General features: G+C 40.1%; 1 protein-coding gene and 1 non-coding gene across 2 annotated transcripts; one reads left to right on the forward strand and one right to left on the reverse strand.

Moving 5' to 3' along the window:
- Positions 1-17,782: 17,782 nt before the first annotated feature.
- On the reverse strand, positions 17,783-17,889 carry LOC148294243 (small nucleolar RNA R71). The gene has a single exon (XR_015836216.1). It is a non-coding gene; the product is annotated as a small nucleolar RNA R71 (small nucleolar RNA).
- A 9,036-nt stretch (positions 17,890-26,925) lies between these two features.
- LOC110755345 (uncharacterized) lies at positions 26,926-29,267 on the forward strand. The gene is made up of 2 exons (XM_088253332.1): positions 26,926-29,199; positions 29,256-29,267. Exons 1-2 carry the CDS (start codon positions 26,926-26,928, stop codon positions 29,265-29,267), a joined length of 2,286 nt encoding a protein of 761 aa, XP_088109458.1.
- The last annotated feature ends 42,822 nt before the right edge of the window (positions 29,268-72,089 follow it).

The raw sequence follows: 72,089 nt of genomic DNA on the forward strand, positions 1-72,089 counted from the left end.
TCTTACACCCATTGATTTCAGATCGAGCCCAAAACTTGGGCAACATCAAAATATGGTGGGAGAAGTCATTTGGTTAGTTTTGATTGTAATCCGATCTCTAGAACTGTGGAATACACCAACAACTCCGATTTGGAACGAACTGCCTTTGAACATAAATTGTCCAATTTCTTACACCTATTGATTTCGGATCGAGCCCAAAATTTGGGCAACATCATAATATGGAGGGAGGAGTCATTTGGTTAAGTTTGAGTGAAATTCGATATCTAGAACTACCCAAAACACCAACCACTCCAATTAGGAACGTACTGCCTTTGAACTTGAATTGTCCAATTTCTTACACCTATTGATTTTGGATCGAGCCCAATACGTGGGTAACATTATAATATGGTGGGACGAGTCGTTATCCGATCTCTAGAACTACCCAAAACACCAACCACTCCAATTAGGAACGAACTGCCTTTGAACTTGAATTGTCCAATTTCTTACACCTATTGATTTCGGATCGAGCCCAAAACTTGGGCAACATCATAATATGGTGGGAGGAGTCATTTGGTTAAGTTTGAGTGAAATCCGATCTCTAGAACTACCCAAAACACCAACCACTCCAATCAGGAATGTACTGCCTTTGAACTTGAATTGTCCAATTTCTTACACCTATTGATTTCGGATCGAGCCCAAAACTTGGGCAACATCATAATATGGTTTCAGCAGTCATTTGGTTAAGTTTGAGTGAAATCCAATCTCTAGAACTACCCAAAACACCAACCACTCCAATTAGGAACGAACTGCCTTTGAACATAAATTGTCCAGTTTCTTACACCTATTGATTTCGGATCGAGCCCAAAACTTGGGCAACATCATAATATGGTGGGAGGAGTCATTTGGTTAAGTTTGAGTGAAAACCGATCTCTAGAACTACCCAAAACACCAACCACTCCAATTAGGAACGAACTACCTTTGAACTTGAACTGTCCAATTTCTTACCCCTATTGATTTCGGATCGAGCCCAGAACTTGGCCAACATCATAATATGGTGGGAGGAGTCATTTGGTTAGTTTTGATTGTAATCCGATCTCTAGAACTGTGGAATACACCAACCACTCCGATTAGGAATGAACTGCCTTTGAACTTAAATTTTCCAATTTCTTACACCTATTGATTTTGGATCGAGCCCAAAACTGGGGCAACATCATAATATGGCGGGAGGAGTCGTTTGGTTAGTTTTCAGTGAAATCCGATGATCGGTTCATAATTGTATATCATTTTGTACCCTTCTAGCTTATGATTTGGTTATGTTATTGAGTTAAACTTGTGCTTTTAATCCATTTTCTGTTTTGATAAGTCCATAATTTCATACACTTGCTTGCCTTCTTTACTTAGTGATTTTGCTTAGTTTCTCTTTATTTTGAGTCACTTACCTCCGTTTGTGTGTTTTGTAGGTTAAGATAGCAAGAGATCACATTTGATGCAAGCCAAGCATGTTAAGGGTTGATTGGGATAAGAGCAAGAGCTTAAAGACAAAACCAAAGTTGGGCCACACTTCTTGTCAGTCCAGTTTCGTAAGTCACCTTGCAGGTCTCATTTCAGCAATCTGCACAACTCGGATGAGGAGACATTCTTCATAGAAGTTGTTCAATTGGGTGTCTAGTATAACATATCCAAAATCAGCCCAATTGAACATATGTGGAGTCCTTAGCCTGTCCAACACTGAACCATGCTCAGGAGGATTTGCAGCTGCCAGCTTTGAGCCTTGTCTCCTCCTTTAAGCCATGTGCCTCACCCATGCTGCAACTGACTTTGGATCCAACATAATGAGTGAAGTGGGGAGGCATTCCAGCTATGAAAGTCTAAAGGATCAAGTTGGTACATGCTGGAGTTATTATAGAGAAAGCATGTGCATGCATGTGAAGCAAAGAGAAAGGAGAGAAAGAAGAATGAGGAATGATGAGAGGCATTTTGCTTCAGCCTTTGAACATGGGAATTGAATTGGCAGATCACTTTGGAGCTAGAGATCAGGTTTTAATTGAAAGAGAAAGCATGTGCATGCATGTGAAGCAAAAAGAAAGAAAAGAAATGAAATGAAGTCAATTCCAGTCTCTGTTCGGCAGCCAACTTGCAAGGCCCAACACGCACACTTCTACTGCTCCGATGGGAATACTTTCTTCATAGAAATTGTTCCAATGGGTGTCTAGTATAACATATCCAAATTTGAGCCCCATTGGATATGTTTTGAAACCTCTGGCCTTCCTACACCAAGCCTGGTTCAGAAAACTCGTTTTTTCAGCAACCAAAAAGCAATCACATGGGTTGGCAGCAAAAGCAGCCACAACTGATCACCTTTGAACCCATGTGAAGAGAGCTTGAGGTGCAGCAGCAAAAGATGAAGGATGGTGTGGGAATTCATCATGATGTTCCTCCCTCTTAGCCCTATAAATAGAGAAGCCTTCAAGCTTCAAAACACGCCCCAAGGGGGGGAGCTCTCAAACACTTCTCGAGAGCTCCCTTCCCTTCTCTCCCTCAAATTCTCTTAGTTTCCTTTCAAGTTGTAAATTGTTGTAACAAAATGAGTTTACTAAATTTTCCTTCAAGTTTTCTTAGTTCCACTTTACTTTTATTTGTAATGTACATTCTTTCTTAAGTATTCAAGTTTAATTAGTTTCCAAGTTTCAATTATGGTTTTTGTTCTTATTCATTATGCTTATAAGTTAATATGCTAGTTTGAATGATTGATCACCATTTAGGCTTGCATGTTAGCTATCTTGGTTTGAATTAAGAGTAGACACCATGCTTTAATTCGAATTGAACTATGAATAGGAAGAGTATGTATGGACATTCGACAACAGGGATTAGATACATGCTTGGTTGTTTAAATTGTTCTTCTATGCTTAATGGATTCCTAATGCTTAATTTTAGGTTAGACAACAAATGATCAAATTAGGGAATTAGGAACACAAGGTTATGACCAAACACCATGGCTTAATCAGACTTTAGCTAGAATCAATCCGTTAATCTAATTGAACTTGGGAACTTATTTGCTTGAGTTATTTCTTTTTTTCTTGTTTTATTTATTTTCTTTTTCATTTCTGTTTTTGTAAGGGAAACAAATTGGATCATTCAATCACCAATCCTCGTGGGATCGACCTCGCACTTACATATTCTATACTACCGAACGGCTCGTGCACTTGCGAGTATCACAAGTTGAGGATGCAGCTGAATCCATTTTGGTGCAGCTGAATCGAAGCAACATCCGATCTCAAGAACTATGGAATACACCAACCACTCCTATTAGGAACGAACTGCCTTTGAACATAAATTGTCCAATTTCTTACACCAATTGATTTCGGATCGAGCCCAAAACTTGGGCAACATCATAATATGGTGGGGGGAGTCGTTTGGTCAGTTTTGGGTGAAATCCGATCTCTAGAACTGCCCAAAACACCAACCACTCCAATTGGGAACGAACTGCCTTTGAACTTGAATTGTCCAATTTCTTGCACCTATTGATTTTGGATCGTGCCCAAAACTTGGGCAACATAATAATACGGTGGGAGGAGTCATTTGGTTAAGTTTGGGTGAAATCCGATCTCTAGATCTACCCAATACACCAACCACCCCAATTAGGAACGAACTGCCTTTGAACTTTAATTGTCCAATGTCTTACACCTATTGATTTTGGATCGTGCCCAAAACTTGGGGAACATAACAATACGGTGGGAGGAGTCGTTTGGTTAGTTTTGGGGGAAATCCGATCTCTAGAACTATGGAATACACCAACCACTCTGATTAGGAACGAACTGCCTTTCAACATAAATTGTCCAATTTCTTACACCTATTGATTTCGGATTGAGCCCAAAACTTGGGCAACAGCATAATATGGTGGGAGGAGCCATTTGGTTAAGTTTGAGTGAAATTCGATCTCTAGAACTAACCAAAACACCAACCACTCCAATTTGGAACTAACTGACTAGAACTTGAATTGTCCAATTTCTTACACCTATTGATTTTGGATCGAGCCCAAAACTTGGGCAACATCATAATATGATGGGAGGAGTCATTTGGTTTGTTTTGAGTGAAATCCGATCTCTAGAACTATGGAATACACCAACGACTCCGACAAGGAACGAACTGCCTTTGAACATAAATTGTCCAATTTCTTACACCTATTTATTTCGGATCGACCCCAAAAATTGGGCAACATCATAATATGGTGGGTGGAGTCATTTGGTTAAGTTTGAGTGAAATCCAATCTCTAGAACTACCCAAAACACCAACCACTCCAATTAGGAACGAACAGCCTTCGAACTTGAATTGTCCAATTTGTTACACCTATTGATTTCAGATCGAGCCCGAAACTGGGGCAACATCACAATATGGTGGGAGGAGTCATTTGCTTAAGTTTGGGTGAAATCAAATCTCTAGAACTACCCAAAACACCAACCACTCCAATTAGGAACGAACTGCCTTTGAACAAAAATTGTCCAATTTCTTACACCTATTGATTTCGAATCGAGCCCAAAACTTGGGCAACATCATAATATGGTGGGAGGAGTCATTTGGTTAAGTTTGAGTGAAATCCGATCTCTAGAACTGCCCAAAACACCAACCACTCCAATTAAGAACGAACTGCCTTTGAACTTGAATTGTCCAATTTCTTTCACCTATTGATTTCGGATCGAGCCCAAAACTTGGGCAACATCATAATATGGTGGGAGGAGTCATTTGGTCAGTTTTGAGTGAAATCCGATCTCTAGAACTATGGAGTACACCAACCACTACGAATAGGAACGAACTGCCTTGGAACATAAATTGTCCAATTTCTTACACCTATTCATTTCGGATTGAGCCCAAAACTTGGGCAACATCATAATATGGTGGGAGGAGTCATTTGGTTAAGTTTGAGTGAAATCCAATCTCTAGAACTATGGAATACACCAACCACTCCGATTAGGAACGAACTGCCTTTGAACCTGAATTGTCCAATTTCTTACACCTATTGATTTCGGATCGAGCCCAAAACTGGGGCAACATCATAGTATGGAGGGAGGGGTCATTTGCTTAAGCTTGAGTGAAATCCGATCTCTAGAACTACCCAAAACACCAATCACTCCAATTAGGAATGAACTGCCTTTGAACTTGAATTGTCCAATTTCTTACACCTATTGATTTCGGATCGAGCCCAAAACTTGGGCAACATCATAATGTGGTGGGAGGAGTCATTTGGTTAAGCTTGAGTGAAATCCGATATCTAGAACTACCCAAAACACCAACCACTCCAATTAGGAACGAACTGCCTTTGAACTTGAATTGTCTAATTTCTTACACCTATTGATTTCGGATCGAGCCCAAAACTGGGGCGACATCATAATGTGGTGGGAGGAGTCATTTGGTTAGTTTTGAGTGAAATCCGATCTCTAGAACAATGGAATACACCAACCACTCCAATTAGGAACGAACTGCCTTTGAACATAAATTGTACAATTTCTTACACCTATTGATTTCGGATCGAGCCCAAAACTTGGGCAACATCATAATATGTTGGGTGGAGTCATTTGGTTAAGTTTGAGTGAAATCCGGTATCTAGAACTACCCAAAACACCAACCAGTCCAATTTGGAACGAACTACCTTTGAACTTGAATTGTCCAATTTCTTACACCTATTGATTTCGGGTCAAGCCCACAGCTGGGGCAACATCATAATATATTGGGAGTAGTCATTTGGTTAAGTTTGAGTGAAATCCGATCTCTAGAACTACCCAAAACACCAACCACTGCAATTGGGAACGAACTGCCTTTGAATTTGAATTGTCCAATTTCCTACACCTATTGATTCCGGATCGAGCCCAAAACTTGGGCAACATGATAATATGGTGGGAGGCGTCATTTGCTTCAGTTTGAGTGCAATCCAATCTCTAGAACTACCCAAAACACCAATCACTCCAATTAGGAATGAACTGCCTTTGAACTTGAATTGTCCAATTTCTTACACCTATTGATTTCGGATCGAGCCCAAAACTTGGGCAACATCATAATGTGGTGGGAGGAGTCATTTGGTTAAGCTTGAGTGAAATCCGATATCTAGAACTACCCAAAACACCAACCACTCCAATTAGGAACGAACTGCATTTGAACTTGAATTGTCTAATTTCTTACACCTATTGATTTCGGATCGAGCCCAAAACTGGGGCGACATCATAATGTGGTGGGAGGAGTCATTTGGTTAGTTTTGAGTGAAATCCGATCTCTAGAACAATGGAATACACCAACCACTCCAATTAGGAACGAACTGCCTTTGAACATAAATTGTCCAATTTCTTACACCTATTGATTTCGGATCGAGCCCAAAACTTGGGCAACATCATAATATGTTGGGTGGAGTCATTTGGTTAAGTTTGAGTGAAATCAGGTATCTAGAACTACCCAAAACACCAACCACTCCAATTAGGAACGAACTGCCTTTGAACTTGAATTGTCCAATTTCTTACACCTATTGATTTCGGATCGAGCCCAAAACTTGGGCAACACCACAATGTGGAGGGAGGAGTCATTTGGTTAAGCTTGAGTGAAATCCAATCTCTAGAACTACCCAAAACACCAACCACTCCATTTAGGAACGAACTGCCCTTGAACTTGAATTGTCCAATTTCTTACACCTATTGATTTCGGATCGAGCCCAAAACTTGGGGAACATTATAATATGGTGGGAGGAGTCATTTGGGTAAGTTTCAGTAAAATCCGATCCCTAGAACTACCCAAAACACCAACCACTCCAATTAGGAACGAACTGCCTTTGAACTTGAATTGTCCAATTTCTTACTCCTATTGATTTGGGATCGAGCCCAAAACTTGGGCAACATCATAATATGGTGGGAGGAGTCATTTGGTTTGTTTTGAGTGAAATCCGATCTCTAGAACTATGGAATACACCAACCACTCCGATTAGGAACGAACTGCCTTTGAACATAAATTGTCCAATTTCTTACACCTATTGATTTCGGATCGAGCCCAAAACTTGGGAAACATCATAGTATGGCGGGAGGAGTCATTTGGTTAAGTTTGAGTGAAATCCGATCGCTAGAACTACCCAAAACACCAACCACTCCAATTAGGAACGAACTGCCTTTGAACCTGAATTGTCCAATTTCTTACACCTATTGATTTCGGATCGAGCCCAAAACTTGGGAAACATCATAATATGGTGGGAGGTGTTATTTGGTTAAGTTTGAGTGAAATCCGATCTCTAGAACTACCCAAAACACCAACCACTCCAATTAGGAACGAACTGCCTTCGAACTTGAATTGTCCAATTTCTTACACCTATTGATTTCGGATCGAGACCAAAACTTGGGCAACATCATAATATGGTGGGAGGAGTCATTTGGATAGTTTTGAGTGAAATCCGATCTCTAGAACTATGGAATACACCAACCACTCCGATTAGGAACGAACTGCCTTTGAAGATAAATTGTCCAATTTCTTACACCCATTGATTTCGGATCGAGCCGAAAACTTGGGCAACATCATAATATGGTCGGAGGAGTCATTTGGTTAGATTTGGGTGAAATCCGATCTCTATAACTACCCAAAACACCAACCACTCCAATTAGGAACGAACTGCCTTTGAACTTGAATTGTCCAATTTCTTACACCTATTGATTTCGTATCGAGCCCAAAACTGGGGCGACATCATAATGTGGTGGGAGGAGTCATTTGGTTAGTTTTGAGTGAAATCCGATCTCTAGAACAATGGAATACACCAACCACTCCAATTAGGAACGAACTGCCTTTGAACATAAATTGTCCAATTTCTTACACCAGTTGATTTCGGATCGAGCCCAAAACTTGGGCAACATCGTAATATGGTGGGAGGAGTCATTTGCTTAAGTTTGAGTACAATCCAATCTCTAGAACTACACGAAACACCAATCACTACAATTAGGAACGAACTGCCTTTGAAACTGAATTGTCCAATTTCTTACACCTACTGATTTCGGATCGAGCCCAAAACTTGGGCAACATCATAATATGGTGGGAGGAGTCATTTGCTTAGTTTTGAGTGAAATCCGATCTCTAGAACTATGGAATACACCAACCACTCCGATTCGGAACGAACTGCCTTTGAACATAAATTGCCCAATTTCTTACATCTATTGATTTCGGATCGAGCCTAAAACTTGGGCAACATCATAATATGGTGGGAGGAGTCATTTGGTTAGGTTTGATTGAAATCCGATCTCTTGAACTATCCAAAACACCAACCACTTCAATTTGGAAAGAACTTCCTTTGAACTTAAATTGTCCAATTTCTTACACCTATTGATTTCGGATCGAGCCCAAAACTGGGATGACATCATATTGTGGTGGGAGTAGTCATTTGCTTAAGTTTGAGTGAAATCCAATCTCTAGAACTACCCAAAACACCAACCACCCCAATTAGGAACAAACTTCCTTTGAAACTGAATTGTCCAATTTCTTAAACCTATTGATTTCGGATCGAGCCCAAAACTTGGGCAGCAACATAATATGGTGGGAGGAGTCATTTGGTTAAGTTTGGGGGAAATTCGATCTCTAGAACTAACCCAAACACCAACCATTCCAATTAGGAACGAACTGCTTTTGAACTTGAATTGTCCAACTTCTTACACCTATTGATTTCGGATCGAGCCCAAAACTTGGGGAACATCACAATATGGTGGGAGGAGTCATTCGGTTAGTTTTGAGTGAAATCCGATCTCTAGAACTATGGAATACACCAACCACTCCAATTACGAACGAATTGCCTTTGAACTTGAATTGTCCAATTTCTTACACCTATTGATTTCGGATGGAGCCCAAAACTTGGGCAACATCATAATACGGTGGGAGGAGTCATTTGGTTAGTTTTGAGTGAAATCCAATCTCTAGAACTACGGAACACACCAACCACTACGATTGGGAACGAACTGCCTTAGAAGATAAATTGTCCAATTTCTTACACCTATTGATTTCGGATCGAGCCCAAAACTTGGGCAACATCATAATATAGTGGGAGGAGCCATTTGGTTAAGTTTGAGTGAAATCCGATCTCTACAACTACCCAAAACACCAACCACTCCAATTAGGAACGAACTGCCTTCGAACATGAATTGTCCAATTTCTTACACCTATTGATTTCGGATCGAGCCCAAAACTTGGGCAACATTATAATATGGTGGGAGGAGTCATTTGGTTAGTTTTGAGTGAAATCCGATCGCTAGAACTGTGGAATACACCAACCACTCCGATTTGGAACGAACTGCCTTTGAACATAAATTGTCCAATTCCTTACACCTATTGATTTCGGATCGAGCCCAAAACTTGGGCAACATCACAATATGGTGGGAGGAGTCATTTGGTTAGTTTTGAGTGAAATCCGATCTCTAGAACTGTGGAATACACCAACCACTCCGATTAGGAACGATATGCCTTCGAACTTGAATTGTCCAATTTGTTACACCTATTGATTTCGGATCGAGCGCAAAACTTGGGCAACATCACAAAATGGTGGGAGGAGTCATTTGGTTAGTTTTGAGTGAAATCCGATCTCTAGAACTATGGAATACACCAACCACTCCAATTACGAACGAATTGCCTTTGAACAAGAATTATTCAATTTCTTACACCTATTAATTTCGGATCGAGCCCAAAACTTGGGCAACATCATAATATGGTGGGAGGAGTCATTTGGTTAAGTTTGAGTGAAATCCGATCTCTAGAACTATGGAATACACCAACCACTCCAATTACGAACGAATTGCCTTTGAACTTGAATTGTCCAATTTCTTACACCTATTAATTTCGGATCGAGCCCAAAACTTGGGCAACATCATAATATGGTGGGAGGAGTCATTTTGTTAGTTTTGAGTGAAATCCAATCGCTAAAACTATGAATTACCCCAACCACTCCAATTAGGAACGAACTGCCTTTGAACTTGAATTGTCCAATTTCTTACACCTATTGATTTCGGATCAACCCTAAAACTTGGGCAACAACATAATATGCTGGGAGGAGTCATTCGGTTAATTTTGAGTGAAATCCGATCCCTAGAACTATGGAATACACCAACCACTTCAATTAGGAACGAACTGCCTTTCAACTTGAATTGTCCAATTTCTTACACCTATTGATTTCGGATAGAGCCCAAAACATGGGCAACATCGTAATATGGTGGGAGGAGACATTTGGTTAATTTTTAGTGCAATCCAATCTCTAGAACTACCCAATACACCAACCACCCCAATTTGGAACGAACTGCCGTTGAACTTGAATTGTCCAATTTCTTACACCTATTGATTTCGGATCAACCCCAAAACTTGGGCAACAACATAATATGCTGGGAGGAGTCATTCGGTTAATTTTGAGTGAAATCCGATCCCTAGAACTATGGAATACACCAACCACTTCAATTAGGAACGAACTGCCTTTCAACTTGAATTGTCCAATTTCTTACACCTATTGATTTCGGATAGAGCCCAAAACATGGGCAACATCGTAATATGGTGGGAGGAGACATTTGGTTAATTTTGAGTGCAATCCAATCTCTAGAACTACCCAATACACCAACCACCCCAATTTGGAACGAACTGCCATTGAACTTGAATTGTCCAATTTCTTACACCTATTGATTTCGGATCGAGCCCAAAACTTGGGCAACATCATAATATGGTGGGAGGAGTCATTTTGTTAGTTTTCAGTGAAATCCAATCCCTAGAACTATCAAATACACCAACCACTCCAATTACGAACGAATTGCCTTTGAACTTGAATTGTCCAATTTCTTACACCTATTGATTTCGGATCGAGCCCAAAACTTGGGCAAGATCGTAATACGGTCGGAGGAGTCATTTGGTTAAGTTTGAGTGAAATCTGATCTCCAGAACTACCCAAAACACCAACCACTCCAATTAGGAACGAACTGCATTTGTACTTGAATTGTCCAATTTCTTACACCTATTGATTTCGGATCGAGCCCAAAACTTGGTCAACATCATAATATGGTGGGAGGAGTCATTTGCTTAGGCTTGAGTGAAATCCGATCTCTAGAACTACCCGGAACACCAACCACTCCAATTTGGAACGAACTGCCTTTGAACTTTAATTGTCCAATTTCTTACACCTATTGATTTCGGATCGAGCCCAAACCTTGGGCAACATCATAATATGGTGGGAGGAGTCAATTGGTTAGTTTTGACTGAATTCCGATCTCTAGAACTGTGGAATACACCAACCACTCCGATTCGGAACAAACTGCCTTTGACCATAAATTGTGCAATTTCTTACACCTATTGATTTCGGATCGAGCCCAAAACATGGGCAACATCATAATATGGTGGGAGGAGTCATTTGGTTAATTTTGAGTGCAATCCAATCTCTAGAAGTACCCAATAAACCAACCACCCCAATTTGGAACGAACTGCCATTGAACTTGAATTGTCCAATTTCTTACACCTATTGATTGCGGATCAACCCCAAAACTTGGGCAACGTCATAATATGGTGGGAGGAGTCATTTGGTTATTTTGGAGTGAAATCTGATCTCTAGAACTGTGGAATACACCAACCACTTCAGTTAGGAACGAACTGCCTTTGAACTTGAATTGTCCAATTTCTTACACATATTCATGTCGGATCGAGCCCAAAACTTGGGCAACATCATAATATGGTGGGAGGAGTCATTTGGTTAAGTTTGAGTGAAATCCGATCTCTAGAACTACCCAATACACCAACCACCCCAATTAGGAACGAACTGCCTTTGAACTCGAATTGTCCAATTTCTTACACCTATTGATTTCGGATAGAGCCCAAAACTTGGACAACATCATAATATGGTGGGAAGAGTCATTTGGTTTATTTTGAGTGCAATCGGATCTCTAGAACTACCCAATACACCAACCCCACCAATTAGGAACGAACGACCATTGAACTTGAATTGCCCAATCTCATACACCTATTGATTTCGGATAGAGCCCAAAACTTGGGCAACACCATAATATGGTGGGAGGAGTCATTTTGCTAGTTTCGAGTGAAATCCAATCGCTAGAACTATGAATTACCCCAACCACTCCAATTAGGAACGAACTGCCTTTGAACTTGAATTGTCCAATTTCTTACACCTATTGATTTCGGATCATCCCCAAAACTTGGGCAACATCATAATATGGTGGGAGGAGTTATTTGGTTAAGTTTGAGTGAAATCCGATCTCTAGAACTACCCAATACACCAACCACCCCAATTAGGAACGAACTGCATTTGTACTTGAATTGTCCAATTTCTTACACCTATTGATTTCGGATCGAGCCCAAAACTTGGGCAACATCATAATATGGTGGGAGGAGTCGTTTGCTAAGGTTTGAGTGATATCCGATCTCTAGAACTACCCAATACACCAACCACCCAAATTAGGAACGAACTACCTTTGAAATTGAATTGTCCAATTTCTTGAACCTATTGATTTCGGATCGAGGCCAAAACTTGGCCAACATCATAATATGGTGGGAGGAGTCATTTGGTTAAGTTTGGGTGACATCCGATCACTAGAACTACGCAAAACACCAACCACTCCAATTAGGAACGAACTGCCTTTGAACATGAATTGTCCAATTCCTTACAGCTATTGATTTCGGATCAAGCCCAAAACTTGGGCACCATCATAATATCGTGGGAGGAGTCATTTGGTTAAGGTTGAGTGAAATCCGATCTCTAGAACTACCCAAAACCCCAACCACTCCAATTAGGAACGAACTGCCTTTGAACTTGAATTGTCCAATTTTTTACACCTATTGATTTCGGATCGAGCCCAAAACTTGGGCGACATCATAATATGGTGGGAGGAGTCGTTTGGCTAAGTTTGAGTGAAATCCGATGCCTAGAACTACCCAAAACCCCAACCACTCCAATTAGGAACGAACTGCCTTTGAACTTGAATTGTCCAATTTCTTACACCTATTGATTTCGGATCGAGCCCGAAACTTGGGCAACATCAGAATATGGTGGGAGTAGTCATTTGGTTAAGTGTGAGTGAAATCCGTTCTCTAGAACAACCCAAAACACCAACCACTCCAATTAGGAACGAACTGCCTTTGAACTTGAATTGTCCAATTTGTTACACCTATTGATTTCGGATCGAGCCCAAAACTTGGGCAACATCATAATATGGTAGGAGGAGTTATTTGGTTAAGTTTGAGAGAAATCCGATCTCTAGAGCTACCCAAATCACCAACCACTCCAATTAGGAACGAACTGCCTTTGAACTTGAATTGTCCAATTTCTTACACCTATTGATTTCGGATCGACCCCAAAACTTGGGCAACATCATAATATGGTGGGAGGAGTCATTTGGTTAAGTTTGAGTGACATCCGATCTCTAGAACTACCCAAAACACCAACCACTCCAATTAGGAACGAACTGCCTTTGAACTTGAATTGTCCAATTTCTTACACCTATTGATTTCGGATCGAGCCCAAAACTGGGGCAACATCATAATATGGTGGGAGGAGTCGTTTGGTTAAGTTTGAGTGAAATCCGATCTCTAGAACTACCCAAAACACCAACCACTCCAATTAGGAACGAACTGCCTTTGAACTTGAATTGTCCAATTTCTTACACCTATTGATTTCGGATCGAGCCCAAAACTTGGGCAACATCATAATGTGGTGGGAGGAGTCATTTGGATTGTTTTGAGTGAAATTCGATCTCTAGAACTATGGAATACACCAACCACTCCGATTAGGAACGAACTGCCTTTGAAGATAAATTGTCCAATTTCTTACACCCATTGATTTCGGATCGAGCCGAAAACTTGGCCAACATCATAATATGGTCGGAGGAGTCATTTGGTTAGATTTGGGTGAAATCCGATCTCTATAACTACCCAAAACACCAACCACTCCGATTTGGAACGAACTGCCTGTGAACTTGAGTTGTCCAATTTCTTACACCAATTGATTTCAGATCTGTTAATGTATGAATTTTGATTAATTCTTTTGGCTTCCCTTGACAATTTTGTAATAGGATTTTTATATGTATTTATCAAGCTCAAGGATAGATTAAGTTTAGGATCTCTAAGTGTTCTTAACTCTCATCTGTCCTATGGAGGTTCAAGCAATTTGACAAAGGTAAATCATGCATTGCATATCATGCATTAAAACTGTTTTCATAAAAGATGACTAGTCATCTTTGCTCAGTGCGATTTCTAGCTGGTTAACCATATGTTTTGTCCTATTCTATTTTCTCTCTCTGCTGCCATGTGTCGATTCTGACCTAGGGAATTTTTGTGTGTAAAAGCCAAACAATTCTTCATATGGTGGCCGTCACTTTTGTAGGCAAGTTTTGGAAAGTTTCTTTGGAAACTTTTGCTTCTTCCTCAAGAGCCATCACCATATATTTCATCTATGAGTTTTTCTAATTGATTTCTTTTTGAAAAACTGCTTTTGAAATATGAATCTGCATCTAGCTATTTAAATCATTCTCTCATATAGATCTAGATCGAATTCGTGACTGATTTCTTCAAGAGTATGGTTTCTTGAAGAAATTGGTCTTTCTCCCTTGAATCCAAAGTTTGGTTTCGGTTTGAGTTGGAGCTTGCAAGCTAGTGCCATGGGATGATCGAGCTGGAGAAGGAGCTGCCATTGCCATGAAGAACTGAGCTTGAAGCTTTGCTAAGTTGGAGAAGAAGATTGCACAAAGGAGGTAAAGCTCATCTTCCTAAATAGATCTAGGTTTTGCTTGAGCTTGCTTGTATTCCTTTGTAAGAATCTTTTTCTACTTAGTGGATTGCCTAGTCGGTTAATGACTCCCAGTTTTTCCCAATGGTGGGTTTCTGGGTAAACAAAACCTGTTTTGCATATCTGTAAATTTATCTGGGTTTCTGTTCTTGGTGGTTGACTAGTCATCTATATATGCTGTTTGCTGTTTACTTGATATTGATGACTTCACACACTTTCACCATAGTTGTTGCTAGCACAGGGGATGCCTAGATTGATGGGTCCTTCTGAGTGCCTAGGTTGTCACTAGTAATCTTCTAGGACTGCAGGTACTCTGTGGCATACTTGTTAAGCTCATAATTTCATACATATACATGCCCAATTTACTTACTTCTTTTGCTTAGTTCCTATAATTCTAAATTATTTCCCTCCCTTTGTGTGTTTTGTAGGACAATAGAGCAAGAGAGCATAATTCATGCAATTCAAGCATGTTAAGGCCTAATTTGGATGAATGGAAGAAGAGCTTAAAAGACAAACTCATTTTGGCTACAGCCCCCTGCCAGTCCAGTTCCGTAGGTCATATTGCAAGCTTTGTTTCAGCAACCTACACAGCTCGGATGAGGCAGCATTCTTCATGAAAGTTGTTCCAATGGGTGTGTACTATAACATATCCAAAATTCAGCCCCATTGGATAAATATGGAGTCTGTTACCTAGCAAACACAGAGCCATGCTCAGGATGGATTTTATCAGCGCGCAAAATGAGTTAGCAATTTGTTTTGGCCTTAACTTCCTCCTCAGACCTTGGATTGGCCCAAATGACATATGGCTGGAAAGAAGACATTCTGAACTTCAATTTCGAGTGCTTAAAGTCCTAATTTGATTAAGAGAAGCCCAAGTTGTAAGCCCTTGAAGTTGCTGGTTATGCTGACCTCAGCATGTGCTGGTTGGATGCTTGGTCATGGTGAGCTAGGTATGAGCTATCATTTCTGGTTGGAAGCTTGGTCATGGTGACATGAAGATGAGCTAGGGCTGCTGGTGGGATCTATTGGTGAAGTGCATCAACCAATTCAGATTTTATAATGCAAGTGTTGTATGCATTAGTGAAGTGCATCAACCAATTCATCTTTTATAATGCAAGTGTTGTATGCATTAGCCATATTGAATTCAGATTTGTCACTCCCCTCTCCCTATAAATACCACATCCATTCCACATTCAAGACAACAAATCCTGAGATTCACAACCCCCACAATTCACTCCAACCATCCTCAAACACTCTCAAAATCCCAAACACTCCAACAATCACCAAAACAACTCCAGCAAACCTCTCTTCCATTTCCCTACGAATTTCATCGTCCTTAGCCATCACCACTCACTCAAACTCATCCCAAATCACCTCCATATCCTTCATACATCTTTCTAGAAGTGGGGAAGCTCTTGGAGAAGCATTAGAAGTGGAGAAGCACTTGGAGAAGCCTTGGACACCACAAGAACTTCAGAAAAAGGGTTTTTCTACTCTTATTGTATTCATTATGTTTTCTCATTTCTGTTCAAGTCTCTTTTCCATTATGAGTAGCTAAATCCATAACTAGGGCTTCGATGTAACCTAACATGAATATTCTGGGTTTATAAGTTTGGAGTTTCAAGTTTGATTCATGATTCATGTTCTTATTCATTATGCTTATAAGTTAACATGCTTGTTTGAATGATTGATCACCATTAGAACTTGTTTGTTAACTATCTTGGTTTGAATTAAGAGTATACACCATGCTTTAATTCGAATTGAACTATGAATAGGAAGAGTATGTATGGACATTCGACAACAGGGATTAGATACATACTTGGTTGTTTAAAATGTTCTTCTATGCTTAATGGGTTCCTAATGCTTAATTTTAGGTTAGACAACAAATGATCAAATTAGGGAATTAGGAACACAAGGTTAGGACCAAACACCATGGCCTAATCATACTTTAGCTAGAATCAATCTTTGAATCTGAATTAGACTTGTTACTTGAATCTTTATAACCCAGAATTGAATTGTTATGGTGATTCGAATGCCCTAGTCTCAAAATCTGTTTTCCAACTCTTAAAACCACTCTTTGTTACATTTGTTTACTTGTTTTTGTTTGCAATTTCATTTTGCTTCTTTTGTTCAACAATCACAACCACTCTTGTTTTAAATTCTGTTTTAGACATAACCTCCTACTTTCTTGAATTTGGTAATCTAAGTACATAACTAGTTTTAACTTCTCAGTCTTCGTGGGTACGACCTCGTACTTGTCTTGCTATACTACTAATTGCCCCGTACAATTGCGAGTTAACATAATATTAACAACAAATTTTGGCGCCGTTGCCGGGGACTGAACGAAAGTTCTTCCCTGGTTATGTGCCCAAGGTTACCCTATTCTTTTTAGTGTTTCTAATTAATTTAATTTTCTGTTTCAGGTAGTTTATGTCTAAAAATCCATTACTTGAACAAGTGAGGTCTTCGTTCCAACGTTCTAGATCTTTGAACGCAGGACCATCATTGCAACCCAGACGAGTGACCTCTGAAATTCAGAATCGTCTAGAAAGGGAGTTGTCAACTGCAAAAGAGCAAGCTCTTGCTACATTTACAAGTCTTGCTCTCCACACTGAACTTCCCGGTTCTTCACTTTCAAATTCGGAAGCAAGTTCAGACCAAGAAGAAGAAGAAATGATGGCTGCCATTGAGTTCATGGGAGAACTTGATATCCCAACAATTCCAGCATCTCCTTCAAGCATTTTGCTGCCCACTGTAGCTCGAAATTATGAGCTTAAATCTTCTCATCTTAATATGCTGCCTTCCTTTTATGGTTTACCTAATGAAGATCCATTGACTCATATAAAGGATATTTTTAATGTTGTGAGTTCTTTTCCCTTGACAGGTGTGACAGAAGATCAACTTCGAATGAGAGTGTTTCCATACACTTTAAAGGATAAGGCGAAGTATTGGTTGAATTCTTTGAAGCCTGGTTCACTCACTACATGGTCTGCCATTCAAAAGAAGTTCCTGGAAAAATACTTCTCCATGCAAAAGACCGACATGCTTAGGGACAAGATCTTGTTATTTGCACAGCAAGATGATGAATCGATTTGTGAAGCATGGGAGAGATTCAATGGGCTGCTCAACCAATGTCCTCATCATGGGATTCCATTGAAGCTTCAAATGCGTATGTTTTATAAAGGACTAACCCCTTCTAGTCATAATATAGTCACCAATTTTGCAGGTGGTTCTTTTAAAACCAAAACTCCAGAAGAAACGTACGAACTCTTTGAGGAGATAGCAATGGAGACCCAACATACGGATACAAGAGGTAAACGTGTTATTAGTGGTTCTAATGATGCTTCTAGTGTGCAGATTTCAAAACTGGAACAAAAGCTAGATGCTCTTCTTGCATTAAACTCAAGAAGCCCTCCGAAGGAAGTGTGTAGCATTTGTGAATCTCATGACCATGCTACCACAGCTTGTCCACTTGGGGCTGGATATCCAGAATTTGTGCAAGAGCAAGCTAAGTTGGTAAATTCCTACAACCAAGGTCCAAGAAATGATCCATACTCTCAAAGTTATAATCCAGGTTGGAGGAATCATCCAAACTTTTCATGGAGAAATACCCAGAATCAAGCAAATCCCCCTTCATTCCAAAGGCCACAACAATCATCATCATCATTGGAAGATATAGTGAAGCAGATGGCAATCAACCAATCCAATTTTCAGCAAACTACACAAGCTGCCATCTCCAAATTGGAAGTCCAATTAGGCCAAATAGCTGCTGAAATAACTCAAAGAGTGCCTGGGAAATGGCCAAGCCAAACTGAGATCAATCCAAAGAACCCAGAAGCCAAGGCCATTCATGTGCTCAGATCAGGTAAGATCATTGATAATAAAGATGATTCTAATCTTTCAAATGATGTTGTGATTGTAGAAAATGAAGAGGAGGAGACCATGGCCACGGAAGGAGAACAACTCAAAACTTCTCAATCTGCTCCTAAGGCCAAATCAGATTCTCAGAAATCCGATCAATTCCAATTGCATAAAAGGGATGACAAATTTGTGCCACCACATCTTCAAGAAGATAGATACGTGCCACCCGCTCCATATGTTCCACAGATTCCATTTCCAGGCCGTCTTAAGAAAGCAAAGCAAGATAAGGCTTTTAAAGAGATTTATGATATTTTGAGTAAAGTTAATATCAATTTGCCTTTGCTTGATCTTATTGAACAGATTCCTGCATATGGAAAATTCATCAAGGACTTGAAAACTCACAAGCTCAATTTCGCTCCAAATGAAGGAGTAAAGCTCGACCAGAATGTAAGTGCTGTATTGCAAAGGAAGCTTCCACCAAAACTAGATGATCCTGGCAGCTTTGACATTCCCATTAACATTGGAGGGAAGAAGGTTGGAAGAGCCATGTTGGACTTGGGAGCAAGCATCAATGTTTTGCCATATTCAGTTTATCAAGAGCTTGGCTTAGAAGGAATGAAGAAGACTTCAATGCGACTTGAACTAGCTGATCATTCTATAAAATATCCAAAAGGTATTGTAGAAGATATTCTAGTTCAAGTTAATACACTAATTCTCCCTGCTGATTTTGTAGTGATGGACATGGAAGACAATCCAAATGGAGATCGTGTTGATCCCATTCTCCTAGGCAGGCCATTCATGGCCACTGCAGACACAATCATCAAAGTGAAAGATAGCACTCTCTCCATGACTGTTTTGGGTGAAACTGTTGAATTTAAAATGCTTAATGCTCTATCTCAACCTTCTATCTCTCTTGATTCTTGCTTTTCAATTGATGTTGTGGATCATGAGGTTTCTTCCAAAATTTTGCAGAGAAAGTCTAATGATGCTCTAGAAGCTGTCTTAACACAAGAAGAGGAAGATCTTTGTGAACCGGAGTTCCAAGAAGTGGTGGCTGCCTTAGAAGTGTTTCCGCCATACCCACCATCCTTTAGGCCACCAATCGAGCCTCTTGGACCATCATCCACGAAATTGGAGCCATCCATTGTCATCCCACCAAAGCTAGAACTTAAACCTCTTCCCAATAATCTTAAATATACATATTTGGGTGCTAACGAAACTCTCCCTGTTATAATTGCTGCAGGTCTCTCCTCACATGAAGAAGAGAGCTTAATTAAAGTTCTAAAAGAGCATAAAACAGCCATTGGGTGGACCATAGCAGACATCAAAGGAATTAGTCCAAGCATGTGCATGCACCGGATTTTAATGGAAGAAGACAGCAAACCATCCCGTGATGCCCAAAGGAGGCTAAATCCCAACATGAAAGAGGTGGTTAGAGCTGAAGTTTTAAAGCTACTCGATGTAGGAATCATCTACCCAATTTCAGATTCTAAGTGGGTGAGCCCTGTGCAAGTTGTTCCAAAGAAGTCCGGAATCACCGTTGTGAAGAATGAGAAGAATGAGCTAGTTCCTACACGAACTGTCACTGGTTGGAGAGTTTGCATTGATTACAGGAAGTTGAACACATCCACTAGAAAAGATCATTTCCCCTTGCCTTTTATTGATCAAATGCTTGAACGTTTATCTGGCCATGCTTACTATTGTTTTCTTGATGGTTTTTCAGGTTATAATCAAATTCCCATTGCTCCGGAAGACCAAGAGAAAACCACATTCACATGCCTATTTGGTACGTTTGCTTATAGAAGGATGCCATTCGGTTTATGCAATGCCCCAGCAACTTTCCAAAGATGCATGATGTCAATCTTTTCAGATATGGTGGAACGATTCATTGAGGTATTTATGGATGATTTTTCAGTTTTTGGTTCCTCTTTTGATAATTGTCTTCACCACTTGTCTCTAGTGCTTAAAAGATGCCAGGAAACAAATCTGATTTTGAATTGGGAGAAGTGTCACTTCATGGTGAGACAAGGCATTGTACTAGGCCATGTGATTTCAAGCAAGGGAATCGAAGTGGATAAAGCCAAGATCGACCTCATCTCAAATCTTCCACCCCCTACCTCTGTTAAAGGAATTAGAAGCTTTCTAGGTCATGCTGGATTCTATAGAAGGTTCATCAAAAATTTCTCAAGCATTACAAGGCCATTGTGTAATCTCCTTGCTAAGGATGCTGTTTTTGAGTTTAATGAAGCTTGCATGGAAGCTTTTTCTACCTTGAAGAGGGAGCTAACTTCAGCCCCTATTATCATAGCTCCGGATTGGTCTTTACCATTTGAAATAATGTGTGATGCCTCTGACTTTGCTATTGGTGCAGTTTTAGGTCAAAAGAAGAACAAGCTGCCCCATGTGATTCATTATGCTAGCCGGACCTTGAATGATGCTCAAATCAACTACTCCACAACAGAGAAGGAGTTGCTTGCTGTGGTTTTTGCTTTAGAAAAATTTCGTTCTTACCTTGTTGGTTCTAAAGTAATTGTTTATTCTGACCATGCAGCCCTTAGATACTTGCTCACTAAGAAGGATGCCAAACCACGCTTGATTAGATGGATTCTCTTGCTGCAAGAATTCGATTTGGAGATTCGAGATAAGAAGGGATGTGAGAATGTGGTAGCTGATCATTTGAGCAGAATTGTGGTTGAAGAAAAAGGAGGAGCTGTGCTACCCTTGAATGAGACTTTCCCTGATGAACAACTATATGCTGCCCAAGTCAAAGAGCCATGGTATGCTGATTTTGTTAATTATCTTGCTTGTGGTGTTCTTAGAAATGATCTAACTTCTCAGGATAAGAAGAAGTTCTTTTCCATGGTGAAACATTATGTATGGGATGAACCTTTCTTATTCAAGCATTGCCCGGATCAACTCATCAGAAGATGTGTTCCAGAAGAAGAGCAAGAAAGCATACTTAGGCATAGCCACGAATTGGCCTGTGGAGGTCACTTTGGAGCTAAGAAAACAGCACTTAAAATTCTGCAATCTGGTTTCTTTTGGCCCACTCTATTTAAAGATGCATTTAATTTTTGTGTTAAGTGTGATAGGTGCCAAAGGATGGGGAACATAAGTCGCAGGAATGAAATGCCATTGAATAACATACTTGTTGTGGAGCTCTTCGATGTGTGGGGTATTGATTTCATGGGACCATTCCCATCTTCCTTTGGTTATACTTACATACTTGTTGCTGTTGATTATGTGTCTAAATGGGTGGAAGCCATAGCCACCAAAACCAATGATTATAAGGTGGTGCTGAAGTTCTTGAAGGATAATATTTTCACAAGGTTTGGTACTCCAAGGGCTGTCATTAGTGATGGAGGCAGCCACTTCTGTAACAAGCCATTCGAAGCACTCATGAAGAAGTACAACATCACCCATCGAGTCTCTACACCATATCATCCGCAAACTTCTGGTCAAGTGGAAATAAGCAATAGAGAAATTAAGCACATCTTGGAGAAGGTGGTGAACAATACAAGGAAAGATTGGGCAGCCAAGCTCAATGATGCATTATGGGCTTATAGGACAGCATATAAGACTCCCATTGGAATGAGCCCTTATCGTCTTGTGTTTGGGAAAGCTTGTCACCTGCCAATGGAGCTTGAACACAATGCTTTTTGGGCCATCAAGAAGTTAAATTTTGATCTAGACAAGGCAGGCCATGCAAGAAAGTTTCAGCTGAATGAATTGGAAGAAATTAGACATGAGTCTTATGAGAATGCAAAGCTTTACAAAGAACGAACCAAGAGTTACCATGACAGAAACATTCAACGGAAAGAGTTCTCCAAAGGTATGTCAGTTCTTTTGTTTAACTCACGTTTGCGTCTCTTTCCAGGAAAATTGAAGTCTAGATGGCAAGGCCCATTCACCGTGGTCAATGTTTCTCCCTATGGAGCTGTGGAGATTCAAAACCCTAAAGATGGCTCGACTTTCAAAGTAAATGGACAACGTTTAAAGCCATTCTATGAGGGAGTTTCAGCTGGCATCCAAACTGGCCATGTGGTAGATCAACTTCCCTTCGTACCATCAACTTAGCTGATTGCACAATGTCTTGCCAAGACAGTAACTAAGGCGCTTCTTGGGAGGCAACCCATGTGTTCAAGAAGAAGGTGCTTGGTAGCAATCGACCTAATCGCATCAAGGGGGAGCATTTCAATCCTTTCTCTTTACTTGTTATTATTTTAAATTTCTGTTTTTTTTTATAAAAATTTAAAAAAAATAAAAAAAATTTAAAAATTTAAAAAGATTTTTCATATGAGCTAACTTATGGTAACTCCAGTGAGCACTTCCGTCAATACAGTGTCTAGGAGTTCTTTAGGCGACACCTTCGGTGTCTAAGAAGTTTGGGTTTTAAGCGGGACCATTGTGACCCCTCCAACCTTCCCGGATCCCCTGGCTGTGTTTTCTGAGGCCCTTAACTGGTCATCCATGAGTTGCTTATATATTCATTTTTTTTATTTTTTTTATTTTTCCTAAACCTTCTTCTAAACTTTTCCCTTTATCATTTGTTTGTTCTCAATCATCTTTTGTATGCTTTCACATTGAGGACAATGTTCAATTCAGGTCTGGGGGGAAGGTTTTCAATTTCAATTTTCTTATCCATTTGTGTTTTCAATTTTCGTTCTCTTGTCACAATTTTTTTTTTTTTTATATTTATTTTTTTTTATTTTTTATTTTTAATTTTTTTAAAGAATGTCATACAATCAATGCTATGGAGCTGCTATTTGAGGTTTTCATATCAGAATTTTGCACTTCACAAAGCTTTTGCTCTTAGAATTCTGGTGGCTAAAGTACCACGCTCAAATTCTTGAAGGAAAATAGTGGAGACTACCCTAGTGAGCTATATCGAGCCTAATTGCTTTCTTGAGAGGGTTTAAAGTGTTCTATTTCTCATCCATACTTATTTTCTTCAATTCACTCTAATTGATCTCATTATTCCATTTTGATTGAATACTAAGGATGATTCTCTTTTGCAGATATCATGTGCTTGCTCTCATTCATGAATGAACTCATTGAAGTGATGCTAGGCTATGTGTGCATAACCATTCTATGTGCTTTCTTTTCACCCTACCTATATGTGTGTTCCATCAACCCTCTTGAAGCCAAACACTTAAAGCCTTTTCTTCTATCACCCTCATCATTTCCCTACCTTTGTATCTCAATCTGAGATACTTGACCTATTGTAGCCATACCCTATAGCTTAGAAATATACCAAGGTGTGCCAAGATAAAGTTTGAAGCAAGGAAGTTGCAGCCATGTACCTAAATAAAGATGATGTGAATCTGTGCAATGAAGTTAATGAAGATGCAGATCAAATCAACGAAGATGAAAGTGTTTCGATTTGATCTAAGTGTGAAAAATAAAGTCTATGCCAGGAGATACCATGAAGTTTGCTGCCATGCCAATCTAAATCAATGATGCCTTGCAGATTAATGAAGCATGCAACCTTGGTATGTTCTTAAGTTATTTGTTTTTCCTTCCAATTCTTCCATTTCCCCTAAACCTTAGCCTTTCATTACAACATTGTGAAAGACCTAGCTGATCTTTGAGGATGTATTCATGGGTGCTGGTAAGTATGTGTGTATCTCTATTCTTAGTATTTAATTCCTTTCATGAGATCTAACCAAATTTGTGCTTCTATTTCATACACTCACTTATGCTTTCTTGAGAGAATTAAAACATAGGTTCTGAGTGATTGAGTGTTATCTGTGAGAATTAGAGTCGAAGCATGTTCTCTATTCAAGGTTTGAGTGTGCTTGCTTTGAAACTGTGTGCCTTTGAGCTATAGCTTCCACTTGTACACACTGATTGATGACCTATCTTGGCAACTCTATGGTGTTGGAGGTATGACTAAAACTTTCTTTCATTTTCATTAGTTGATTTCAAAGTTGTTTTTCTAACCATTTTGTTTTGTAGAGTTAGAAAAACGTTTGTGGGTATCGTATCTGTTAAACCCTCAGGAGACACAACTTCTCCTACTAGGGATGCCTAGAGGTTTAAAGGCTTGTTGCATACGCTCAATGCAATCGAGTTACCTACGAAAGTGGTCTAGTTAAATTCTTGTTTTATTTTTATCTTTGTTTCTCTTTTGTTTTGCTCGAGGACTAGCAAAATCTAAGTTTGGGGGTGTGTTAAGCTCATAATTTCATACATATACATGCCCAATTTACTTACTTCTTTTGCTTAGTTCCTATAATTCTAAATTATTTCCCTCCCTTTGTGTGTTTTGTAGGCCTATAGAGCAAGAGAGCATAATTCATGCAATTCAAGCATGTTAAGGCCTAATTTGGATGAATGGAAGAAGAGCTTAAAAGACAAACTCATTTTGGCTACAGCCCCTTGCCAGTCCAGTTCCGTAGGTCATATTGCAAGCTTTGTTTCAGCAACCTACACAGCTCGGATGAGGCAGCATTCTTCATGAAAGTTGTTCCAATGGGTGTGTACTATAACATATCCAAAATTCAGCCCCATTGGATAAATATGGAGTCTGTTACCTAGCAAACACAGAGCCATGCTCAGGATGGATTTTATCAGCGCGCAAAATGAGTTAGCAATTTGTTTTGGCCTTAACTTCCTCCTCAGACCTTGGATTGGCCCAAATGACATATGGCTGGAAAGAAGACATTCTGAACTTCAATTTCGAGTGCTTAAAGTCCTAATTTGATTAAGAGAAGCCCAAGTTGTAAGCCCTTGAAGTTGCTGGTTATGCTGACCTCAGCATGTGCTGGTTGGATGCTTGGTCATGGTGAGCTAGGTATGAGCTATCATTTCTGGTTGGAAGCTTGGTCATGGTGACATGAAGATGAGCTAGGGCTGCTGGTGGGATCTATTGGTGAAGTGCATCAACCAATTCAGATTTTATAATGCAAGTGTTGTATGCATTAGTGAAGTGCATCAACCAATTCATCTTTTATAATGCAAGTGTTGTATGCATTAGCCATATTGAATTCAGATTTGTCACTCCCCTCTCCCTATAAATACCACATCCATTCCACATTCAAGACAACAAATCCTGAGATTCACAACCCCCACAATTCACTCCAACCATCCTCAAACACTCTCAAAATCCCAAACACTCCAACAATCACCAAAACAACTCCAGCAAACCTCTCTTCCATTTCCCTACGAATTTCATCGTCCTTAGCCATCACCACTCACTCAAACTCATCCCAAATCACCTCCATATCCTTCATACATCTTTCTAGAAGTGGGGAAGCTCTTGGAGAAACATTAGAAGTGGAGAAGCACTTGGAGAAGCCTTGGACACCACAAGAACTTCAGAAAAAGGGTTTTTCTACTCTTATTGTATTCATTATGTTTTCTCATTTCTGTTCAAGTCTCTTTTCCATTATGAGTAGCTAAATCCATAACTAGGGCTTCGATGTAACCTAACATGAATATTCTGGGTTTATAAGTTTGGAGTTTCAAGTTTGATTCATGATTCATGTTCTTATTCATTATGCTTATAAGTTAACATGCTTGTTTGAATGATTGATCACCATTAGAACTTGTTTGTTAACTATCTTGGTTTGAATTAAGAGTATACACCATGCTTTAATTCGAATTGAACTATGAATAGGAAGAGTATGTATGGACATTCGACAACAGGGATTAGATACATACTTGGTTGTTTAAAATGTTCTTCTATGCTTAATGGGTTCCTAATGCTTAATTTTAGGTTAGACAACAAATGATCAAATTAGGGAATTAGGAACACAAGGTTAGGACCAAACACCATGGCCTAATCATACTTTAGCTAGAATCAATCTTTGAATCTGAATTAGACTTGTTACTTGAATCTTTATAACCCAGAATTGAATTGTTATGGTGATTCGAATGCCCTAGTCTCAAAATCTGTTTTCCAACTCTTAAAACCACTCTTTGTTACATTTGTTTACTTGTTTTTGTTTGCAATTTCATTTTGCTTCTTTTGTTCAACAATCACAACCACTCTTGTTTTAAATTCTGTTTTAGACATAACCTCCTACTTTCTTGAATTTGGTAATCTAAGTACATAACTAGTTTTAACTTCTCAGTCTTCGTGGGTACGACCTCGTACTTGTCTTGCTATACTACTAATTGCCCCGTACAATTGCGAGTTAACATAATATTAACAACAATACTCTGTGTGTTCTCTTGATTTTTGAGTTCTTGTGTCTTTTTTGTTTAGTTAAATTTACCCCTCGTCACCTGAGTACCATTTTCAATTGGTATCAGAGCATCAGCTCTTAACACAAATAGAGAGATCCTAGGATTTGTTTTGGTGTTTAGGTGTACTCACTATGGAAAGGGATCGAGTTGCTGGATCTTGCAACTCACCACCTTATTTTGACGGAAATAACTATGCTGCATGGAGAGAAAAATTTGAGATATTTCTTGATGCTCTTGATGAGTATGCAAGTGTGTATCTCACAAAAGAGTGGGTTGCTCCGGTCAAGACTGTTGAGGGTGAAGTTGTGCCCAAGCCTAGGTCTGAATGGACTGAAGCAGAGGTGTTTGCTGCATATGCAAACAAGAAGGCCAGAAATGCCTTAGTTACAGCTTTGTCTAGCACACAGTTTGCACATATACAACACATCCCAAATGCTAAAAAGGTTTGGGATAAACTAAGGGTGGTTCATGAAGGGGATGACCAAGTTAGAACCTTAAAACTTCATATGGTGCTTGCACAATTTGAAGAACTTAGGATGTCTGAAACTGAGTCTATTTTTGAGTTCTATGGGAGAGTGGAAATGATCACAAATGAAGCCATGAGTCTTGGTCAACCTATTCAAGAGCTTCTTGTTGTTCAGAAAATTCTTCGTGTTCTACCATCTAGATTTAGAGCAAAGAAAACCGCAATCATGGAGGTTCAAAACTTAAATGAAATTAAGCTTGGCAAGCTTGTAGGAAAATTAAAAACCTATGAGATGGAGTTGAATATGGAAGAAAATGACACTAAAAAATCAAAAAGTGTTGCACTTCAAGGAGTGCATGTTTCCTCTCTGAAAGGTGGTGAAAAATCTTCCGATTTTGAGGATGAGATGGCCTTGTTTGTCAAAAAATTTAGGAGAATTCTTAAGGATAAGGGAAAGTTTGCTAGAGAGGGTAGCTCTAGTAGTGAGAGACAGTTTAGACCATCAACTGATCGGTCTAATGAGAGGAACAAGGATGTCAAACCTTTCACTAAAGACTTTAGAAAATCTGTCATGTGCTTCACATGTGGAGGCATTGGGCACTATGCTGCTGACTGTGCAAACAATCAGAAAAATTACTCCAAAGGAAAGGACAAGGCCAAGAAAGTGAGCTGGAGTGAGAGTGAAAGTGAAGTGTCTCAAGAGGATTCATCTTCCTCTGATGATGATGATCAACAAGTTGCCTTTGTTGCTTCTGTGCATCCTGTGTCTGATGATTCTGATTTTGAGTCTGATGACCTGTCATACGAGTCCTTAGGAAGAAATTATGATTGCTTGTTCAAAGAGACTTTTTCCTTGAAAGAAGAGAGTCTCAAACTTGAGGCAAATAACCAAGAACTGAAGCATGAAATTCTCATCTTAAAAGAAACCAAAAAGGAGTTGTGTGACAAATTTGTGTCTTTAGAAAAAGAAATTGTTGCACTTGTGTCAATTAGGAGTAATCTTGAAAATCAAGTTATTGTGCTCAAGGAGAGTAACATTGGGTTCCAGAACTCAAACAAACTGCTCCTAAGTGAATTGAATGAAGCAAAAAGTAAGGTTATATCTATGACCATTGGTGCTTCAAAAATTGACAAAATGTTGAATATGGGAAAACTTCATGGGGACAAAGGTGGTCTTGGATTTGATCTTTTTAATTCTAAGTCGTCTAGCTCTACCACTAAGTTTGTCGAGTCAAAAACTCCAGCCATTGCTCCTCTTGATGTTCAGCTGGGTGTCAAGAAAACTAAGTTTGTTCCAACTTGTCACAGGTGTGGGTTGACTGATCATATTCGACCAGTCTGTCATATGTTCAAAATGGATAAGACCAGAATGTTGTCTTCAAAATCTAAAAGGAATCCCAAATCTTTGCAAGATCAAGTTGATCATTTGCTAAATGAAGTCACAAAGATTGCCAAACTTGTCTCCCTTAAAATGAGTTCACCCATTGTGCCTAAGTCTACTTGGATTGCAAAAGGTCATGCCAAATGTCTTGTTGTGCTAAATGCTTTTGCTGCTTCAAACACCAATTCTTGGTACTTTGATAGTGGCTGTTCCAAACAAATGTCTGGTGATAAGAGTGTTTTCTCATCTCTCAGCCCTTTTGATGGAGGCACTGTGACTTTTGGTAGGGGTCACAAGTCTCAAGTTGTGGGGAAAGGTACTGTTTGTATCCCTGGTTTACCCGAGCTTAAGAATGTTAGATTTGTTGAGGGTCTCACATCCAATCTCATTAGTGTGAGTCAGCTGTGTGATGATGGAATAGTAGAAGTTAGATACTCCAAGCATGGCTGCAAAATCATTGGAAAGGGTGGCAATGAGATTGTGAGTGTGTCAAAGTCTAGGGACAATTGTTATTGCATTGATGGTGTCAATGATGCAAAAGAAGTTGTTTGCAACAAGGTTGTGAATGAAACAAGTGTCTTGTGGCATCAAAGACTTGGACATGTGAATTTTAGAGACTTGCATAAATTGTCCAAGCGAGAGTTAGTGAGTGGTCTACCAAAGCTTGACAAATATGATCAGCATGTTTGTGAAGAGATGGAAATTAAACATGAGTTCTCTGCCCCTATTACACCTCAGCAGACCGCCTTTGAACTTGAATTGTCCAACTTCTTACACCTATTGATTTCGGATCAAGCCCAAAACTTGGGCAACAACATAATATGGTGGGAGGAGTCATTTCGTTAAGTTTGAGTGAAATCCGATCTCTAGAACTACCCAAAACCCCAACCACTACAATTAGGAACGAACTGCCTTTGAACGTGAATTGTCCAATTTCTTACACCTATTGATTTCGGATCGAGCCCAAAACTTGGGCAACATCATAATATGGTGGGAGGAGTCATTTGGTTAAATTTGAGTGAAATCCGATCCCTAGAACTACCCAAAACACCAACCACTCCAATTAGGAACGAATTGCCTTTGAACTCGAATTGTCCAATTTCTTACACATATTGCTTTCGGATCGAGCCCAAAACTTGGGCACCATCATAATATGGTGGGAGGAGTCATTTGGTTAAGTTTGAGTGAAATCCGATCTCTAGAACTACCCAAAACCCCAACCACTCCAATTAGGAACGAACTGCCTTTGAACTTGAATTGTCCAATTTCTTACACCTATTGATTTCGGATCGAGCCCAAAACTTGGGCAACATCATAATATGGTGGGAGCAGTCATTTGGTTAGTTTTGAGTCAAATCCGATCTCTAGAACTGTGGAATACACCAACCACTCCTATTAGGAACGAACTGCCTTTGAACATAAATTGTCCAATTTCTTCCACCTATTGATTTCGGATCTAGCCCAAAACTTGGGCAACAACATAATATGGTGGGAGGAGTCATTTTGGTTAATTTTGGGTGAAATCCGTTCTCTAGAACTACCCAAAACACCAACCACTCCAATTAGTAACGAACTGCCTCTGAACATGAATTGTCCAATTTCTTTCACCTGTTGATTTCAGATAGAGCCCAAAACTTGGGCAACGTCATAATATGGTGGGAGGAGTCATTTGGTTAGTTTTGAGTGAAATCCGATCTCTTAAACTATGGAATACACCAACCACTCTGATTAGGAACGAACTGCCTTTGAACATAAATTATCCAATTTCTTACACCTATTGATTTCGGATCGAGCCCAAAACTTGGGCAACATCATAATATGTTTGGAGGAGTCATTTGGTTAATTTTGAGTGAAATCCGATCTTTGGAACGACCCAAAACACCAACCACTCCAATTTGGAACGAACTACCTTTGAACTTGAATTGTCCAGTTTCCTACACCTATTGATTTCGGATTGAACCCAAAACTTGGGCAACATCATAATATGGTGGGAGGAGTCATTTAGTTAGTTTTGAGTGAAATCCGATCTCTAGAACTATGGAATACACCAACCACTCCGATTAGGAACGAACTGCCATTGAACATAAATTGTCCGATTTCTTACACCTATTGATTTCGGATCGAGCCCAAAACTTGGCCAACATCATAATATGGTGGGAGGAGTCATTTGGTTAGGTTTGAGTGAAATCCGATCTCTAGAACTACCCAGAACACCAACCACTCCAATTAGGAACGAACTGCCTTTGAACTTGAATTGTCCAATTTCTTACACCTATTGATTTCGAATCGAGCCCAAAACTTGGGCAATATCATAATATGGTGGGAGGAGTCATTTGGTTAGTTTTGAGTGAAATCCGTTCTCTAGAACTATGGAATAGACCAACAACTCCGATTAGGAACGAACTGCCTTTGAACATAAATTGTCCAATTTCTTAAACCTATTGATTTCGGATCAAGCCCAAAACATGGGCAACATCGTAATATGGTCGGAGGAGTCATTTGGATAAGTTTGAGTGAAATCCGATCTCTAGAACTAGCCAATACACCAACCCACCCAATTAGGAACGAACTACCTTCGAATTTGAATTGTCCAATTTCTTACACCTATTGATTTTGGATCGAGCCCAAAAGTTCGGCAACATCATAATATGGTGGGAGGAGTCATTTGGTTAATTTTGAGTGAAATGCGATCTCTAGAACTATGGAATACACCAAGCACTCCGATTAGGAATGAACCGGCTTTGAACATAAATTGTCAAATTTCTTACACCTATTGATTTCGGATCGAGCCCAAAACTTGGGCAACATCATAATGTGGTGGGAGGAGTCATTTGGTTAAGTTTGAGTGAAATCCAACCTCTATAACTACCCAAAACACCAACCACTCCAATTAGGAACAAACTGCCTTTGAACTTGAATTGTGCAATTTCTTACAACTATTGATTTCGGATCGAGCCCAAAACTTGGGCAACATCATAATATGGTGGGAGGAGTCATTTGGTTAAGTTTGAGTGAAATCCGATCTCTAGAACTACCCAAAACACCAACCACTCCAATTAGGAACGAACTGCCTTTGAACTTGAATTGTCCAATTTCTTACACCTATTGATTTCGAATAGAGCCCAAAACTGGGGCAACATCATAATGTGGTGGGAGGAGTCATTTGGTTAAGTTTGAGTGAAATCCGATCTCTAGAACTACCCAAATCATCAACCACTCCAATTAGGAACGAACTGCCTTTGAACTTGAATTGTCCAATTTCTCACACCTATTGATTTCGGATTGAACCCAAAACTTGGGCAACATCATTATACAGTGGGAGGAGTCATTTGGTTAGTTTTGAGTGAAATCCGATCTCTAGAACTATGGAATACACCAACAACTCCGATTAGGAACGAACTGCCATTGAACCTAAATTTTCCAATTTCTTACACCTATTGATTTCGGATCGAGCCCAAAACTTGGCCAACATCATAACATGGTGGGAGGAGTCATTTGGTTAGTTTTGAGTGAAATCCGATCTCTAGAACTACCCAGAACACCAACCACTCCAATTAGGAACGAACTGCCTTTGAACTTGAATTGTCCAATTTCTTACACCTATTGATTTCGAATAGAGCCCAAAACTGGGGCAACATCATAATGTGGTGGGAGGAGTCTTTTGGTTAAGTTTGAGTGAAATCCGATCTCTAGAACTACCCAAAACACCAACCACTCCAATCAGGAACGAACTGCCTTTGAACTTGAATTGTCGAATTTCTTACACCTATTTATTTCGGATCGAGCCCAAAACTTGGGCAACATCATAATATGGTGGGAGGAGTCATTTGGTTAGTTTTGAGTGAAATCCGATCTCTAGAACTATGGAATACACCAACCACTCCCATTAGGAATGAACCGGCTTTGAACATAAATTGTCCAATTTCTTAGTCCTATTGATTTCGGATCGAGCCCAAAACTTGGGCAACATCATAATATGGTGGGAGGAGTCATTTGGTTAAGTTTGAGTGAAATCCGATCTCCAGAACTACCCAAAACACCATCCACTCCAATTAGGAACGAACTCCCTTTGAACTTGAATTGTAAAATTTCTTACACCTATTGATTTCGGATCTAGCCCAAAACTTGGGCAACATCATAATATGGTGGGAGGAGTCATTTGGTTAAGTTTGAGTGAAATCCAACCTCTAGAACTACCCAAAACACCAACCACTCCAATTAGGAACGAACTGCCTTTGAACTTGAATTGTCCAATTTCTTACACCTATTGATTTCGGATCGAGCCCAAAACTTGGGCAACATCATAATATGGTGGGAGGAGTCATTTGGTTAAGTTTGAGTGAAATTCGATCTCTAGAACTACCCAAAACACCAACCACTCCAATTAGGAACGAACGGCCTTTCAACTTTAATTGTCCAATTTCTTACACCTATTGATTTTGGATCGAGCCCAAAACTTGGGAAAAATCATAATATGGTGGGAGGAGTCATTTCGTTAAGTTTGAGTGAAGTCCGATCTCTAGAACTACCCAAAACACCAACCACTCCTATTAGGAACGAACAGCCTTTGAACTTGAATTGTCCAATTTCTTACACCTATTGATTTCGGATCGAGCCCAAAACTGGGGCAACATCATAATATGGTGGGAGGAGTCATTTTCTTAAGTTTGAGTGAAATCCAATCTCTAGAACTGCCCAAAACACCAACCACTCCAATTAGGAACGAACTGCGTTTGAACATAAATTGTCCAATTTGTTTCACCTATTGATTTCGGATCGAGCCCAAACCTTGGGCAATATCATAATACGGTGGGAGGAGTCATTTGGTTAAGTTTGAGTGAAATCCGATCTCTAGAACTACCCAGAACACTAACCACTCCAATTAGGAACGAACTGCCTTTGAACTTGAATTGTCCAATTTCTTACACCTATTGACTTCGGATCGAGCCCAAAACTGGGGCAACATCATAATATTGTGGGAGGAGTCATTTGCTTAAGTTTGAGTGAAATCAATCTCTAGAACTACCCAAAACACCAACCACTCCAATTAGGAACGAACTGCCTTTGACGTTGAATTTTCCAATTTCTTACACCTATTGATTAAAGATCGAGCCCAAAACTTCGGCAACCTCATAATATGGTGGGAGGAGTCATTCGGTTAATTTTGAGTGAAATCCGATCTCGAGAACTACCCAAAAAACCAACCACTCCAATTAGGAACGAACTGACTTTGAACTTGAATTATCTAATTTCTTACACCTATTGATTTTGGATCGAGCCCAAAATTTGGGCAACATCATAATATGGTGGGAGGAGTCATTTGGTTAATTTTGAGTGAAATCCGATCTCTAGAAGTACCCAATATACCAACCACCACAATTTGGAACGAACTGCCACTGAACGTGAATTGTCCAATTTCTTTCACCTATAGATTTCAGATCAACCCCAGAACTTGGGCAACAAAATAATATGGTGGGAGGAGTCATTTGGATAAGTTTGAGTTAAATCCGATCTCTAGAACTACCCAAAACACCAACCACTCCAATTTGGAACGAAATGCCTTTGAACCTGAATTGTCCAATTTCTTACACCTATTGATTTCGGATCGAGCCCAAAACTTGGGCAACATCAAAATATAGTGGGAGGAGTCATTTGGTTTTGTTTCAGTGAAATCCGATCTCTAGAACTACCCAAAACACCAACCACTCCAACTAGGAACGAACGGCCTTTGACCTTGAATTGTCGAATTTCTTACACCCATTGATTTCGGATCGAGCCCAAAACTTGGGCAACATCACAATATGGTGGGAGGAGTCATTTGGTTAGTTTTGAGTGAAATCCGATGTCCAGAATTATGGAATACACCAACCACTCCGATTAGGAACGCACTGCCTTTGAACGTAAATTGTCCAATTTCTTAAACCTATTGATTTCGGATCGAGCCCAAAACTTGGCCAACATCATAATACGGTGGGAGGAGTCATTTGGTTGGTTTTGAGTGAAATCCGATCTCTAGAGCTATGGAACACAGCAACCACTCCGATTAGGAACGAACTGCCTTTGAACTTGAATTGTGCAATTTCTTACACCTATTGATTTCGGGTTGAGCCCAAAACTTGGGCAACATCATAATATGGGGGGAGGAGTCATTTGCTTAAGTTTGAGTAAAATCCGATCTCTAGAACTACCCAAAACACCAACCACTCCAATTAGGAACGAACTGCCTTTGAATTTGAACTGTCCAATTTCTTACACCTATTAATTTCGGATCGAGCCCAAAATTTGGGAAACATCATAATACGGTGGGAGGAGTCATTTGGTTAAGTTTGTGTGAAATCCGATCTCTAGAACTACGCAAAACACCAACCACTCCAATTAGGAACGAACTGCCTTTGAACTTGAATTGTCCAATTTCTTACACCTATTGATTCCGCATCGAGCCCAAAACTTGGGCAACAACATAATATGGTGGGAGGAGTCATTTGGTTAAGTTTGAGTGAAATCCGATCCCTAGAACTACCGAAAACACCAATCACTTCAATTAGTAACGAACTGCCGTTGAACTTGAATTGTCCAATTTCTTACACCTATTTATTTCGGATCGAGGCCAAAACTTGGGCAACATCACAATATGGTGGGAGGAGTCATTTGGTTAGTTTTTAGTGAAATCTGATCTCTGGAGCTATGGAACACAGCAACCACTCCGATTAGGAACGAACTGCCTTTGAACTTGAATTGTGCAATTTCTTACACCTATTGATTTCGGATCGAGCCCAAAACTTGGGCAACATCATAATATGGTGGGAGGAGTCATTTGCTTAAGTTTGAGTAAAATCCGATCTCTAGAACTACCCAAAACACCAACGACTCCAATTAGGAACGAACTGCCTTTGAATTTGAACTGTCCAATTTCTTACACCTATTGATTTCGGATCGAGCCCAAAATTTGGGAAACATCATAATACGGTGGGAGGAGTCATTTGATTAAGTTTGTGTGAAATCCGATCTCTAGAACTACGCAAAACACCAACCACTCCAATTAGGAACGAACTGCCTTTGAACTTGAATTGTCCAATTTCTTACACCTATTGATTCCGCATCGAGCCCAAAACTTGGGCAACAACATAATATGGTGGGAGGAGTCATTTGGTTAAGTTTGAGTGAAATCCGATCCCTAGAACTACCGAAAACACCAATCACTTCAATTAGTAACGAACTGCCGTTGAACTTGAATTGTCCAATTTCTTACACCTATTTATTTCGGATCGAGGCCAAAACTTGGGCAACATCACAATATGGTGGGAGGAGTCATTTGGTTAGTTTTTAGTGAAATCTGATCTCTAGAACTGTGGAATACACCAACCACTCCGACGAGGAACGAACTGCCTTTGAACTTGAATTGTCCAATTTCATACCCCAATTTATTTCGGATGGAGCCCAAAACTTGGGCAACATCATAATATGGTGGGAGGATTCATTTGGTTAAGTTTGACTGAAATCCAATCTCTAGAACTAGCCAAAACACTAACCACTCCAACTAGGAACGAACTGCCTTTGAACTTGAATTGTCGAATTTCTTACACCTATTGATTTCGGATCGAGCTCAAAAGTTGGGCAACATCACAATATGGGGGGAGGAGTCATTTGGTTAGTTTTGAGTGAAATCAGATCTCTAGAACTATGCAATACACCAACCACTCCGATTAGGAACGAACTGCCTTTGAACTTGAATTGTCCAATTTCATACCCCTATTTATTTCGGATTGAGCCCAAAACTTGGGCAACATCATCGTATGGTGGGCGGAGTCATTTGGTTAAGTTTGAATGAAATCCAATCTCTAGAACTACCCAAAACACCAACCACTCCAAATAGGAACGAACTGCGTTTGAGCTTGAATTGTCCAATTTCTTAAACCTATTGATTTCGGATCGAGCCCAAAACTGGGTCAACATCATAATATGGTGGGAGGAGTCATGCGGTTAATTTTGAGTGAAATCCGATCTCCAGTACTACCCGATACACCAACCATAACAATTAGGAACGAACTTCCTTTGAACTTGAATTGTCCAATTTCTTACACCTATTGATTTCGGATCGAGCCCAAAACTTGGGCAACATCATAATATGGTGGGGGGAGTCGTTTGGTTAGTTTTCAGTGAAATCCGATCTCTAGAACTATGGAATACACCAACCACTCCGATTAGGAACGAACTGCCTTTGAACATAAATTGTCAAATTTCTTACACCTTTTGATTTCGGATGGAGCACAAAACTTGGGCAACATCATAATATGGTGGGAGTAGTGGTTTGGTTAAATCTGAGTGAAATCCGATCTCTAGAACTACCCAAAACACCAACCACTCCAATTAGGAACGAACTACCTTTGAACATAAATTGTACAATTTCTTACACCTATTGATTTCAGATCGATCCCAAAACTTGGGCAACATCATAATACGGTGGGAGGAGTCATTTGGTTAAGTTTGAGAGAAATCCGATCTCTAGAACTACGCAAAACACCGACCACTCCAATTAGGAACGAACTGCCTTTGGACTTGAATTGTCCAACTACTTACACCAATTGATTTCGGATCGAGCCCAAAACCTGGGCAACATCATAATATGGTGGGAGGAGTCATTTGGTTAGTTTTGAATGAAATCCGATCTCTAGAAGTATTGAATACACCAACCACACCGATTAGGAACAAACTGCTTTTGAACATAAATTGTCCAATTCCTTACATCTATTGATTTCGGATCGAGCCCCAAACTTGGGCAACATCGTAATATGGAGGGAGTAGTCATTTGGTTAGTTTTGAGTGAAATCCGATCTCTTGAACTATGGAATACACCGACCACTCCGATTAGGAACGAACTGCCTTTGAACTTGAATTGTCCAATTTCTTACACCTATTGATTTCGGATCGAGCCCAAAACTTGGGGAACATCAAAATATGGTGGGAGGAGTCATTTGATTAATTTTGAGTGCAATCTGATCCCTAGAACTACCCAATATACCAACCACCCCAATTTGGAACGAACTGCCATTGAACGTGAATTGCCCAATTTCTTGCCCCTATTGATTTCGAATCAACCCCAGAACTTGGGCAACAACATAATATGGTGGGAGGAGTCATTCGGTTAATTTTGAGTGAAATCCGATCTTTAGAACTATGGAATACACCAACCACTTCAATTAGGAACGAACTGCCTTTGAACTTGAATTGTTCAATTTCTTACACCTATTGATTTCGGATCGAGCCCAAAACTTGGGCAACATCATAAACTGGTGGGAGGAGTCATTTGGTTAGTTTTCAGTGAAATCCGATCTCTAGAACTATGGAATACACCAACCACTCCAATTAGAAACGAACTACCTTTGAAATTAAATTGTCTAATTTCTTACACCTATTGATTTCGGATCGAGCCCAAAACTTGGGGAACACCATAATATGGGGGGCAGAGTCATTTGGTTAAGTTTGAGTGACATCCGATCTCTAGAACTACCCAAAACACCAACCACTCCAATTAGGAACGAACTGCCTTTGAACATAAATTGTCCAATTTCATACACCTATTGATTTGGGATCGAGCCCAACACTTGGGCAACATCATAATATGGTGGGTGGAGTCATTTGATAAAGTTTGAGTGAAATCCGAACTCTAGAACTACCCAATACACCAACCAATGCAACTTGGAACGAACAGCATTTGTTCTTGAATTGTCCAATTTCTTACACCTATTGATTTCGGATCGAGCCCAAAACTTGGACAACATCATCATATGGTGGGACGAGTCATTTGGTTAGTTTTGAGTGAAATCCGTCTCTAGAACAAAGGAATACACCAACAACACCGATTGGGAATGATATGCCTTTGAACTTGAATTGTCCAATTTCTTACACCTATTGATTTCGGATCGAGCCCAGAACTTGGGCAACATCATAATACGGGGGGAGGAGTCATTTGGTAAAGTTTGGGTGCAATCCGATCTCTAGAACTACCCAAAACACCAAACACTCCAATTAGGAAAGAACTGCCTTTGAACTTGAATTGTCCAATTTCTTACACCTATTGAATTCGGATCGAGCCCAAAACTGGGGCAACACCATAATATGGTGGGAGGAGTCATTTGGTTAAGTTTGAGTGAAATCCGATCTCTAGAACTACCCAAAACACCAACCACTCCAATTAGGAACGAACTGCCTTTGAACATAAATTGTCCAATTTCATACACCTATTGATTTGGGATCGAGCCCAAAACTTGGGCAACATCATAATATGGTGGGTGGAGTCATTTGTTAAAGTTTGAGTGAAATCCGAACTCTAGAACTACCCAATACACCAACCAATGCAACTTGGAACGAACAGCATTTAATCTTGAATTGTCCAATTTCTTACACCTATTGATTTCGGATCGAGCCCAAAACTTGGTCAACATCATCATATGGTGGGGGGAGTGATGCGGTTAATTTTGAGTGAAATACGATCTCTAGTACTACCCGATACACCAACCATCCCAATTGGGAACGAACTTCCTTCGAACTTGAATCGTCCAATTTCTTACACCTATTGATTGCGGATCGAGGCCAAAACTTGGGCAACATCATCATATATTGGGATGAGTCATTTCGTTAAGTTTGAGTGAAATCCGATCTCTAGAACTACCCAAAACACCAACCACCCCAATTAGGAACGAACTGCCACTAAACTTGAATTGTCCAATTTCTTACACCTATTGATTTCGGATCCAACCCAAAACTTGGGCAACATCATAATGTGGTGGGAGGAATCATTTGGTTAAGTTTGAGTGAAATCCGATCTCCAGAACTACCCAAAACACCAACCACTCCAATTAGGAACGAACTGCCTTTGAACTTGAATTGTCCAATTTTTTACACCTATTGATTTCGGATCGAGCCCAAAACATGGGCAACATCACAATATGGTGGGAGGAGTCATTTGGTTAGTTTTGAGTGAAATCCGATCTCTAGAACTATGGAATACACCAACCACTCCGATTAGGAACGAACCGCCTTTGAACATAAATTGTCCAATTTCCGACACGTATTGATTTCGGATCAAGCCCAAAACTTGGCCAATATCATAATATGGTGGGAGGAGTCATTTGGTTAAGTTTGGGTGAAATCCGATCTCTAGAACTACCCAAAACACCAACCACTCCAATTTGGAACGAACTGCCTTTGAACTTGAATTGTCCAATTTCTTACACCTACTGATTTCGGATCGAGCCCAAAACTTGGGCAACATCACAATATGGTGGGACGAGTCATTTGGTTAGTTTTGAGTGAAATCCGTCTCTAGAACAAAGGAATACACCAACAACACTGATTGGGAATGAACTGCCTTTGAACTTGAATTGTCCAATTTCTTACACCTATTGATTTCGGATCGAGCCTAGAACTTGGGCAACATCATAATACGGGGGGAGGAGTCATTTGGTAAAGTTTGGGTGCAATCCGATCTCTAGAACTACTCAAAACACCAAACACTCCAATTAGGAACGACCTTCCTTTGAACTTGAATTGTCTACTTTCTTACACCTATTGATTTCGGATCGAGCCCAAAACTTGGGAAACATCATAATATGGTGGGAGGAGTCATTTGGTTAAGTTTGAGTGAAATCCGATCTCCAAAACTACCCAAAACACCAACCATCTCAAATAGGAACGAATTTCCTGTGAAATTGAATTGTCCAATTTCTTACACCTATTGATTTCGGATCAACCCCAAAACTTGGGCAACAACATAATATGGTGGGAAGAGTCATTCGGTTAATTTTGAGTGCAATCCGATCTCTAGAACTATGGAATACACCAACTACTACGACTAGGAATGAACTGCCTTTGAACATAAATTGTCCAATTTCATACGCCTATTGATTTCGGATCGAGCCCAAAACTTGGGCAACATCATAATATGGTGGGAGGAGTCATTTGGTTAGTTTTGAGGGAAATCCGATCTCTAGAACTATGGAATACACCAACCACTCCGATTAGAAACGAACTGCCTTTGAACATAAATTATCCAATTTCATACACCTATTGATTTCGGATCGAGCCCAAAACTTGAGCATCACCATAATATGGTGGGAGGAGTCATTTGCTTAGTTTTTAGTGAAATCCGATCTCTAGAACTACGGAATACACCAACCACTCCGATTAGGAACGAACTGCCTTTGAACTTGAATTGTCCAATTTCTTACACCTATTGGTTTCGGATTGAGCCCAAAACTTGGCCAACGACATAACATGGTGGGAGGAGCCATTTGGTTAAGTTTGAGTGAAATCCGATCTCTAGAACTACCCAAAACACCAACCACTCCAATTAGGAACGAACTGCCTTTGAACTTGAACTGTCCAATTTCTTACACCTATTGATTTCGGATCGAGCCCAAAACTTGGGCAACATCATCATATGGTGGGAGGAGTCATTTGGTTAATTTTGAGTGTAATCCGATCTCTAGAACTACCCAATACACCAACCACCCCAATTAGGAACGAACTACCATGGAACTTGAATTGTCCAATTTCTTTCACCTACTGATTTTGGATCAACCCCAAAACTTGGGTAACAACATAATACGGTGGGACGAGTCATTTGGTTAAGTTTGAGTGAAATCAGATCTCTAGAACTCCCCAAAACACCAACCACTCCAATTTGGAACGAACTGCCTTTGAACTTCAATTGTCCAATTTCCTACACCTATGGATTTCAGATCTTGCCCAAAACTTGGGCAACAACATAATATGGTGGGAGGAGTCATTTGGTTAAGTTTGAGTGAAATCCGATCTCTAGAACTGCCCAAAACACCAACCACTCCAATTAGGAACGAACTACCTTCGAACTTTAATTGTCGAATTTCTGACACCTATTGATTTCGGATCGAGCCCAAAACTTGGGCAACGTCATAATATGGTGGGGGGAGTCAGTTGGTTAGTTTTGAGTGAAATCCGATCCCTAGAACTGTGGAATACACCAACCACCCCAATTAGGAACGAACTGCCTTTGAACTTGACTTGTCCAATTTCTTACACCTATTGGTTTCGGATCGACCCAAAAACTTGGCCAACGTCATAATATAGTCGGAGGAGACATTTGGTTAAGTTTGAGTGAAATGCGATCCCTAGAACTAGACAAAACACCAACCACTCCAATTAAGAACGAACTGCCTTTGAACTTGAATTGTCCAATTTCTTACATCTATTGATTTCGGATCGAGCCCAAAACTTGGGCAACATCACAATATGGTGGGAGGAGTCATTTGGTTAGTTTTGAGTGAAATCCGATCTCTAGAACTAAGGAATACACCAACCACTCCGATTGGGAACGAACTGCCTTTGAACATAAATTGTCCAATTTCTTACACCTATAAATTTCGAATCGAGCGCAAAACTTGGGCAACATCATAATATGGTGGGGGGAGTCGTTTGGTTAAGTTTGAGTGAAATCTGATCTCTAGAACTAGCCAAAACACCAACCACTCCAATTAGGAACGAACTGCCTCTGAACTTCAATTGTCCAATTTCTTACACCTACTGATTTCGGATCGAGCCCAAAACTTGGGCAACATCACAATATGGTGGGACGAGTCATTTGGTTAGTTTTGAGTGAAATCCGTCTCTAGAACAAAGGAATACACCAACAACACCGATTGGGAACGAACTGCCTTTGAACTTGAATTGTCCAATTTCTAACACCTATTGATTTCGGATCGAGCCCAAAACTTGGGCAACATCATAATATGGTTGGAGGAGTCATTTGGTTAAGTTTGAGGGAAATCCGATCTCTAGAACTACCCAAAACACCAACCACTCCAATTAGGAACGAACTGCCTTTGAACTTGAATTGTCCAATTTCTTACGCCTATTGATTTCAGATCGAGCCCAAAACTTGGGCAACAACGTAATATGGTGGGAGGAGTCATTTGGTGAAGTTTGCGTGAAATCCGATCTCTAGAACTACCCAAAACACCAACCACTCAAATTAGGAACGAACTGCCTTTGAACTTGAATTGTCTAATTTCTTACACCTATTGATTTCGGATCGAGCCCAAAACCTGGGCAACATCATAATATGGTGGGAGGAGTCATTTGGTTAATTTTGAGTGAAATCCGATCTCTAGAACTACCCAATACAATAACCACCGCAATTAGGAACGAACTGCCTTTGAACTTGAATTGTCCAATTTCTTACACCTATTGATTTCGGATAGAGCCCAAAACTTGGGCAACATCATAATATGGTGGGAGGAGTCATTTGGTTAGTTTTTAGTCGAATATGATCTCTAGAACAATGGAATACACCAACCACTCCGATTAGGAACGAACTGCGTTTTAACATAAATTGTCCAATTTCTTACACCTAATGATTTCGGATCGAGCCCAAAACTTGGGAAACATCATAATACGGTGGGAGTAGTCATTTAGTTAAGTTTGAGTAAAATCCGATATCTAAAACTACCCAAAACACCCACCACTGCAATTAGGAACGAAATGCCTTTGAACTTGAATTGTCCAATTTCTTACACCTATTGATTTCGGATCGAGCCCAAAACTTGGGCAACATCATAATATGGTGGGAGGAGTCATTTGGTTAGTTTTTAGTCGAATATGATCTCTAGAACAATGGAATACACCAACCACTCCGATTAGGAATGAACTGCCATAAAACATAAATTGTCCAATTTCTTACACCTATTGATTTCGGATCGAGCCCAAAACTTGGGGAACATCATAATACGATGGGAGGAGTCATTTGGATAAGTTTAAGTGAAATCCGATCTCTAGAACTACCCAAAACACCAACCACTCCATTTAGGAACGAATTGTCTTTGAACTTGAGTTGTCCAATTTCTTGCACCTATAGATTTCGGATCGAGCCCAATACTTCGGCAACATCATAATATGGTGGGAGGAGTCTTTTGGTTAAGTTTGAGTGAAATCCGATCTCTATAACTATGGAATACACCAACCACTCCGATTTGGAATGAACTACCATAAAACATAAATTGTCCAATTTCTTACACCTATTGATTTCGGATCGAGCCCAAAACTTGGGCAACACCATAATATGGTGGGAGGAGTCGATTGGTTAGTTTGGAGTGAAATGAAATCTCTAGAACTATGGAATATACCAACCACTCCGATTAGGAACGAACTGCCTTTGAACATAAATTGTCCAATTTCTTATACCAATTGATTTCGGATCGAGCCCAATACTTGGGCAACAACATAACATGGTGGGAGGAGTCATTTCGTTAAGTTTGAGTGAAATACGATCTCTAGAACTACCCAAAACACCAACCACTCCAATTAGGAACGAACTGCCTTTGAACTTGAATTGTCCAATTTCTTACACCTATTGATTTCGGATCGAACCCAAAACTTGGGCAACATCATAATATGGTGGGAGGAGTCTTGCGGTCAAGTTTGAGTGAAATCTCATCTCTAGAACTAGCCAATACAACAACCCACCCAATTAGGAATGAACGACCTTTGAACGTGAATTGTTCAATTTCTTACACCTATTGATTTCGGAACGAGCCCAAAACATGGGCAACATCATAATATGGTGGGAGGAGTCGTTTGGTTAAGTTTGAGTGAAATCCGATCTGTAGAACTACCCAAAACACCAACCACTACAATTAGGAACGAACTGCCTTTGAACTTGAATTGTCCAATTTCTTACACCTATTGATTTCGGATCGATCCCAAAACTAGGGCAACATCATTATATGGTGGGAGGAGTCATTTGGTTAGTTTTGAGTGAAATCCGATCTCCAGAACTAAGGAATATACCAACCACTCCGATTAGGATCGAACTGCCTTTCAAATTGTATTGTCCAATTTCTTACACGTATTGATTTTGGATCAAGCCCAAAACTTGGGCAACATCATATTATGGTGGGAGGAGTCATTTGGTTAAGTTTGAGTGAAATCCGATCTCTAGAACTACCCAAAACACCAACCACTCCAATTAGGAACACACTGCCTTTGAACTTGAATTGTCCTGTTTCTTACACCTATTGATTTCGGATCGAACCCAAAACTTGGGCAACATCAAAATATGGTGGGAGGAGTCATTTGGTTAGTTTTGAGTCAAATCCGATCTCTAGAACAATGGAATACACCAACAACTACGATTAGGAATGAACTGCCATAAAACATAAATTGTCCAATTTCTTACACCTATTGATTTCAGATCGACCCCAAAATTTCGGCAACATCATAATATGGTGGGAGGAGTCATTTGGTTAAGTTTGAGTGAAATCCGATCCCTAGAACTACCCAAAACACCCACCACTCCAATTAGGAACGAAATGCCTTTGAACTTGAATTGTCCAATTTCTTACACCTATTGATTTCGGATCGAGCCCAAAACTTGGGCAACATCATAATATGGTGGGAGGAGTCATTTGGTTAGTTTTGAGTGAAATCCGATCTCTAGAACAACGGAATACACCAACCACTCTGATTTGGAATGAACTGCCATAAAACATAAATTGTCCAATTTCTTACACCTATGGATTTCGGATCGAGCCCAAAACTTGGGCAACAACATAATATGGTGGGAGGAATCATTTGGTTAATTTTGAGTGAAATCCGATCTCCAGAACTACCCAATACACCAACCACCCCAATTAGAAAAGAACTGCCTTTGAACTTGAATTGTCCAATTTCTTACACCTATTGATTACAGATCGAGCCCAAAACTTCGGCAACATCATAATATGGAGGGAGGAGTCATTTGGTTAGTTTTGAGTGAAATCCAATCTCTACAACTATGGAATACACCAACCATTCCGATTAGGAACGAACTGCCTTTGAGCATAAATTGTCCAATTTCTTACACCTATTGATTACGGATCAAGCCCAAAACTTGGGCAACATCATAATATGGTGGGAGGAGTCATTCGGTTAGTTTTGAGAGAAATCCGATCTCTAGAACTATGGAATACACCAACCACTCCGATTAGGAACGAACAGCCTTTGTACATAAATTGTCCAATTTCTTACACCTATTGATTTCGGATCGAGTCCAAAACAAGGGTGAGATCATAATATGGTGGGAAGAGTCATTTGGCTTTGTTTGAGTGAAATCCGATCTCTAGAACTGCCCAAAACACCAACAACTCCAATTAGGAACGAACTGCCTATGAACTTGAATTGTCCAATTTCTTACACCTATTGATTTCGGATCGGGCGCAAAACTTGGGCAACATCAAAATATGGTGGAAGGAGTCATTTGGTTTAGTTTGAGTGAAATCCAATCTCTCGAACTGCCCAAAACACCAACCACTCCAATTAGAAACGAACTGCCTATGAACTTGAATTGTCCAATTTCTAACACCTATTGATTTCGGATCGTGCCCAAAACTTGGGCAACATCATAATACGGTGGGAGGTGTCATTTGCTTAGTTTTGAGTGAAATCCGATCTCTGGAACTATGGAATGCACCAACCACTCCGATTCGGAACGAACTGCCTTTGAAAATAAATTGTCCAATTTCTTACATCTATTGATTTCGGATCGAGCCCAAGACTTGGGGAACATCATAATATGGTGGGGGGAGTCATTTGTTTAAGTTTTAGTGAAATCCGATGTCTAGAACTGCCCAAAACACCAACCACTCCAATTAGGAACGAACTGCCTTTGAACTTGAATTGTCCAATTTTTTACATCTATTGATTTCGGATCGAGCCCAAAACTTGGGCAACGTCGTAATTTCTGGGAGAAGTCATTTGGTTAGTTTTGAGTGAAATCCGATCTCTAGAACTATGGAATACACCAACAACTCCGATTAGGAACGAACTGCCATTGAACATAAATTGTCCAATTTCTTACACCTATTGATTTCGGATCGAGCCCAAAACTTGGGCAACAACATAATATGGTGGGAGGAGTCATTTGCTTAGTTTTGAGTGAAATCCGATCTCTAGAACTATGGAATACACCAACCACTTCGATTCGGAACGAACTGCCTATGAACATAAATTGTCCAATTTTTTACACCTATTTCTTTCGGATCGAGCCCAAAACTTGGGCAACATCATAATATGGTGGGAGGAGTGATTTGGTTAAGTTTGAGTGAAATTCGATCTCTAGAACTAACCAAAATACCAACCACTCCAATTAGGAACGAACTCCCTTTGAACCTGAATTGTCCAATTTCTTAAACCTATAGATTTCGGATCGAGCCCAAAACTTGGGCAACAACATAATATGGTGGGAGTAGTCATTTGGTTAAGCTTGAGTGAAATCCGATCTCTAGAACTAACCAAAACACCAACCACACCAATTTGGAACGAACTGCCGTTGAACTTGAATTGTCCAATTTCTTACAGCTATTGAGTTCGGATCGAGTCCAAAACTGGGGCAACATCATAATGTGGTGGGAGGGGTCATTTGCTTAAGTTTGAGTGAAATTCGATCTCTAGAACTACCCAAAACACCAACCACTCCAATTAGGAACGAACTGCCTTTGAACTTGAATTGTCCCTTTTCTTACACCTATTGATTTCGGATCGAGCCCAAAACTTGGGCAACACCATAATATGTTGGGTGGAGTCGTTTGGTTAGGTTTGAGTGAAATCCGATCTCGAGAACTACCCAAAACACCAACCACTCCAATTAGGAAAGAACTGCCTTTGAACTTGAATTGTCCAATTTCTTACACCAATTGATTTCGGATCGAGCCCAAAACTTGGGCAACATCATAATACGGTGGGAAGAGCCATTTGGTTAAGTCTTAGTGAAATCCAATCTCTAGAACTACCCAAAACACCAACCACTCCAATTAGGAACGAACTGCCACTGAACTTGAATTGTCCAAAACTTGGGCAACAACATAATATGGTGGGAGGAGTCATTCGGTTAATTTTGAGTGAAATCCGATCCCTAGAACTATGGAATACACCAACCACTTCAATTAGGAACGAACTGCCTTCCTGCTTGAATTGTCCAATTTCTTACACCTATAGTTCGTATCGAGCCCAAAACTTGGGCAACATCATAATATGGTGGGAGGAGTCATTTGGTTAGTTTTGAGTGAAATCCGATCTCAAGAACTACGGCATACACCAACCACTCCGATTTGGAAGGAACTACCTTTCCACATAAATTGTCCATTTTCTTACACCTATTGATTTCGGATCGAGCCCAAAACTTGGGGAACATCATAATATGTTGGGTGGAGTCATTTGGTTAAGTTTGAGTGATATCCGATCTCTAGAACTACCCAAAACACCAACCACTCCAATTAGAAACGAACTGCCTTTGAAGTTGAATTGTCCAATTTCTTTCACCGATTGATTTCGGATCGAGCCCAAAACTGGGGCAACATCAAAATATATTGGGAGGAGTCATTTGGTTAAGTTTGAGTGAAATCCGATCTCTAGAACTACCCAAAACCCCAACCACTCCAACTGGGAACGAACTGCCTTCGAACTTGAATTGTACAATTTCTTACACCTATTGATTTCGGATCGAGCCCAAAACTGGGGAAACGTCATAATATGGTGGGAGGAGTCATTTGGTTAAGTTTGAGTGAAATCCGATCTCTAGAACTACCCACAACACCAATAACTCCAATTAGGAATGAACTGCCTTTGAACTTGAATTGTCCAATTTCTTACACCTATTGATTTCGGATCGAGCCCAAAACTTGGGCAACATCATAATATGGTGGGAGGAGTCATTTGGTTAGTTTTGAGTGAAATCCGATCTCTAGAACTATGGAATACACCAACCACTCCGATTAGGAACGAACTTCCTTTGAACATAAATTGTCCAATTTCTTACACCTATTGATTTCGGATCGAGCCCAAAACTCGGGAAACATCATAATATGGTGGGAGGAGTCATTTGGTTAAGTTTCAGTGAAATCCGATCTCTAGAACTACACAAAACAATAACCACTCCAATTAGGAACGAACTGCCTTTGAACTTGAATTGTCCAATTTCTTACACCTATTGATTTCGGATCGAGCCCAAAACTGGGGCAACATCATAATATGGTGGGAGGAGTCATTTGGTTAGTTTTTAGTCGAATATGATCTCTAGAACAATGGAATACACCAACCACTCCGATTAGGAATGAACTGCCATAAAACATAAATTGTCCAATTTCTTACACCTATTGATTTCGGATCGAGCCCAAAACTTGGGGAACATCATAATATGGAGGGAGGAGTGATTTGAATAACTTTGAGTGAAATCCGATCTCTAGAACAACGGAATACACCAACCACTACGATTAGGAATGAACTGCCATAAAACATAAATTGTCCAATTTCTTACACCTATTGATTTTGGATCGAGCCCAAAACTTGGGCAACATCATAATATGGTGGGAGGAGTCAATTGGTTAGTTTTGAGTGAAATCCGATCTCTAGAACTATGGAATATACCAACCACTCCGATTAGGAACGAACTGCCTTAGAAGATAAATTGTCCAATTTCTTACACCTATTCATTTCGGATCGAGCCCAAAACTTGGGCAACATCATAACGTGGTGGGAGGAGTCATTTGGATAAGTTTGAGTGAAATCCGATCTCTAGAACTACCCAAAACCCCAACCACTCCAATTAGGAACGAACTGCCTTTGAACTTGAATTGTCCAATTTCTTACACCTTTTGATTTCGGATCGAGCCCAAAACTTGGGCAACATCATAGTATGGTAGGAGGAGTCATTTGGTTAAGTTTGAGAGAAATCTGATCTCTAGAACTACCCAAAACACCAACCACTTCAACTAGGAACGAACTGCCTTTGAACTTGAATTGTCCAATTTCTTACACCTATTGATTTCGGATCAAGCCCAAAACGTGGGGAACATCATAATATGGTGGGAGCAGTCATTTGGTTAGTTTTGAGTCAAATCCGATCTCTAGAACTATGGAATACACCAACCACTCTTATTAGGAACGAACAACCTTTGAACATAAATTGTCCAATTTCTGACACCTATTGATTTCGGATCGAGCCCAAAGCTTGGGCAACAACATAATTTGGTGCGAGGAGTCATTTGTGTTAATTTTGAGTGAAATCCGTTCACTAGAACTACCCAAAACACCAGCCACTCCAATTAGGAACGAACTGCCTTTGAACTTGAATTGTCCAATTTCTTTCACTTATTGATTTCAGATAGAGCCCAAAACTTGGGTAACATCATAATATGGTGGGAGGAGTGATTTGGTTAGTTTTGAGTGAAATCCGATCTCTTAAACTATGGAATACACCAACCACTCTGATTAGGAACGAACTGCCTTTGAACATAAATTGTCCAATTTCTTACACCTATTTATTTCGGATCGGGCCCAAAACTTGGGCAACATCATAATATGGTGGGAGGAGTCATTTGGTTAATTTTGAGTGAAATACGATCTTTGGAACGACCCAAAACACCAACCACTCCAATTTGGAACGAACTGCCTTCGAACTTGAATTGTCCAATTTCTTACACCTATTGATTTCGGATCGAGCCCAAAACTTGGGCAACATCATAATGTGGTGGGAGGAGTCATTTGGTTAAGTTTGAGTGAACTCCAATCCCTAGAACTACCCAAAACACCAACCACTCTATTTAGGAACGAACTGCCTTCGAACTTGAATTGTCCAATTTCTTACACCTATTGATTTCGGATTGAGCCCAAAACTTGGGCAACATTATAATATGGTGGGAAGAGTCATTTGGTTAAATTTGAGTGAAATCCAATCTCTAGAACTACCCAAAACACCAACCACTCCAATTAGGAACGAACTGCCTCTGAACTTGAATTGTCCAATTTTTTACACCTACTGATTTCCGATAGAGGCCAAAACATGGGCAACATTATAATATGGTGGGAGGAGTAATTTGGTTAGTTTTGAGTGAAATCCGATCTCTAGAACTGTGGAATACATCAACGACTCCGATTAGGAACGAACTGCCTTTGAACAGAAATTGTCCAATCTCTTGAACTATGGAATACACCAACCACTCCGATTAGGAACAAACTGCCTTTGAACATGAATTGTCCAATTTCTTAAGCCTATTGATTTCGGATCGAGCCCAAAACTTGGGCAACATCTTAATATGGTGGGAGGTGTCCTTTGGTTAAGTTTGAGTGAAATCCGATCTCTAGAACTACCCAAAACACCAACCACTCCAATTAGGAACGAACTGCCTTTGAACTTGAGTTGTCCAATTTCTTACACCTATTGATTTCGGATCGACCCCAAAACGTGGGCAACACAATAATATGGTGGGAGTAGTCGTTTGGTTAGTTTTGAGTCAAATCCGATCTCTAGAACTATGGATTTCCCCTATTAGGAACGAATTGCCCTTGAACCGAAATTGTCCAATTTCTTACACCTATTGATTTCGGATCGAGCCCAAAACTTGGGCAACAACAAAATATGGTGGGAGGAGTCATTTTGGTTAATTTTGAGTGAAATCCGTTCTCTAGAACTACCCAAAACACCAACCACTCCAATTAGGAACGAACTGCCTTTGAACTTGAATTGTCCAATTTCTTTCACCAATTGATTTCAGATAGAGCCCAATACTTGGGCAACATCATAATATGGTGGGAGGAGTAATTTGGTTAGTTTTGAGTGAAATCCGATCTCTTAAACTATGGAAGGCATCACCACTCTGATTTGGAACGAACTGCCTTTGAACATAAATTGTCCAATTTCTTACACCTATTGATTTCGGATCGAGCCCAAAACTTGGGCAACATCATAATATGGTGGGAGGAGTCATTTGGTTAAGTTTGAGTGAAATCCGATCTCTAGAACTACCCAAAACACCAACCACTCCAATTTGGAACGAACTGCCTTTGAACTTGAATTGTCCAATTTCTAACACCTATTCATTTCGGATCGAGCCCAAAACATGGGCAACATCGTAATATGGAGGGAGGAGTCATTTGGATAAGTTTGAGTGAAATCCAATCTCTAGAACTTGCCAATATACCAACCCACCCAATTAGGAATGAACTGCCTTCGGATTTGAATTGTCCAATTTCTTACACCTATTGATTTCGGATCGAGCCCAAAACTTGGGCAACATCATAATATGGTGGGAGGAGTCATTTGGATAAGTTTGAGTGAAATCCAATCTCTAGAACTATCCAAAACACCAACCACTCCAATTAGGAACGTACTGCCTTTGAACTTGAATTGTCCAACTTCTTACACCTATTGATTTCGGATTGAGCCCAAAACTTAGGCAACAACATAATATGGTGGGAGGAAACATTTGGTTAATTTTGAGTGAAATCCGATCTCTAAAACTACCCAATACACCAACCACCCCAATTAGTAACGAATTTCCTTTGTACTTGAATTGTCCAATTTCTTACACCTATTGATTTCGATTCGAGCCCAAAATTTGGGCAACATCATAATATGGTGGGAGGAGTCATTTGGTTAAGTTTGAGTGAAATCCGATCTCTAGAACTATGGAACACACCAACCACTCCGATTAGGAACGAACTGCCTTTGAACTTGAATTGTCCAATTTCTTACACCTATTGATTTCTAATCGAGCCCAAAACTTGGGCAACAACATAATGTGGTGGGAGGAATCATTTGGTTTGTTTTGAGCGAAATCCGATCTCTAGAACTCCCCAAAACCCCAACCACTCCAATTAGGAACGAACTGCATTTGAACTTGAATTGTCCAATTTCTTACACCTATTGATTTCGGATCGAGCCCAAAACATGGGCAACATCATAATATGGCGGGAGGAGGCATTTGGTTAAGTTTGAGTGAAATCCGATCTCTAGAACTACCCAATACATCAACACCCCCAATTAGGAACGAACTTCCTTTGAACTTGAATTGTCCAATTTCTTATACCTATTGATTTTGGATCGAGCCCAAAACTTGGGCAACAACACAATATGGTGGGAGGAGTCATTTGGTTAGTTTTGAGTGAAATCCGATCTCTAGAACTACCCAAAACACCAACCACTCCAATTAGGAACGAACTGCCTTTGAACTTGAATTGTCCAATTTCTTACACCTATTGATTTCGAATCGAGTCCAAAACTTGGGTCAGATCATAATATTGTGGGAGGAGTCATTTGGCTAGGTTTGCGTGAAATCCGATCTCTGGAAATACCCAAAACTCCAACAACTCCAATTAGGAACGAACTGCCTTTGAACTTGAATTGTCCAATTTCTTACACCTATTGATTTCGGATCGAGCCCAAAACTTGGGCAACATCATAATATGGTGGGAGGAGTCATTTGGGTCAGTTTGAGTGAAATCCGATCTCTAGAACTACCCAAAACTCCAACAACTCCAATTAGGAACGAATTGCCTTTGAAATTGAATTGTCCAATTTCTTACACCTATTGTTTACGGATCAAGCACAAAACTTGGGCAACATCATAATATGGTGGGAGGAGTCATTTGGTTAAGTTTGAGTGAAATCCGATCTCTAGAACTACCCAGAACCCGAACCACTGCAATTAGGAACGAACTGCCTTTGAACTTGAATTTTCCAATTTCTTACACGTATTGATTTCGGATCGAGCCCAAAACTTGGGCAACAACATAATATGGTGGGAGGAGTCATTTGGTTAATTTTGAGTGAAATCCGATCCTTAGAACTACCCAATACACCAACCACCCCAATTAGGAACGAACTGCCTTTGAACTTGAATTGTCCAATTTCTTACACCTATGGATTTCGGTTAGTGCCCAAAATTTGGGCAACCTCATAATATGGTGGGAGGAGGCATTTGGTTGAGTTTGAGTGACATCCGATCTATAGAACTACACAAAACACCAACCACTCCAATTTGGAACGAACTTCCTTTGAACTTGAATTGTCCAATTTCTTACACCTATTGATTTCGGATCGAGCCCAAAACTTGGGCAACGTCACAATATGGTGGGAGGAGTCATTTGGTTAAGTTTGAGTGACATCCGATCTCTAGAGCTACCCAAATCACCAACCACTCCAATTAGGAACGAACTGCCTTCGAAATTGAATTGTCCAATTTCTTACACCTATTGATTTCGGATCGAGCCCAAAACTTGGGAAACATCATCATATGGTGGGAGGAGTCATTTGGTTAAGTTTGAGTGACATCCGATCTCTAGAACTACCCAAAACACCAACCACTCCAATTAGGAACGAACTGCCTTTGAACTTGAATTGTCCAATTTCTTACACCTATTGATTTCGGATCGAGTCCAAAACTTGGGTCAGATCATAATATTGTGGGAGGAGTCATTTGGCTAGGTTTGCGTGAAATCTGATCTCTAGAAATACCAAAAACTCCAACAACTCCAATTAGGAACGAACTGCCTTTGAACTTGAATTGTCCAATTTCTTACACCTATTGATTTCGGATCGAGCCCAAAACTTGGGCACCATCATAATGTGGTGGGAGGAGTCATTTGGTTAAGTTTGAGTGAAATCCGATCTCTAGAACTACCCAAAACACCAGCCACTCCAATTAGGAACGAACTGCATTTGAATGTGAATTGTCCAATTTCTTACACCTATTGACTTCGGATCGAGCCCAAAACTTGGGCAACATCATAGTACGGTGGGAGGAGTCATTTGGTTAAGTTTGAGTGAAATCCGATCTCTAGAACTACCCAAAACACCAACCACTCCAATTAAGAACGAACTGCCTTTGAACGTGAATTGTCCAATTTCTTACACCTATTGACTTCGGATCGAGCCCAAAACTTGGGCAACACCATAATATGGTGCGAGGAGTCATTTGGTTAATTTTGACTGAAATCCGACCTCGAGAACTACCCAGTACACCAACCACCCCAATTAGGAACGAACTGCCATCCAACATGAATTGTCCACTTTCTTACACCTACTGATTTTGGTTCGAGCCCAAAACTTGGGCAACATCATAATACGGTGGGAGGAGTCATTTGCTTAAGTTTGAGTGAAATCCGATCTCTAGAACTACCCAGTACACCAACCACCCCAATTAGGAACGAACTGCCTTTGAACTTGAATTGTCCAATTTCTTACCCCTATTGATTTCGGATCGAGCCCAAAACTTGGGCAACGTCACAATATGGTGGGAGGAGTCATTTGGTTTGTTTTGAGTGAAATCCGATCTCTAGAACTATGGAATACACCAACCACTCCGATTGGGAACGAAATGCCTTTGAACTTGAATTGTCCAATTTCTTACACCTATTGATTTCGGATCGAGTCCAAAACTTGGGTCAGATCATAATATTGTGGGAGGAGTCATTTGGCTAGGTTTGCGTGAAATCCGATCAATAGAGCTACACAAAACTCCAACAACTCCAGTTAGGAACGAACTGCCTTTGAACTTGAATTGTCCAATTTCTTACATCTATTGATTTCGGATCGAGCGCAAAACTTGAGCAACATCATAATATGGTGGGAGGAGTCATTTGGTTAGTTTTGGGTGAAATCCGATCTCTAGAACTATGGAATACACCAACCACTCCGATTAGGAACGAACGGCCTTTGAACATAAATTGTCGAAGTTCTTACGTCTATTGATTTCGGATCGAGCCCAAAACTTGGGCAACGTCATAATATGGCGGGAGGAGTCATTTTGTTAGTTTGGGGTGAAATCCGATCTCTAGAACTATGGAATACACCAACCACTCAGATTAGGAACGAACTGCCTTTGAACATAAATTGTCCAATTTCTTAATACTATTGATTTCGGATCGAGCCCAAAACATGGGCAACAAAATAATACGATGGGAGGAGTCATTTGGTTAAGTTTGAGTGAAATCCGATCTCTAGAACTACCCAAAACACCAACCACTCCAATTAGGAACGAACTGCCTTTGAACTTGAATTGTCCAATTTCTTACACCTATTGATTTCGGATCGGGCCCAAAACATGGGCAACATCATAATATGGTGGCAGGAGTCGTTTGGTTAGTTTTGAGTGAAATCCGATCTCTGGAACTATGGAATACACCAACCACTCCGATTAGGAACGGACTGCCTTAGAAGATAAATTGTCCAAGTTCTTACATCTATTGATTTCGGATCGAGACCAAAACTTGGGCAACGTCATAATATGGCGGGAGGAGTCATTTTGTTAGTTTGGGGTGAAATCCGATCTCTAGAACTATGGAATACACCAACCACTCAGATTAGGAACGAACTGCCTTCGAACATAAATTGTCCAATTTCTTAATACTATTGATTTCGGATCGAGCCCAAAACATGGGCAACAAAATAATACGATGGGAGGAGTCATTTGGTTAAGTTTGAGTGAAATCCGATCTCTAGAACTACCCAAAACACAAACCACTCCAACTAGGAACGAACTGCCTTTGAACTTGAATTGTCCAATTTCTTACACCTATTGATTTCGGATCGAGCCCAAAACTTGGGCAACATCATAATATGGTGGGAGGAGTCATTTGGGTCAGTTTGAGTGAAATCCGATCTCTAGAACTACCCAAAACTCCAACAACTCCAATTAGGAACGAATTGCCTTTGAACTTGAATTGTCCAATTTCTTACACCTATTGTTTTCTGATCAAGCACAAAACTTGGGCAACATCATAATATGGTGGGAGGAGTCATTTGGTTAAGTTTGAGTGAAATCCGAACTCCAGAACTACCCAGAACCCGAACCACTCCAATTAGGAACGAACTGCCTTTGAACTTGAATTTTCCAATTTCTTACACCTATTGATTTCGGATCGAGCCCAAAACTTGGGCAACATCATAATATGGTGGGAGGAGTCATTTGGTAAAGTGTGAGTGAAATCAGATTGCTAGAACTACCCAAAACACCAACCACTTCAATTAGGAACGAATTGCGTTTGAACCTGAATTGTTCAATTTCTTACATCTATTGATTTCGGATCGAGCCCAAAACTTGGGCAACATCATAATATGGTGGGAGGAATCATTTGGTTAGTTTTGGGTGAAATACGATCTCTAGAACTATGGAATACACCAACCACTCCGATTAGGAACGGACTGCCTTAGAAGATAAATTGTCCATTTTCTTACACCTATTGATTTCGGTTCGAGCCCAAAACTTGGGCAACATCATAATATGGTTGGAGGAGTCATTTGGTTAAATTTGAGTGAAAGCCGAGGTCTAGAACTACCCAAAACACCAACCACTCCAATTACGAACGAACTGCCCTTGAACTTGAATTGTCCAATTTCGTACACCTATTGATTTCGGATCGAGCCCAAAACTTGGGCAAGATCACAATATGGTGGGAGGAGTCATTTCGATAAATTTGAGTGCAATCCGATCTCTAGAACTACCCAAAACACCAACCACTCGAATTAGGAACGAACTGCCTTTGAACTTGAATTGTCCAATTTCTTACACCTATTAACTTCGGATCGTGCCCAAAACTTGGGCAACGCCATAATATGGTAGGAGGAGTCATTTGGTTAATTTTGAGAGAAATCTGATCTCTAGAACTACCCAAAACACCAACCACTCCAATTATGAACGAACTTCCTTTGAACTTGAATTGTCCAATTTCTTACACCTACTGATTTCGGATCGAGCCCAAAACTTGGGCAATCCAATTAGGAACGAAATGCCTTTGAACTTGAATTGTCCAATTTTTTACACCTATTGATTTTGGATCGAGCCCAAAACTTGGGCAACATCATAACATGGTGGGAGGAGTCATTTGGTTAGTTTTGAGTGAAATCCGATCTCTAGAACTAAAGGAATACACCAACCACACCGATTGGGAACGAACTGCCTTTGAACTTGAATTGTCCAATTTCTCACACCTATTGATTTCGGATCGAGCCCAAAACTTGGGCAATCCAATTAGGAACGAAATGCCTTTGAACTTGAATTGTCCAATTTTTTACACCTATTGATTTTGGATCGAGCCCAAAACTTGGGCAACATGATAACATGGTGGGAGGAGTCATTTGGTTAGTTTTGAGTGAAATCCGATCACTAGAACAATGGAATACACCAACCACTCCGATTAGGAATGAACTACCATAAAACATATACTGTCCAATTTCTTACACCTATTCATTTCGGATCGAGCCCAAAAATTGGGCAATATCATAATATGGTGGGAGGAGTCATTTGGTTAAGTTTGAGTGAAATCCGATCTCTAGAACTGCCCAAAACACCGACCACTCCAATTAGGAACGAATTGCCTTTGAACTTGAATTGTCCAACTTCTTACACCTATAGATTTCGGATCGAGCCCAATACTTGGGCAACATCATAATATGGTGGGAGGAGTCATTTGGTTAAGTTTGAGTGAAATCCGATCTCTAGAACTACCCAAAACACCAACCACTCCAATTTGGCACGAATTGCCTCTGAACTTGAATTGTCCAATTTCTTACACCTATAGACTTCGGATCGAGCCCAATACTTGGGCAACATAATAATACGGTGGGAGGAGTCATTTGGTTAAGTTTGAGTGAAATCCGATCTGTAGAACTATGTAATACACCAACCACTCCGATTTGGAATGAACTGCCATAAAACATAAATTGTCCAATTTCTTACACCTATTGATTTCGGATCGAGCCCAAAACTTGGGCAACATCATAATATGGTGGGAGGAGTCAGTTGGTTAGTTTGGAGTAAAATCCGATCTATAGAACTACCCAAAACACCAACCACTCCAATTAGGAACGAACTGCCTTTGAACTTGAATTGTCCAATTTCTTACACCTATTCATTTCGGATCGAGCCCAAAACTTGGGCAACATCATAATATGGTGGGAGGAGTCATTTGGTTACGTTTGAGTGAAATCTTATCTCTAGAACTACCCAAAACACCAACCACTCCAATTAGGAACGAACTGCCTTTGAACTTGAATTGTCCAATGTCCTACACCTATTGATTTCGTTTCGAGCCCAAAACTTGGGCAACATCATAATGTGGTGGGAGGAGTCACTTCGTTAAGTTTGAGTGAAATCCGATCTCTAGATCGACCCAAAACACCAACGACTCCAATTAGGAACGAACTGCCTCTGAACTTGAATTGTCCAATTTCTTACACCTATTGATTTCGGATCGACCCAAAACTCGGGCAACATCATAATATGGTGGGAGGAGTCATTTGGGTATTTTTGAGTGAAATCCGATCTCTAGAACTATGGAATACACCAACCACTGCGACTAGGAACGAACTGCCTTAAACCTATTGATTTCGGATCGAGCCCAAAACTTGGGCATCGTAGTATGGGGGGCGGAGTCAAATGGTTAAGTTTGAGTGAAATCCGATCTATAGAACTACCCAAAACACCAACCACTCCAATTAGGAACGAATTGCCTTTGAACTTGAATTGTCCAATTTCTTACACCTATTGATTTTGGATCGAGCCCAAAACTTGGGCAACATCATAATATGGTGGGTGGAGTCCTTTGGTTAAGTTTGAGTGAAATCCAATCTCTAGAACTACCCAAAACACCTTCCACTCCAATTAGGAACGAACTGCCTTTCAACTTGAATTGTCCAATTTCTTACATCTACTGATTTCGGATAGAGCCCAAAACTAGGGCAACATCATAATATGGTGGTTGGAGTCATTTGGCTAGTTGTGAGTTCAATCGGATCCCTAGAACTACACAATACACCAACCACCCCAATTAGGAACGAACTGCCATTGTACTTGAATTGTCCAATTTCTTACAACTATTGATTTCGGATCGAGACCAAAACTTGGGCAACAGCATAATGTGGTCGGAGGAGTCATTTGGTTAAGTTTGAGTGAAATCCGATCTCTTGAACTACCCAAAAACACCAACCACTCCAATTAGAAACGAACTTCCTTTGAACTTGAATTGTCCAATTTCTTACTCCTATTGATTTCGGATATAGCCGAAAACATGGGCAACATCATAATATGGTGGGAGGAGTCATTTGGTTAATTTTGAGTGCAATCCGATCGCTAGAACTACCCAATACACCAACCACCCCAGTTTGGAACGAACTGCCATTGAACTTGAATTGTCCAATTTCTTACACCTATTGATTGCGGATAGAGCCCAAAACTTGGGCAACATCATAATATGTTGGCAGGAGTCATTTGGATAATTTTGAGTGCAATCCGATCTCTAGAACTACCCAATACACCAACCACCCCAATTTGGAACGAACAACCATTGAACCTGAATTGTCCAATTTCTTACACCTATTGATTGCGGATAGAGCCCAAAACTTGGGCAACATCATAATATGGTGGGAGGAGTCATTTGGTTAGTTTTGAGTGAAATCCGATCTCTAGAACTACCCAAAACACCAACCACTCCAATTATGAACGAACTGCCTTTGAACTTGAATTGTCCAATTTCTTAAACCTATTGATTACGGATCGAGCCCAAAACTTGGGCAACATCATAATATGGTGGGAGGAGTCAATTGGTTAGTTGGGAGTGAAATCCGATCCCTAGAACTACCCAAAACACCAACCACTCCAATTAGGAACGAACTACCTTTGAACTTGAATTGTCCAATTTCTTACACCTATTGATTTCGGATCGAGCCCAAAACTTGGGCAACATCATAATATGGTTGGTGGAATCCTTCGGTTAAGTTTGAGTGAAATCCGATCTCTAGAACTACCCAAAACACCAACCACTCCAATTAGGAACGAACTGCCTTTGAACTTGAATTGTCCCATTTCTTACCCCTATTGATTTCGGATCGAGCCCAAAACTTGGGCAACATCATAATATGGTGGGAGGAGTCAATTGGTTAAGTTTGAGTGAAATCCGATCTCAAGAACTACCCAAAACACCAACCACCCCAATTTGGAACGAACAACCATTGAACCTGAATTGTCCAATTTCTTACACCTATTGATTGCGGATAGAGCCCAAAACTTGGGCAACATCATAATATGGTGGGAGGATTCATTTGGTTAATTTTGAGTGCAATCCGATCTCTAGAACTACCCAGTACACCAACCACTCCAATTAGGAACGAACTGCCTTTGAACTTGAATTGTCCAATTTCTTACACCTATTGATTTCGGATCGAGCCAAAAACTTGGGCAATATCATAATATGGTGGGAGGAGTCATTTGCTTAGTTTTGAGTGAAATCCGATCTCTAGAACTACCCAAAACACCAACCACTCCAATTATGAACGAACTGCCTTTGAACTTGAATTGTCCAATTTCTTAAACCTATTGATTACGGATCGAGCCCAAAACTTGGGCAACATCATAATATGGTGGGAGGAGTCAATTGGTTAGTTGGGAGTGAAATCCGATCCCTAGAACTACCCAAAACACCAACCACTCCAATTAGGAACGAACTACCTTTGAACTTGAATTGTCCAATTTCTTACACCTATTGATTTCGGATCGAGCCCAAAACTTGGGCAACATCATAATATGGTTGGTGGAATCCTTCGGTTAAGTTTGAGTGAAATCCGATCTCTAGAACTACCCAAAACACCAACCACTCCAATTAGGAACGAACTGCCTTTGAACTTGAATTGTCCCATTTCTTACCCCTATTGATTTCGGATCGAGCCCAAAACTTGGGCAACATCATAATATGGTGGGAGGAGTCAATTGGTTAAGTTTGAGTGAAATCCGATCTCAAGAACTACCCAAAACACCAACCACTCTAATTAGGAACGAACTGCCTTTGAACTTGAATTGTCCAATGTCTTACAGGTATTGATTTCGGAACGAGCCCAAAACTTAGGCAACATCATAATATGGTGGGAGGACTCATTTGGTTACGTTTGAGTGAAATCCGATCTCTAGAACTGCCCAAAACACCCACCACTCCAATTAGGAACGAATTGCCTTTGAACTTGAATTGTACAATTTCTTACACCTATTGATTTCGGATCGAGCCCAAAACTTGGGCAACATCGTAATATGGTGGGAGGAGAGATTTGGTTAATTTCTAGTGAAATCCGATCTCTAGAACTATGGAATACACCAACCACTCCGATTAGGAATGAACTGCCATAAAACATATATTGTCCAATTTCTTACACCTATTGATTTCGGATCGAACCCAAAACTTGGGCAACATCATAATATGGTGGGAGGAGTCAATTGGTTAGTTTGGAGTGAAATCCAATCTCTAGAACTATGGAATACAACAACCACTTCAATTAGGAACGAACTTTCTTTGAACTTGAATTGTCCAATTTCTCAAACATTTTGAATTCGGATCGAGGCCAAAAATTGGGCAACATCATAATATGGTGGGAGTAGTCATTTGTTTAAGTTTGAGTGAAATCCAATATCTAGAACTACCCAAAACACCTTCCACTCCAATTAGGAACGAACTGCCTTTGAACTTGAATTGTCCAATTTCTTACACCTATTGATTTCGGATAGAGCCCAAAACTTGGGCAACATCATAATATGGTGGGAGGAGTCACTTGGTTAGTTTTGAGTGAAATCCGATCTCTTGACCTACCCAATAAAATAACCACCGCAATTAGGAACGAACTGCCTTTCGACTTGAATTGTCCAATTTCTTACACCTATTGATTTCGGATCGAGCCCAAAACTTGGGCAACATCATAATATGGTTGGTGGAATCCTTCGGTTAAGTTTGAGTGAAATCCGATCTCTAGAACTACCCAAAACACCAACCACTCCAATTAGAAACGAACTGCCTTTGAACTGGAATTGTCCAATTTCTGACACCTATTGATTTCGGATCGAGCCCAAAACTTGGGCTGCATCATAATATGGTGGGAGGAGTCATTTGGTTAAATTTGGGTGAAATCCAATCTCTAGAACTACCAAAAACACCAACCACACCAATTTGGAACGAACTGCCCTTGAACTTGAATTGTCCAATTTCTTACACCTATTGATTTCGGATCGAGCCCAAAACTTGGGCAACATCATAATATGGTGGGAGGAGTCATTTGGTTAGTTTTGAGTGAAATCCGATCTCTAGAACTACCCAAAACACCAACCACTCCAATTAGGAACGAACTGCCTTCGAACTTGAATTGTCCAATTTCTTACACCTATTGATTTCGGATCGAGCCCAAAACTTGGGCAACATCATAATATGGTGGGAGGAGTCATTTGGTTTGTTTTGAGTGAAATCCGATCTCTAGAACTATAGAATATACCAAGCACTCCAATTAGGAACGAACTGCCTTTGAACCTAAATTGTCCAATTTCTTACACCTACTGATTTCGGATCGAGCCCAAAACTTTGGCAACATCATAATATGGTGGGAGGAGTCACTTGGTTAAGTTTGAGTGCAATCCGATCTCTAGAACTATGGAATACACCAACCACTCCGATTAGGAACAAACTGCCTTTGAACTTGAATTGTCCGATTTCTCACACCTATTGATTTCGGATCAAGCCCAAAACAGGGGCAACATCATAATATGGTGGGAGGAGTCATTTGGTTATGTTTGAGTGAAATCCGATGTCTAGAACTACCCAAAACAACAACCACTCCAATTAGGAACGAACTGCCTTTGAACTTGAATTGTCCAATTTCTTACACCTATAGATTTCGGATCGAGCCCAAAACTTGGGCAACATCATAATATGGTGGGAGGAGTCATTTGGTTATGTTTGAGTGAAATCCGATCTCTAGAACTACCCAAAACACCAACTACTCCAATTAGGAACGAACTGCCTTTCAACTTGAATTGTCGAATTTCTTACACCTACTGATTTCGGATCAAGCCCAAAACTTGTGCAACATCACAACATGGTGGGAGGAGTCATTTGGTTAGTTTTGAGTGAAATCCGATCTCTACAACTATGGAATACTCGAACCACTCCGATTAGGAACGAACTGCCTTTGAACATAAATTGTCCAATCTCTTACACCTTTTGATTTCGGATCGACCCCAAAACTTGGGCAACATCATAATATAGTGGGAGGAATCATTTGGTTAGTTTTGAGTGAAATCCGATCTCTAAAACTATGGAATAGACGAACCAGTCCGATTAGGAACGAACTGCCTATGAACATAAATTGTCCAATTTCTTACACCTTTTGATTTCGGATCGACCCCAAAACTTGGGCAACATCGTAATATGGAGGGAGGAGTCATTTGGTTAAGTTGGAGTGAAATCCGATCTCTAGAACTACCCAATACACCAACCACCCCAATTAGGAACGAACGGCCTTTGAACTTGAATTGTCCAATTTCTTACACCTATTGATTTCGGATCGAGCCCAAAACTTGGCCAACATCATAATACGGTGGGAGGAGTAGATTGGTTAATTTTGAGTGAAATCCGATCCCTAGAACTACCCAATACACCAACCACTCCAATTAGTAATGAACTGCCTTCGAACTTGAATTGTCCAATTTCTTACACCTATTGATTTCGGATCGAGCCCGAAACTTGGGCAACATCATAATATGGTGCGAGGAGTCATGTGGTTAAGTTTGAGTGAAATCCGATCTCTAGAACTACCCAAAACTCCAACCACTCCAATTAGGAACTAACTGCCTTTGAACTTGAATTGTCCAATTTCTTACACCTATTGATTTTGGATCGAACCCAAAACTTGGGCAACATCATAATATGGTGGGAGGAGTGATTTGTTGAATTTTGAGTAAAATCCGATCCCTAGAACTATGGAATAGACCAACCACTCCAATTAGGAACGAACTGCATTTGAACTTGAATTGTGCAATTTTTTCAACCTATTGATTTTGGATCGACCCCAAAACCTGGGAAACATCATAATATGGTGGGAGGAGTCTTGCGGTTAATTCTGAGTGAAATCCAATCCCAAGAACTACCCGATACACCAACCATCCCAATTAGGAACGAACTGCCTATGAACTTGAATTGTCCAATTTTTTCAACCTTTTGATTTTGGATCGACCCCTAAAATCCGATCTCTAGAACTAGCCATTGCACCAACCCACCCAATTAGGAATGAACTGCCTTTGAACATGAATTGTTTAATTTCTTACACCTATTGATTTCGGAATGATTCCAAAACATGGGCAACATCATAATATGGTGGGAGGAGTCATTTGGTTAAGTTTGAGTGAAATTCGATCTCTAGAACTACCCAAAACACCAACCACTCCAATTAGGAACGAACTACCTTGGAACTTGAATTGTCCAATTTCTTAAACCTATTGATTTCGGATCGAGCCCAAAACTTGGGCAACATCATAATATGGTGGGAGGAGTCATTTTGTTAGTTTTGAGTGAAATCCGATCTCTAGAACTGTGGAATACACCAACCACTCCGATTTGGAACGAACTGCGTTTGAACATAAATTGTCCAATTTCTTACACCTATTGATTTCGGATCGAGCCCAAAACTTGGGCAACATCATAATATGGTGGGAGTAGTCATTTGGATAAGTTTGAGTGAAATCCAAGCTCTAGAACTATCCAAAACACCAACCTCTCCAATTAGGAACGAACTGCCTTTGAACTAGAACTGTCCAATTTCTTACACCAATTGATTTCGGATCGAGCCCAAAACTTGGGCAACAGCATAATATGGTGGGAGGAGTCATTTGGTTCATTTTGAGTGAAATCCAATCTCTAGAACTACCCAATACACCAACCAGAACAATTAGGAACGAACTGCCTTTGAACTTGAATTGTCCAATTTCTTACACCTATTGATTTCGGATCGAGCCCAAAACTTGGGCAACACCATAATATGTTTGGAGGAGTCATTTGGTTAAGTTTGAGTGAAATCCGATCTGTAGAACTACCTAATACACCAACTAATCCAATTTGGAACGACCTGCCTTTGATCTTGACTTGTCCGATTTCTTACACCAATTCATTTTGGATCGAGACCAAAACTTGGGCAACATCATTATATGGTGGGAGGAGTAATTTGGTGAATTTCGAGTAAAATCCGATCTCTAGAACTATGGAATAGACCAACCACTCCAATTTGGAACGAACTGCTTTTGAACTTGAATTGTCCAATTTTTTAAACCTATTGATTTTGGATCGACCCCAAAACTTGGGCAACATCATAATATGGTGGGAGGAGTCATTTGGATAAGTTTGAGTGAAATCCAAGGTCTAGAACTAACCAAAACACCAACCTCTCCAATTAGGAACGAACTGCCTTTGAACTAGAACTGTCCAATTTCTTACACCAATTGATTTCGGATCGAGCCCAAAACTTGGGCAACATCATAATATGGTGGGAGGAGTCATTTGGGTCATTTTGAGTGAAATCCAACCTCTAGAACTACCCAATACACCAACCACAACAATTAGGAACGAACTGCCTTTGAACTTGAATTGTCCAATTTCTTACACCTATTGATTTCGGATCGAGCCCAAAACTTGGGCAACATCATAATATGTTTGGAGGAGTTATTTGGTTAAGTTTGAGTGAAATCCGATCTGTAGAACTACCTAATACACCAACCAATCCAATTTGGAACGACCTGCCTTTGATCTTGAATTGTCCGATTTCTTACACCAATTCATTTTGGATCGAGCCCAAAACTTGGGCAACATCATTATATGGTGGGAGGAGTAATTTGGTGAATTTTGAGTAAAATCCGATCTCTAGAACTATGGAATAGACCAACCACTCCAATTTGGAACGAACTGCCTTTGAACTTGAATTGTCCAATTTTTTAAACCTATTGATTTTGGATCGACCCCAAAAATTGGGCAAAATCATAATATGGTGGGAGGAGTCATGCGGTTAATACTGAGTGAAATCCGATCCCAAGAACTACCCGATACACCAACCATCCCAATTAGGAACGAACTGCCTATGAACTTGAATTGTCCAATTTCTTACACCTATTGATTTCGGATCGAGCCCAAAACTTGGGCAACATCATAATATGGTGGGAGGTGTCAGTTGGTTAGTTTTAAGTCAAATCCGATCTCTAGAACTACGGAATACACCACCCACTCCGATTAGGAACGAACTGCCTTTGAACCTAAATTGTCCAATTTCTTAAATCTATTGATTTCGGATTGAGCCCAAAACATGGGCAACATCATAATATGGTGGGAGGCGTCGTTTGGTCAAGTTTGAGTGAAATCCAATCTCTAGAACTACCCAAAACACCAACCACTCCAATTAGGAACGAACTGCCTTCGAACTTGAATTGTCCAATTTCTTACACCTATTGATTCCGGATCGAGCCCAAAATTTGGGCAACATCTTAATATGGTGGGAGGAGTCATTTGCTTAAGTTTGAGTGAAATCCAACCTCCAAAACTACCCAAAACACCAACCACTCCAATCAGGAACGAACTGCCTTTGAACTTGAATTGTCCAATTTCTTAGACCTATTGATTTCGGATCGAGCCCAAAACTTAGGCAACATCATAATGTGGTGGGAGGAGTCATTTGGTTAGTTTTGAGTGAAGTCCGATCTCTAGAACTATGGAATACCCCAACCACTCCGATTAGGAACGAACTGCCTGTGAACATAAATTGTCCAATTTCTTACACTTATTGATTTCGGATCAAGCCCAAAACTTGGGCAACATCATAATATGGTGGGAGGAGTCATTTGGTTTAGTTTGAGTGAAATCCGATCTCTAGAACTATCCAAAACACCAACCACTCCAATTAGGAACGAACTACCTTTGAACTTGAATTGTCCAATTTCTTACACCTATTGATTTCGGATCGAGCCCAAAACTTGGGCAACATCACATTATGGTGGGAGGAGTCATTTGGTCAGTTTTGAGTGAAATCCGATCTCTAGAACTAAGGAAAACACCAACCACTCCGATTGGGAATGTTGTTAATTATTATGTTAACTCGCAATTGTACGGGGCAATTAGTTGTATAGCAAGACAAGTACGAGGTCGTACCCACGAAGACTGAGAAGTTAAAACTAGTTATGTACTTAGCTTACCAAATTCAAGAAAGTAGGAGGTTATGTCTAAAACAGAATTTAAAGCAAGAGTGGTTGTGATTGTTGAACAAAATAAGCAAAATGAAATTGCAAACAAAAACAAGTAAACAAATGTAACAAAGAGTGGTTTTAGGAGATGGAAAACAGATTTGGAGACTAGGGCATTCGAATCACCATAACAATTCAATTCTGGGTTATAAGGAGTCAAGTAACAAGTCTAATTCAGGTTCAAAGATTGATTCTAGCTAAAGTATGATTAGGCCATGGTGTTTGGTCCTAACCTTGTGTTCCTAATTCCCTAATTCGATCATTTGTTGTCTAACCTAAAATTAAGCATTAGGAACCCATTAAGCATAGAAGAACAATTTAAACAACCAAGCATGTATCTAATCCCTGTTGTCGAATGTCCATACATACTCTTCCTATTCATAGTTCAATTCGAATTAAAGCATGGTGTCTACTCTTAATTCAAACCAAGATAGTTAACAAACAAGTTCTAATGGTGATCAATCATTCAAACAAGCATGTTAACTTATGAGCATAATGAATAAGAACATGAATCATGAATCAAACTTGAAACTCCAAACTTCAAACTTATAAACCCAGAATATTCATGTTAGGTTACATCGAAGCCCTAGTTATGGATTTAGCTACTCATAATGGAAAAGAAACTAAAACAGAAATGGGAAAACATAATGAATGCCATAAGAGTAGAAAAACCCTTTTCTGAAGTTCTTGTGGTGTCCAATGCTTCTCCAAGAGCTTCTCCACGTCTAGAAGGATGTATGAAGGATATGGAGGTGATTTGGGATGAGTTTGAGTGAGTGGTGATGGCTGAGAAAGAGGAAATTCGTAGGGAAATGGAAGGGAGGTTTTCTGGAGTTGTTTTGGTGATTTTGGGGCAGTTTAGAGTATTGGGTTGATTGCTTGAGTGTTTGGGGTTGTGGGAATGTATGAGGATGATTTCTGGATGATGGAAGTGTGGAGGATGGCTGAAGTGAATTTTATAGCTTGAAGACTCCTCTATTTATAGGGCTAAGAAGGAGGAACATCATGATGAAATCCAACACCACCATTCCTCATTTAATACAACCCATAACTCCCACTTCATCTTGTCTATGTTAGTGTGGTTGGAATCAATCGCATCCCATACTTCTTTTGCTGCACCTCAAGCTTTCTTCACATGGGTGTTCAAAGGTGTTCAATTGTGGCTGCCTTTTGCTGCCAACCCATGTGGGTTTTCTTTTGGTTGCTGGAAATAAAAGATGCTGCTGAACCAGGCTTGGTGTATGAAGGCCTGAGATTTCAATACGTATCCAATGGGGGTCCAATTTGGATATGTCATAATAGACACCCATTGGAACAACTTTGATGAAGAATGCATTCCCATCTGAGCAGTATAAGGGTATGTTTTGGGCCATGCAAGTTGACTGTCGAAAATAGACTGGAATGTATGGTGTGCATTTTGATGGGCCCATGGATTAGGCTTGGCTTCATCAATTGATACGTTTTAGCAGTCCATCTTGCAGTTCCGAATCTCTTCTTTCCAACCACATATTAATTGGGCCAAAACAAGTTGGGAGGAGGAAGTTAAGGCCGAAATAAATTGCTAACTCAGTCTGCTCGTTTCTGCACAATTTTGCATCTTTTCCTATCCAAAGCCACCATTGCTATCTAAGGCCCAATGAACTGAATGATAAACAGAAAAGGGATTAAAAGCACAAGTTTAACTCAACAACATAACCAACTCACAAGCTAGAGGGGTACAAAATGATACACAATTATGAACTGATCAGGGAACGAACTGCCTTTGAACATAAATTGTCCAATTTCTTACACCTATGGATTTCGGATCGAGCCCAAAACTTGGGCAACATCATATTATGGTGGGAGGAGTCGTTTGGTTAAGTTTGAGTGAAATCCGATCTCTAGAACTAGCCAAAACACCAACCACCCCAATTAGGAACGAACTGCCTTTGAACTTGAATTGTCCAATTTCTTACACCTACTGATTACGGATCGAGCCCAAAACTTGGGCAACATCACAATATGGTGGGAGGAGTCATTTGGTTAGTTTTGAGTGAAATCCGATCTCTAGAACAATGGAATACACCAACCACACCGATTGGGAACGAACTGCCTTTGAACTTGAATTGTCCAAATTCTTACACCTATTGATTTCGGATCGAGCCCAAAACTTGGGCTACAACATAATATGGTTGGAGGAGTCATTTGGTTAAGTTTGAGTGAAATCCAATCACTAGAACTACCCAAAACACCAACCACTCCAATTAGGAACGAACTGCCTTTGAACTTGAATTGTCCAATGTCTTACACCTATTGATTTCGGATCAAGCCCAAAACTTGGGCAACATCATAATATGGTGGGAGGAGTCACTTGGTTAGTTTTGAGTGAAATTCGATCTCTAGAACTACCCAACACAATATCCACCGCAATTAGGAACGAACTACCTTTCGACTTGAATTGTTCAATTTCTTACACCTATTGATTTCGGATTGAGCCCAAAACATGGGCAACATCATAATATGGTGGGACGAGTCAGTTGGTTAAGTTTGAGTGAAATCCGATCGCAAGAACTACCCAAAACCCCAACCACTCCAATTAGGAACGAACTGCCTTTGAACTAAAATTTTCCAATTTCTGACACCTATTGATTTCGGATCGAGCCCAAAACTTGGGCAACATCATAATATGGTGGGAGGAGTCGTTTCGTTAATTTTGAGCGAAATCCGATCTCTAGAACTGCCCAATACAATAACCACCGCAATTAGGAACGAACTGCCTTACGACTAGAATTGTCCAATTTCTTACACCTATTGATTTCGGATCGAGCCCAAAACTTGGGCAACATCATAATATGGTGGGAGGAGTCATTTGGTTAAGTTTGAGTGAAATCCGATCTCTAGAACTACCCAAAACCCCAACCACTCCAATTAGGAACGAACTGCCTTTGAACTAAAATTTTCAAATTTCTGACACCTGTTGATTTCGGATCGAGCCCAAAACTTGGGCAACATCATAATATGGTGGGAGGAGTCATTTCGTTAATTTTGAGCAAAATCCGATCTCTAGAAATACCGAATACAATAACCACCGCAATTAGGAACGAACTGCCCTTCGACTTGGATTGTCCAATTTCTTACACCTATTGATTTCGAATCGAGCCCAAAAGTTGGGCAACATCATAATATGGTGGGAGGAGTCATTTGGAAAAGTGTGAGTGAAATCCAATCTCTAGAACTACCCAAAACACCAACCACTCCAATTAGCAACGAACTGCCTTTGAAATTGAATTGTCCAATTTCTTACCCCTATTTATTTCGGATCGAGCCCAAAACTTGGGCTACATCATAATATGGTGGGAGGAGTCATTTGGTTAGGTTTGAGTGAAATCCGACATCTAGAACTTCCCAAAACACCAACCACTCCAAATAGAAACGAACTGCCTTTGAACTTGAATTGTCCAATGTCTTACACCTATTGATTTCGGATCGAGCCCAAAACTTGGGCAACATCATAATATGGTGGGAGGAGTCACTTGGTTAGTTTTGAGTGAAATCCGATCTCTAGAACAATGGAATACACCAACCACTCCGATTACGAATGAACTGCCATAAAACATAAATTGTCCAATTTCTTACACCTATTGATTTCGGATCGACCCCAAAACTTGGGCAACATGATAATATGGTGGGAGGAGTCATTTGGTTAACTTTGAGTGAAATCCGATCTCTAGAACTACACAAAACTCCAACCACTCCAATTGGGAACGAACTGCCCTTGAACTTGAATTGTCCAATTTCTTACACCTATTGATTTTGTATCAAGCCCAAAACTTGGGCAACATCATAATATGGTGGGAGGAGTCATTTGGTTAAGTGTGAGTGAAATCCGATCTCTAGAACTACCCAAAGCACCAACCACCCCAATTAGGAACGAATTGCCTTTGAACTTGAATTGTCCAATTTCTTACACCTATAGATTTCGTATCGAGCCCAATACTTGGGCAACATCATAATATGGTGGGAGGAGTCATTTGGTTAAGTTTGAGTGAAATCCGATCTCTAGAACTACCCAAAACACCAACCACTCCAATTAGGAACGAACTGCCTTTCAACTTGAATTGACCAATTTCTTACACCTATTGATTTCGGATCGAGCCCAAAACTTGGGTAACACCATAATATGGTGGGAGGAGTCATTTGGTTAAGTTTGAGTGAAATCCGATCTCTAGAACTACCCAAAACACAAACCACTCCAATACGGAACGAATTGCCTTTGAACTTGAAATGGCCAATTTCTGACACCTATTGATTTCGGATCGAGCCCAAAACTTGGGCAACATCATAATATGGTGGGAGGAGTCAATTGGTTAGTTTTGAGAGAAATCCGATCTGTAGAACGATGGAATACACCAACCACTCCGATTAGGAACGAACTGCCTTTGAACATAAATTGTCCAATTTCTTACACGTATTGATTTTGGATCGAGCCCAAAACTTGGGCAACATCATATTATGGTGGGAGGAGTCATTTGGTCAAGTTTGAGTGAATTCCGATCTCTAGAACTACGCAAAACACCCACCACTCCAATTAGGAAAGAAATG

The sequence above is a fragment of the Prunus avium genome, chromosome 5 (genome assembly GCF_965620075.1).
Source record: "Prunus avium chromosome 5, drPruAviu1.hap1.1, whole genome shotgun sequence".
Classification (NCBI taxonomy): Eukaryota; Viridiplantae; Streptophyta; class Magnoliopsida; order Rosales; family Rosaceae; genus Prunus; species Prunus avium.

Excerpts from the sequence above, each read along its gene's own strand:
- LOC110755345 (XM_088253332.1), top strand. The coding sequence starts at position 26,926 with ATGGAAAGGGATCGAGTTGCTGGATCTTGCAACTCACCACCTTATTTT.